Below are 72,089 nucleotides of genomic sequence, written 5' to 3' on the forward strand. Positions count from 1 at the left end.
TAAATGTTTCCAAGAGATAAAGGCACCTGTTGAAAAGGAGCTTGACTCAACTATTGTGCTTTTAGCGCAACAGATTAAGAACATCTTATCTTTTGATAAACGTGTTCCTGATACATTATCTTCTTTCCATAAAAAGGGTAATGATGAAGTTCAATGCTTCAAATGTCGTAGATTCGGACATATGGAAAAACATTGTCCCAATAGAAGAACTAGAAAGTGAAATAGGGCGTATGTTTCCATTCTTAATGATATTCCGGAGGAAGAATCCAATGAATAAATATCTAATTGCAATGCACTTCTTGCCAACTCTATTGTGATGATTCCGGTGAATCTAATCAACTCCTAGAAAAACTTGAGTTGGAAATTAAGAAAAATGAAAGGTTAAGTCTAGATCTTGAAAACCTTTTGAAGTCCATTGCAGTTAAATCTTGTATGGTAGAATCTGAACCAGAAAAATTGGGTGAAATACCAAGAGAATCAGAAACCAGTTTTTCTGATGACACAACAAGTTATTCATGTGAAGAAAATAATCTCGCTACAAATCCTTTGCGAAATCAAACTTATCCAAGCCCTTCGAAAAGGGATAAGGAAGACTAGTAAATTTTTTGGCTTTCAAAAAGTGATTGTAAAATCTCGCAATTACAAGAGAGAGGAAGAACATAAGGAAACACAGTCCACAGTGTTGATAAATCATCCTAAGGATGTTTTTGCTAAGAATGGTGAGAATAATTCTCACCTCAACACACACTAATTGTGTTGAGTTTTGCATCCTCACTTGTTGCCCAACATTTTGATTGTGACGAAGCATAAATCTGGGCAAGTTATTCATGTTTGTTTCTTTAGTGAAAAATATTGAATATTTCTTATTTTTGGAAAAATAGTTTCGGTTTCCTTAAACCAAATATTTTTATATTCCTTGATTTTCTCCCATCTTATAAATCTTCTTCCTGTCCGAAAGAAGACTATCATATTTCAATGGAGAAATAGGTAAAAGAAGAATCATCTCTTAATGATTTAGCATTATGTGCATCAGTTGTGACTGAAACTCATGATGTTTCTCTTCATGATAACTCTCAGGACTCTCTAGGAAAACAGATTCACTCTGTCAAAGGTTGTATTAGATATCATAAACTGATGATAAAGGATTCAAAATAAGTACTAGCTAACCTTCATTCTCAATTGCTGGAGATGAACAAATCTACTGAAAGGGGAAGTGCTCAGAGGAATTTGAATCTAGTTTTTGAATGCAATCTTCACAAAAACTGAGAGAGAAGATTAATAGACATCAATTTTTGATTTCTTTCATTGATTGTATTGGTCTATTAATGAATAAAACTATTATGAATAAAATTATTTGATTGGTAATTTTTTTTGTGATAGTTTTCGGTTTACATAGCCTGTGCTTGAATTCTTTTATCTTATTGCTATGTATGTTTATGGGATGTTTGATTTCGGTTTTACAACCTTAATATTCGATTTCATATATTGTGAACCCTTATGGTTTGGGTGACTTTTTGGTTTAGCAGGATTAAGTTTTATCCCATGTTAGTAGGATTTATCAAAGAATCATGAGGGGTTCTGGTAGAAACAATATGTGAAAAAGTCACAATATGTTGAATCGGTTTTGGTTTAGCATAAAAGCATATGTGTTTCGACGGTTTTCAACTCTTGCTTGCAATTGTTAAAACCGGTTTTCAACCTTTCTCTGGTAAAGGTTGAGAGTTGTTGTTATTCTTTTGTTTATGCATAAGGATGACAACGTGATGATATTTCGATATTAATTCTCCCTGGACGAAGATGCAAACCTATTGGAGAAATGGATGCGAAATTTGAGGTAACAATCTTGTTAATTAATTGTTTTCCTGTTTAAGAAAAGTCTGAGTTTATATTATATATATTTGTTGCTTTTGCTTAACAAAATGTCGGTACAATTGATGTATATTCTATGTGTGTGTGGATGTGTGATTCAATTGGTTCCGGTTAAGAAAAACTATTGTTATCTTGCTTTATTGTGCGGTATCAATTGTTTAGGCTTACAAAATTTCGGTACAATTGATGTTGTGTGTGATTGAATTGGTTCCAGCTAAGAAAAACTATTGTTATCTTGCTTTTGCATGGTATTAATTGTCTAGGCTCACAAAATTTCGGTGAAATTGCGGTGCCTTTAATGTCTATGTTGTTTCAATTGCTTCCGGTTGAGATGAAAAATTATGCAAGTTGATTTATTTTGGTTTGTATGAATTATTTATGGCTTAACGAAATAAAAGGTGTATGGGATGAGTTGTTTAGTCCAATTCGATTTCAGATAAGAGAAACTAAGTTAATTCTGATCTTAGTTAGACTTATGGAAGTGAGGTTTCAGTTATTCAAGTCTAATCGAATGCCTTAACAAGAAATGCTAGTTAACTAACCTAGTACTTGTCTTGTTTAAAAGTGAAAGGTCTAAGTTTATGGATAATTAGAACCTGATGAGAAAAATATAGTTTATCTTTATTTTGGTCTTATCGAATTAAGCGGTTGTTTTTGAACAATCGGTTTAGCAAAGGGACTAAAGTGCTTAGTTGATTTTTGGTTTGCTAAACTAAATTGGAAAAATTATTTCGGACAATTGTTTCCTTGATAACATATCAAAATAAAACTACTTGTAGTTTCGGTTTTGATATTGGTTATCATAACATGATGTATGGAACCCTCGTGCCTAACTCTACAGGTTTGCAAGTCTATTTTGAGATTTGTAAGATTCTTTTCGTGTCGTCCTTTATTTATTTCGTTTCTTTGTCATTTTTTGACAAAAGGGGGAGAAATATATGGAGTAAAAAGGTGATACTGGCATTAATTTTATATTGATTGGTATCGCTAAGGAAAAGAACAATGGTGCTTGAACGTTTATCTAACGAAAGAGTGAAAGCACAGACTAAGTGGGAGTAACATATCATATGAATTGGTATAACAAAGACGTGCGGATTGAATATCTACCTATCTTCCTTAGGGGGAGTAATAGCTTTGTTATTATAATGTCAACAACGACATTTTCAAGGATTGAATGTAAGCTGTTTTACTGTGTTGTTGAATCGGGAATCAAGCGGATGTGTAATGAATTCTTATAATTTGTTTATCCATATGATGTAAGAGTTTTGTCACTAAAATTGACAAAGGGGGAGATTGTTAGAGCATGGCTCGGTTGAACCCACCAAGCATTGGTATGTCAAGTTTGGTTGTCATATTTTAGTATATCAAAACTCATGTTAAGAGTCGCTTGATTATGTACTAGAGTCATCTTCGTATAGGTTAGCTTGAAAGTATTATGATATGAGACATTACAAATATTGCGAAGTCTTGAAGATGTGAAGAAGCAAGGAGCTACAACAACAACAATCATCCTTCCACTTGAGGTTAGTGATATTTGACTTGAACTGTTTCATTCCCTAACGTTTCTTTCAAGTCGTGCATATTGAAAACATAACTGCGAAGCATATTTGAACTCTAGATAGACATAGTATTAAGGAATACAATACGAGGTTTATTGCTTAACCATTAAACTTTGTAGATAAGACATCGCCATAATCATTTGAATGTTATTGTGATTATGTATGGGTATGAGGTGAGGATTTCATCCTAGGGAACAATGTTTACATATGTTCTAAGGAAGTAAGTTCATAGACTTGTTTGTGAACCGAAAAGGAAATTGCCAGGCATTATTGGTTTTTTTATTCATTGCATATCTTATGAACAACCAATATGTGTGATTGACTATAACCGTTCACAACTTGTTTGTGTTCTTGGTAGAACTATTCACAAAGGCCTGACTTATATATTGGTATGACTTTTATTAGTGAAACCGATCTTAAGTAATCGCCTGAAATGGTATGATCGGGTTTGTGTTTTGTCTGACTAAATATGGGAAAGGGGAACCAATCCTAGTAAGAGGTTCTTTACATCACAAAGGGGAACCGATCCTTGTATGGGGTGCAGCAGGGTTTATAGTAGAAAGGGGAACCGATCCTATGGACATGTGCAACACGTTTTTAGGCAAAGGGGAACTGATCCTATGGACATGTGCAACACATATAAGTTAGATACCATATATATGTGTTGAACCGATCCTCGTACCTAGTCAACCGAATTTTGGAAAGCTAGTGTGACTATGCACAATACTCACATGGAGGTAGAACCGAAAGTTGTTTTGGTAGATCCGTAAAACCCATGATTGTGATTGAATGTTGGTTTGATCAATCAGATAGTTCTTGAAAGTCAGATGAACCAATTCTAAACTTGTTTGGAAGTGTGGCAAATCGGTTTCAAGGTTGTAAGTGTGAAAGAGAACTTACAAAGTAACGATGTCGACATACTTTGAACACATGCTATGAATGTTTATTTCTTTAATTGTTCAAAGATATTCCTTAACGGCTAAGGGAAGAGAATCCCAGGATCGAAACATAAGTAAGTTAAGAATCTTTTAATTAAGGTTATTAATTTGATTTTGTAAGGAAATTCCAGAATCAGTAATGTGAATTTACTAATTAGATTTTCCGAGAGATTTCGATCATTATTTTTGGACAGAGCATTTCCAGGAATTATGAAAACCGAATTTGTGCTTTAATGAATATCTTGAGAATATTTTCGGTTTTTGAAATTCCTTGGTGTCCAAACTTCCTTGTCTTTAAATACTTGAAGTTTGCCTTTCTAGCAAACTAATCGTTCGTAACAACAGACTTCCTCTTTTGTTGTTGTTAATGGTGTAGCCACCTATTCGGAGAGGAGAGTAACCTAATTAGGCGAAATCTCTTACGTCCGTTCAGTTTAAAGTCTTCTTTGGGATTGTGAAGCTCTAGCGTGTACCGTTGGTGGGAAACTAGATAATTGCGGTTTATCTTTTGTTTTCGATTGATTTGATTGACTAACGGTGGTTGAAATATGATTGCACCTAGTTTTTTTATTCTTGAGAATCTTCTCTTCTGATATAAGATTCACTCAAACTAGTTCAGAGTTTCGACAGGGATCTTTAGACTGTTGTTATTTCTAAAGTCGATCTTGTGATAATCCATTATTAACAGACTCCGTTCTGTGCGTGATTGATCACAAGAGATTCAAGTGATTTTGTGCAGGTTTTTATTGAAGATTCAAGAAAATTTGAAGACAAAGAAGATATTGAAGATCTAACTTGGGTTTTATAATCTTTGGTGTGCACCTATACTTGTTTTGGTAAAAGAGGATCCAATTAATAATCGGTTTATCCTTGTGGTAGATTGGATTGATTAATTGAGTAGATAGGAATCAACACAATTCTTTGGATTAAGAGTGTTGTTGGCTTAATCTTAAACGATTACTTCGGTAATTGAACATAAGATAGATCTAAGGACCTGACGAAGGAGTTTATGTTAAGATAAACGGAAGAGCCTTTGTCCGACTCATATCACTTGGTTGAATAGAGTTGATACCAAACATATTTGTCGTTCCTTTACTGTTTGGAATACGAACCAAAGGTATTGTTCCAAGTACTTGACTTATTTATAAGTTGGAGGCGTGGGAATACAGACGGAACTAGATGAACTATAGGTTTAGTTTCTTGGTCTCAACTATACGAAGTTGGTGTAATTTCGTGTAGCGGCTTAATCCTGAGAGTATTCAATTCTGGACAAGGTCCCGGGGTTTTTCTGTATTTGTGATTTCCTCGTTAACAAAATCTTGTCGTGTCATTTACTTTTATTTTACGCATTATAATTGTTTTACTATAATTAAAGCAAATTACACAAACGTTAATTCATATTTACTTGATAAGAAATCCTATTGTGTTTGGTTAAGTCCGAACCTTTGTATCAAGTTAATATACTTCGTTGTTGTATTGTGTCGATCTCGTATCCATAGACGATGACACGAAGTGTTAACCGATTAGTTGTATTGTCTCGACTCTGTCCATAGACAATCACTTTCGGAAAAAGGACTTATAGGTAGGAAAAGTTTTAGCTTGAGGTATATTTGGGAACCCTCGCCTTTTCAATTGGTATCAGAGCAGGCAAACACGAAAAGATCTAACAATCTTTGTTTGATGCGATCCAACCTATAAGAATGAATCTAATGAGTGATTCAGTTAACGTTCCACCAAGATTTAATGGGACTAATTATCCATTATGGAAATCGGCTATAAAGGCCTTTCTTCGATCCCGAGATTTTAATACGTGACTATTCATCGAAGATGGATACCAATGTCTGATAGACTATTCAGAGTCTGAGTTCAAACGACTAGCGTCCTATACTCTTGAAGAAAGGATTCTTGCAAAACAAAATTCTGATGGTTTAAATGCCATTATACATGCAGTTAGTGATGATCTTCTACATCATGTGTTGGCTTGTAGAACTTCTAAAGAAGCATGGGATATTCTTGAGACCGTATTTGAGGGAGATGAATCTGAAAAAGAAGCTAGAATTCTTTCCCTTTCATCTGAATGGGAACATCTCAATATGGATGATAACGACACTTTTGATGAGTTTAACTCTAAATTTTTTGAGATTGTTAACGCATTCTTTTTTTTTGGAAAGGCAATACCTGAAAAAGAAATAGTATGCAAAATTCTCAGATCGTTACCATCCAGATACGAGTCTAAGAAACATGCTATAATAGAAGGAAATGATCTTTCTACACTTTCTCGAAGCTCTCTTGTAGGAAAGTTAAATATATTTGATAGAGAAATTCTGCTGAAGAATCACATTGAGAAACGTTGCCAAGAGATAAAGACACCTGTTGAAAAGGAGCTTGACTCAACTATTGTGCTTTTAGCGCAACGGATTAAGAACATTTTATCTTTTGATAAACGTGTTCCTGATTCATTATCTGCTTTCCATAAAAAGGGTAATGATGAAGTCCAATGCTTCAAATGCCGTAGATTCGGACATATGGCAAAACACTATCCCAGCAGAAGAACTAAAAAGTGGAATAGGGCGTATGTCTCCATTCTTGATGATATTCCGGAGGAAGAATCCAATGAAGAAATATCTAATTGCAATGCACTTCTTGCCAACTCTAATTGTAATGATTCCGGTGAATCTAATCAACTCCTAGGAAAACTTGAGTTGGAAATTAAGAAAAATGAAAGGTTAAGCCTAGATATTGAAAACCTTTTGAAGTCCAGTGCAGATAAATCTTGTATGATAGAATCTGAACCAGAAAAATTGGGTGAAATACCAAGAGAATCGGAAACCAGTTTTTCTGATGACACAACAAGTTCTTCATGTAAGAAAATAATCTCGCTACAATCCTTTGCGAAATCAAACTTATCCAAGCCCTTCGAAAAAAGGATAAGGAAGACTGGTAAATTTTTTGGCTTTCAAAAAGTGATTGTAAAATCTCGCAATTACAAGAGAGAGGAAGAACAGAAGGAAACACAGTCCATTGTGTTGATAAATCACCCTAAGGATGTTTTTTCTAAGAATGGTGAGAACAATTCTTTTTTGCTGAATCACATTTTTTCATTCATTGAACAACAAAAGAAGGCTTACAGGACTGACCCAATATTAAACTACAGACACAACAACCAAAAAAGAACAAAACAATAAAAAGAAAGCCCAAACAACTGAGGCACAGTACCTAATTACAACTGAGACATGATGCCTTCTTCACTTAACCAAGCTACTAATAGAGCAGACTAAATATTAAACTTGAAATAAATTTTTCACCTGGGAATCATATTGATTATTCTTGCTAACACCCTTCAATTTATACTTCCCTTCATGAACAAGCTGTTTGATTCTTCTTTTAAAACCATTAAAATTAGGTTTCTTTTCATCAAAGTATTTTGCATTTGAAACCACAATTCCTTCATGGCTGCACAGGCTGCAATCATCCAAACCTCCCTTACTAAAGAACTCTGGTTCTTAGCTGATGTACAGACATCATCAAAAGATTTTGGATTTACAAAACAAAAAATTTTGTTCAACCAGTCCCAAATTGCAACACTGAAATCACATTCCCAGAGAATATGATGCATTGAATCTTGAGATGCCAAACAAATACAACACATCGAAACCATTTCAAAGCCATTCTTCCTCATTACTACATCATCAACATAGGCAGCTTGTAGTAATTTCCATATGTTGCTAGCTATACTAGGGTGTAAACAATTTTTCCATATATACTTAGGCCATGGGAGAACTGCTTCTTTATGCCTTATTTTCTCAACTGCAATGTCAGTGTGAAAGGTACCATCATTACTTGCAGTCCAAATCCTTTGATCCAAACCTCCACTAATTACTGGTAAGGAATTCACTGAAATGATATGTTGTAGCTTAGCTGGAATACACCAATTGCCTTCAAAGATCAAGTCTTGAACTGTCAATCCAATATGATCCTTTACATAAGCTGTGAAACCAATTTCTTCAATTAAAGTAGTTGAACCTAACCAAGAATCAAACCACACAGAAATATTAGAGCCAGTGCCAATTTTCCATTTGATATCTTCTTTTAGAGTATTCCATGCCCATTTTAAACCCTTCCAAATTGAAGATTGCTTCCAATTATTGGTCTATTGCCCATATTTATCTTTAAACTTTGCAGAAATAAACAATGCCCATTCTGCTTCTGAGTTTAAAACTTTCCACATCAACTTCATTAATAAAGATTTGTTTATTGTTTTCAATCTTCTAATGCTAAGTCCACCTTCCTCATAAGGAGTGCATACTCTTTTCCAAGAAATGGTCTTAAATTTTCTTAATTCACCATCACCAGTCCACAAGAAGTTCCTTATCAACTTTTCACACACTTTAATCACAGACAATGGCCATTTACAGACTGACATATTATAAATTGGAACACTGCAAAGAACAAATTTCACCAGAATCAATCTATCTTGAAATGAAAGAAGTCTCCCTTTCCATGCTGCCAATTTTTTCTGAATCAATTCAACTATAGGCCATAGCATTGCAGAAGTAATTTTTCCAGGGGCTAAGTAAACTCCCAAATACTTATCAGGAAATTTAGAAATTTCCATGTTTACTAGTGCACTAATCATAGTTTTCCTCTGATGTGTAGTTCCATCCACAAAGAGTTTACTTTCCACATGCTTGATAAGTATCTAGTAATTTGAGCAGATTGACTAAACTTTTTTTTCCACCATTGCAAAAAATGAAAACATCATCTGCAAAAAAGAGATGTGTGGGATGAATACCTTTTTTGTCACCATTGGTTGCAATTTTCCTTTTTCCACTAAAGCTGAAATGTTTCTACTGAGCACATCTTCCATAATCACAAAAAAAAATTGGAGATAAGGGATCTCCCTGCCTTAGTCCTCTTCCAACATTAAAAAAGCCACAAGGACCACAATTCACAAGTACTGAAATCTTTGCTGAGCTGAACAAAGTTATTATCCAATCACACCACTCATATGAGAAGCCATATTTTTTTAAAACTTTGACCAAAAACTCCCAACTCACTGTGTCATATGCTTGAGAAATGTCAAGTTTCATACTTACATTCCCTCCTCTTCTTTTGAACTTCATCTCATTAACAAGCTCAGAAACTAAAATAATTTGCTCATGTATGCTTCTTCCTTTGACATAAGCTACTTGTTGAGGAGATATCATCTTCTTCATTACTTCACTCATTCTGCTGGTAATGATTTTTGTAAATATTTTAAAGATAACATTACTCAAACCAATTGGTCTGAAATGATTAGCAGTTTTTGCAACTTGAGTCTTTGGAAGTAAGAATAAGAAACTTGAATTCATACCTCTGGGAATAAATTTTCTTCTCCAACAAAATTGAATAGTTGCAACAAGATCATGTTTAATTATCTCCCAACAGCTTCTATAAAAAATACCAGAATATTCATCAGGAACAGGAGCACTGTCTAGATCCATTTCAAATATTATCCTTTTAATCTCTTCTTCCTCAGGTATCACATCAAGCAGTTTTTGATCTTCCTCATTAATAACTTTAGGAATTACTTCTAAAAGATCATCATCAACTTCCACAGGAGCATGTTCAAACTTCTTTTGAAAATGATTGACCAAATGCTGAGCTATTAGATCCTGACTTGCAAGTACATTACCATCATTATCCTCAATTTCATGAATTGCATTTATTGCAGCTTTAATCTTCATATTTGTGTGAAAGAAACTAGTATTTGTTGATCCTTCTTTAATCCACTTAACTCTATATTTTTGTCTTAATAGAGTGTTTTCTTGTACCTCTCTACTAGCATGTTCATTTTGAGCTCTAACCAAATCTTTGTAAGCATCTTCATCAAATAGATTGTTGTCGGATATTTCAATTGCAATTTTAACTTTTCTTCAGCTTCTTTTATCTTTACTTGAACATTTCCAAAAACTTTCCAATTCCAATAATTTAACACCTTTTTAAGATCCTTTAACTTGTGTAAGAATTTGAATGCAGGATCACCAATAATTGGTTTTTCCCAACATTCAGAGACTACTTGCATAAAATTTGGATGACTAATCCACATTTTTTGAAACTTTATAGGAGTATTTTTTTGGCTTAGGTATGCTTGCACAACCACCCAGCAAAGGTACATGATCTGAAACAATTCTCATACCCACCTTGTATCCCCAATCTCCATAAAATTGCAACCATTTCTAATTAAATAAGACCCTGTCTAAGTTACATAGAATCCTTCTATTTCCTTACTGACAATTAGACCAAGAAAACTGAAGACCATTTTTTGGAGCATGAAGAAGGTTACACTGATTTATACACTCATTGAAATCCACCATTGCAGTTCTATTAGGAAGTCTACCACCAACTTTCTCATCATGTGAAATTACTGCATTAAAATCACCAAGGATAATCCATGGCTTATTAAGATCACTTATTAACTTCATTTCAGACCATAGAAACCTTCTTTGAACCACCTTAACATGAGCATGTACTCCAGAAACCAAAACATCTCCAACACTGACTGTTATCATTTGACTAGAAACTGATATTACTTGTGGTTGAGCTACACATTTATTCCAGAATAACCAAATATTTCCTTTTCTACCTTGACATGAATTGTGAATTACCATTTTTTCCATACCAGGAAGATTCAACTTTTGACAAAAAGAAGCAGTACAACTAACTTTTGGTTCTGCAACCTAAACTAAATAAGGACTAAATTGATTCACTAAAGACCATAGTTTGTCCCGAGCCCTTAATTTTCTCAGACCCCTGACATTCCAAAAAATTATCTTCATTATTTATTTGGAGGGTTTTTGGTACCCCCTTTACCTTGATTTTTTCTAAAATTGTACTTATTGTTTAAAGAAGCTTGTTTAGGTACCTTTACTTGTTCAGATGGACTTTTAGTAGTAGAAGTACTAGATGTTGATACCATTTCCTTCTCCACCACTTTGGCCCAAGAAGTTACTTGCACTGGAGTATTTACTATTGTACCATTTATGCCATCAACAAAGGGAATCATGTTCACTTCCATTTCATTGACAATTTTTGATGATGAAGCTACCTTTGGTGATGATGGTGCCTTTGGAGTTGACACTATATTTTGTGTTTCTACAACCTTAGGAGATGCAACTTCTTTTATGATTTCATCAGGTACTTCTGCACTATCAACATTCTCCAAAGGACTGAATTTGCTTTGCTGCATAATGACTTCTCCACTTGAAGTACTTGGTAAAACAGTGTGGTGAATAGAATCTACTATAGAGTCTTCTTTTGAAGAATAATCACAAATATCAAAAGGAACATTTGTTTCCTTTGTAAGTCTCTTCTCTCCCAAAGTTGTTGTTTGAGCTATTGAATGTGCTTTTTGCTCAATAACCTTGTTATACTTTTCCCTTCTACATTCAGCATTTAGATGACCAACCATTTTACAGTAAGAGCAGTATTTAGGACAATCAGGAATAAGAACATCTTGAAAAAAACCTCCATATTTAGTTCCAATCCACACCTTATTAGGAATATGCTGTGCAAAATCAACTTCCACCAAAACATTAGCATAATACCGAACTTCACACCTAGATGTAGCATTATCAATCTTAATTGGTGTGCCAAATTCCTTGCATATTTTAAACAGAATATTTTCATTCCAAAATTCTAAACCCAATCCTGGAAAACGAACCCACACCATTGCTTTAGATGTTCTTTGACTTGCTGGAGGAAAATTGTAAACCCAATTTCTAACTTGTAATACTTGATTCAAAACTTCCTATTTCTGTGATTTAATCATCTGTTTATCCTTCTCGTTATCCAACTTAATAGTGAAGAAGCCTCTTCCTAATGGAATTAGACGACAATCACCGTGTAACTTCCATTGACTGCTTAAAATAACAACATCATCAACAAATTTAATCTTCTGTAAATCAAGCCTACCTATAAGAGAAAACTTCCATGGATCCAAACTTTTTTCAAACAAATCATCTGGTAATTCAATCGAAGGAATTTTCTGAAAATTGTTGTCATTCTTAAGATTTTTCATTTCAGACAAATTTTGATTAATCGAAGTGTTTCTAGGATCAGAATCCATGAAACAACACTTCAATTAAGACAATCAATCATCATAGAACAACCACCAAGAGAAAATTAAAGATTTAATCACCTGGAAATGCACAGAAAACTAAATCTGAGACGAAGAATAATTTTCACCTCAACACACACTAATTGTGTTGAGTTTTGCATCCTCACTTGTTGCCAAAAATTCTGATTGTGAGGAAGCATAAATCTGGGCAAGTTATTCATATTTGTTTCTTTAGTGAAAAATATTGAATATTTCTTATTTTTGGAAAAAATAGTTTCGGTTTCCTTAAACCAAATATTTTTATATTTCTTGATTTTCTCCCATCTTATAAATCTTCTTCCTGTCCGAAAGAAGACTATCATATTTCAATGGAGAAATCGGTAAAAGAAGAATCATCTCTTGATGATTTAGCACTCTGTGCATCAGTTGTGACTGAAACTCATGATGTTCCTCTTCATGATAACTCTCAGGACTCTCTAAGAAAACAGATTCACTCTGTCAAAGGTTGTATTAGATATCATGAACTGATGATAAAGGATTCAAAAGAAGTACTAGCTAACCTTCATTCTCAATTGCTGGAGATGAACAAATATACTGAATGGGGAAGTGCTCAGAGGAATTTGAATCCAGTTGTTGAATGCAATCTTCACAAAAACTGAGAGAGAAGATTAATAGACATCAATTTTTGATTTCTTTCATTGGTTGTATTGGTCTATTAATGAATAAAACTATTATGAATAAAATTATTTGATTGGTAATTTTTCTTGTGATAGTTTTCGTTTTACATAGCCTGTGCTTGAATGCTTTTATCTTATTGCTATGTATGTTTATGGGATGTTTGATTTCGTTTTTACAACCTTAATATTCGATCTCATATATTGTGAACCCTTACGGTTTGGGTGACTTTTTGGTTTAGCAGGATTAAGTTCTAGCCCAATGTTGGTAGGCTTTATCAAAGAATCATGAGGGGTTCTGGTAGAAACAATATGTGAAAAAGTCACAATATGTTGAATCGGTTTTGGTTTAGCATAAAAACATATGTGTTTCGACGGTTTTCAACTCTCATTGTTAAAACCGGTTTTCAACCTTTCTATGGTAAAGGTTGGGGGTTGTTGTTATTCTTTTGTTTATGCATAAGGATGACAAAATGATGATATTTCGATATCAATTCTCCCTGGACGAAGATGCAAACATATTGGAGAAGTGGATGCGAAATTTGAGGTAACAATCTTGTTAATTTTAATTTTTTTCCTGTTTAAGAAAAGTCTGAGTTTATATTATATATATTTGTTGCTTTTGCTTAACAAAATGTCGGTACAATTGATGTATATTCCATGTGTGTGTGGACGTGTGATTCAATTGGTTCCGGTTAAGAAAAACTATTGTTATCTTGCTTTATTGTGCGGTATCAATTGTTTAGGCTTAAAAAATTTCGGTACAATTGATGTTGTGTGTGATTCAATTGGTTCCGGTTAAGAAAAACTATTGTTATCTTGCTTTTGTATGGTATCAATTGTTTAGGCTTACAAAATTTCGGTGAAATTGCGGTGCCTTTAATGTCTATGTTGTTTCAATTGCTTCCGGTTGAGGTGAATAATTATGCAAGTTGATTTATTTTGGTTTGTATGAATTATTTATGGCTTAACGAAATAAAAGGTGCACGGGATGAGTTGTTTAGTCCAATTCGATTCCGGATATGAGAAACTAAATTAATTCTGATCTTAGTTAGACTTATCGAAGTGAGGTTTCGGTTATTCAAGTCTAATCGAATGCCTTAACAAGAAATGATAGTTAACTAACCTAGTACTTGTCTTGTTTAAAATTGAAAGGTCTAAGTTTATGGATAATCAGAACCCGATGAGAAAAATAGAGTTTATTTTTATTTTGGTCTTATCGAATTAAGCGGTTGTTTTTGAACAATCGGTTTAGCAAAGGGACTAAAGTGCTTAGTTGATTTTTGGTTTGCTAAACTAAATTGGAAAAATTGTTTCGTACAATTTTTTCCTTGATAACATATCAAAATAAAACTACTTGTAGTTTCGGTTTTGATATTGGTTATCAGAACATGATGTGTGGAACCCTCGTGCCTAACTCTACAGGTTTGCAAGTCTATTTTGATATTTGTAAGATTCTTTTCGTGTTGTCCTTTAATTTTTCGTTTCTTTGTCATTTTTTTTGAAAAAAGGGGGAGAAATATATGGAGTAAACAGGCGAAATTGGCATTGATTTTATATTGATTGGTATCGCTAAGGAAAAGAACAATGGTGCTTGAACGTTTATCTAACGAAAGAGTGAAAGCACAGACTAAGGTGGAGTAACATATCATATGAATTGGTATAACAAAGACGTGCGGATTGAATATCTACCTATCTTCCTTAGGGGGAGTAATAGCTTTGTTATTATAATGTCAACAACGACATTTTCAAGGATTGAATGTAAGCAGTTTTACTGTGTTGTTGAATCGGGAATCAAGCGGATGTGTAATGAATTCTTATAATTTGTTTATCCATATGATGTAAGAGTTTTGTCACTAAAATTGAAAAAGGGGGAGATTGTTAGAGCATGGATCGGTTGAATCCACCAAGCGTTGGTATGTCAAGTTTGGTTGTCATATTTTAGTGAATCAAAACTCATGTTAAGAGTCTCTTGATTATGTACTAGAGTCAACTTCGTATAGGTTAGCCTCAAAGTATTAGGATATGAGACATTACAAGTATTGCGAAGTCTTGAAGATGTGAAGAAGCAAGGAGCTACAACAACAACAATCATCCTTCCACTTGAGGTTAGTGATATTTGACTTGAACTGTTTCATTCCCTAACGTTTCTTTCAAGTCGTGCATATTGAAAACATAACTGCGAAGCATATTTGAACTCTAGATAGACATAGTATTAAGGAATACAATACGAGGTTTATTGCTTAACCATTAAACTTTGTAGATAAGACATCGCCATAATCATTTGAATGCTATTGTGATTATGTATGGGTATGAGGTGAGGATTTCATCCTAGGGAACAATGTTTACATGTGTTCTAAGGAAGTAAGTTCATAAACTTGTTTGTGAACCGAAAAGGAAATTGTCAGGTGTGATTGGTTTTGTTATTCATTACATATCTTATGAACAACCAATATGTGTGATTGACTATAACCGCCCACAACTTGTTTGTGTTCTTGGTGGAACTATTCACAAAGGCCTGACTTATGTATTGGTATGACTTTTATTAGTGAAACCGATCTTAAATAATCACCTGAAATGGTATGATCGGGTTTGTGTTTTGTCTGACCAAATATGGGAAAGAGGAACCGATCCTATTAAGAGGTGCATTACATCACAAAGGGGAACCGATCCTTGTATGGGATGCAGCAAGGTTTATAGCAGAAAGGAGAACCGATCCTATGGACATGTGCAACACGTTTTTAGGCAAAGGGGGACCGATCCTATGGACATGTGCAACACATATAAGTTAGATACCATATATATGTGGGGAATCGATCCTAGTACCTAGTCAACCGAATTTTGGGAAGCTAGTGTGACTATGCACAGTACTCACAAGGAGGTAGAACCGAAACTTGTTTTGGTCGAACCGTTAAACCCATGATTGTGCCTGAATGTTGGTTTCATCAATCGCATAGTTCTTGAAAGTCAGATGAACCAATTCTAAACTTGTTTGGAAGTGTGGCAAATCGGTTTCAAGGTTGTAAGTATGAAATAGAACTTACAAAGAAAGGATGTCGACATACTTTGAACACGTGCTATGAATGGTTATTTCTTTAATTGTTCAAAGATATTCCTTAACGGCTAAGAGAAGAGGATCTCAGGATCGAAACATAAGTAAGTTAAAAATCTTTTAATTAAGGTTATTAATTTAATTTTGTAGGGAAATTCCAGAATTACTAATGTGCATTTACTAATTTGATTTTCCGAGAGATTTCGATCATTATTTTTGGATAGAGCATATCCAGGAATTATGAAAACCGAATTTGTGCTTTAATGAATATCTTGAGAATATTTTCGGTTTTGGAAATTTCTTGGTGTCCAAACTTCCTTGTCTACAAATACTTGAAGTTTACCTTTCTAGCAAACTAATCCTTCGTAACAACAGACTTCCTCTTTTGTTGTTGTTACTGGTGTAGCCGCCTATTCAGAGAGGAGAGTAACCTAATTAGGCGAAATCTATTACGGCCGCTCAGTTTGAAGTCTTCTTTGGGATTGAGAATCTCTAGAGTGTACCGTTGGTGGGAAACTAGATAATTGATGTTTATCTTTTGTTTTCGATTGATTTGATTGACTAACGGTGGTTCAAATCTGATTGCACCTAGTTTGTTTATTCTTGAGAATCTTCTTTTCTGATATAAGATTCACTCAAACTAGTTCAGAGTTTCGACAGGGATCTTTATACTTTTGTTAGTTCTAAAGACGATCTTGTGATAATCAATTGTTAACAGACTCCGTTCTGTGCGTGATTGATCACAAGAGATTCAAGTGATTGTGTGCAGGTTTTTATTGAAGATTTAAGAAGATTTGAAGACAAATAAGATATTGAAGATCTGATTTGGGTTTTATAATCTTTGGTGTGCACAATACTTGTTTTGGTAAAAGAGGATCCAATTAATAATCGGTTTATCCTTGTGGTAGATTGGATTGATTAATTGAGTAGATCGACATCAACACAATTCTTTGGATTAAGAGTGTTGTTGGATTAATCTTAAATGATTACTTCGGTAATTGAACATAAGATAGATCTAAGGACCCGACGAATGAGTTTATGTTAAGATAAACGGAAGAGCCTTTGTCCGACTCATATCACTTGGTTGAATAGAGTTGATACCAAACAGATTTGTTGTTCCTTTACTGTTTGGAATACGAACCAAAGGAATTGTTCCAAGTGCGTGACTTATTTATAAGTTGGAGGCGTGGGAATACTGACGGAACTAGGTGAACTATAGTTTTAATTGCTTGGTCTCAACTATACGAAGTTGGTTTAATTTTGTGTAGCGGCTTAATCATGAGAGTACTCAATTCTGGACAAAGTCCCGGGGTTTTCCTGCATTTGCGGTTTTTTCTCGTTAACAAAATCTTGTTGTGTCATTTACTTTTATTTTCCGCATTATAATTGTTTATTATAATTAAAGTAAATTACACAAACGTTAATTCCTATTTACTTGATAAGCAATCGTATTGTGTTTGGTTAAGTCCGAACCTTTGTACCAAGTAAACATACTTCGTTGTTGTATTGTCTCGATCTCGTATCCATAGACGATCACACGAAGTGTGAACCGATTAGTTGTATTATCTCGATTCTGTCCATACACAATCACTTTCGGAGAAAGGACTTATAGGTAGGAAAAGCTTAAGCTTGAGGTATATTTAGGTACCCTCGCCTTTTCAGTGTAGCATATTAGTGATTACTTGAGAGTTACATGTTTTCATTGAGCACGCTTTTTGGGATGATGTGCTCATTCGTTCCCACTTCAGTTACAGTATTCAGAAGAAAAGGCGCACGTGGAGATATTCGTTTCTGTAGCGTAAAGTTTTCAGCGAATTGAAGATGTTTATTTATAATTTATATATGTATTCTTTCTCTGTAAACAACACATGGTTATATTCGTATCACATGAGAGATCTTCATTTATACTATATCAGAGTGTATGGGTTTGCTTTTGGTTTAGCTTATGTTTATGGGGTCTAACAACACCACCCAATATTTCGCTTAGCAATCTGTATGGACTAACTCCGAAATACTTTCTAGAGAATCAACTAGACATTCATACTCAATCTAGGTAAAAGTATCTCAAGGATTTAATATCTCTCTCTTGTTTTGACTTACTCAAGCTAATAGAAATCAGCGAGTCCTAGTCAAACACAAGGAATAACTTGGACGGTACTAAAGACCAATGTCCAAGGATCAATCAATGACAATCAAACAACTAAAGGTTGGATTATACCAATTGATGATCTATACGCACAACCTGTATTATTTCAATTATAAAGATAAACAATATAATGCGCAAACTGAAATAACACAGACACCAGAAATTTTGTTAACGAGGAAACAACAAATGCAGAAAAACCCCTGGACCTAGTCCAGATTGAATACACACTGTATTAAGCCGCTACAGACACTAGCCTACTCCAAGACAACTTCGGACTAGACTATAGTTGAACCCCAATCAGTCTCCTACTGATCCAAGGTACATTTGTACTCCCTACGCCTGTGATCCCATCAGGATACTGCGCACTTGATTCCCTTAGCTGATCTCACCCACAACTAAGATTTTTTACGACCCAAAATCGCAGGCTTTAACAATAAACAAATCTGTCTCACGCAGACAAGTCTATCAAAGGATCAATCTGTCTTCCACAGAAAACCCTAAAAGTTTTTGTTCCGTCTTTTGATAATAACCAAGGTGAACAGGAACCAATTGATAATCCGCTCTTATATTCCCGAAGAACATCTTAGATTAATCAATCACCTCACAACAATCTTAATCGTATGGTAGCGAAACAAGATGTCGTGGAATCACAAACGATGAGACGAAGGTGTTTATGATTACTTTTTATATCTTGCCTATCGGAGAACTCTCACGATCTCAAGACAATCAATATGATTGTACTCGTACGATAGAAGATGCAAGATCAGATCACACAAATACAATAAAAGTAGTATCGGTCTGGCTTCACAATCCCAATGAAGTCTTTAAGTCGTTAACCTGGTTTTAGAAGAAGAAAACCAAAGGTTAAAGGAGAAACGACTCTAGCAGAGAAACTAGTATCACACGGACGTGTGGGGATTATTTTTCTCAATGCTAAATGTCTCCTTTATATAGTCTTCAAATCAGGGTTTTGCCGTAGTTGCAAAGCAATCAATATTCACCGTTAGATGAAAACCTGATTTAGATTCAAGCTAATATTTCTCAACCGTTAGATCGAAAACTTAGCTTGTCATACACAAATGACTGTACGCTTCTAGGTTTGTTAACCACACCCAAACATGTACATTATTGGTTCAACAATAGTCTACCCAAAGAGGTTAACCATATGAGCGTTTCATACCATCCATGTTCTTCTTCACCGTAACTAGTTTAATTGACTCAAATGAACTAGTTAAGAGAGTTGTTCAATTACAAGGAAATCTTATGTAACTACACACGACACAATTGAAGCAAAGATGATTTGATTCAATCGAATCGGTTCATGAACTTTAATAGCCACAGTTTGCAAAAGCATTTCTTAGTCTTTTAAGATTAAGTTTAGAAATCATCTTTAGATATATAACCTTCTCAAGTTGGCAGACTAGGTTCGCGGACTTAAGACACCGGATAGAGTTTACAAACTCCAGCAGAAATTCTAGGGTTCGAGAACTACGCCGGTTCGCAGACTGGGTTCGCGGACTTGGCTCACGCAAGTAGTTTGTTAACTCTAGCAGAAATTCTCGGGTTTGAGAACTTCGGCAGTTCGCGGACTTGGCACTTGCCATACTTCCGGTTCTCTTGATCAACAAAGTTCGAAAACTTCGGTTCAAGGAATCCGATGGTTATGTAATGTAAACTCTCATTCCAATCATTGAAACATTCTTAGAGGATGTTATATAGTTGTTACACTATTTCTCGTCAAAGCAATTTTCAAAGTGATTGAAACATTCATGACTTTCGTCACTAGGTAAAGATAAACTTAGTCGAAGCGAAAAGCTTACCAACACATATTTTGAGATATAGATAGGCGAGATATACTCGGCTCGAAATACCAAATATGTATGATCTAGTCTATATATATAGCATACGACTTTTGTCTCAAAGAGTAGGAGATAGAATAGATAGACTTTTGAGTGACAGATAAGTTCAAGTCTCCACATACCTTTTTGTCGAGAAGTTCCAACGGTTCCTTGAGTAGATCTTCTATTTGTATGATGAATCGCCATGAAGTCCTTGATCTCAACTACACTTACTATCCTAGTCTGATACTTAGCTATAAGAGACTAGAAATCAAGACTTATAGTTTTGATCACTAACATTGACAAACATGCTTGAGATAGCAACGCATGCGAGTTTGACCGAGCAGTGCTCTAACACCTTCCATCGGCAAACCAGATACGCGCTGAATCACGCGCCCAAAGAAGGGTGATCGCGAAGCCTTTAAAACCCTAAATTGAATAAGCGGCGTTATACAAATCAATCGTGTCAATCCATCTTCACCAACCTAGTTGGACGTCTTAGATCGCATCTTGAACGATCAAAGAAGCGCTGGCGTGTTCACCGGCGACCTAGCTAATCCCATGGTTGATCGACTTGCTCACATCAAGCCAAGAGCGTATAGAATCGTTCACCCAAATTAGGGTGAACGCGCTGCTTTGAAACCCTAATTGGTGTTTGCGGCAGTATATTACTGCCGCAAATCGATCACGACCATCCATCTTCGCCATCCGAATCGAGCGGCTTAGATCTAATTTTAGATGGCCCATGAGATGTCAGCATGCTCATCGGAAACCCATCTTTGCACATGGTCGATCGACCTGTTTGAACTAGCACTCAGTGCCTTGAATCGCTCGCCCAAAAGAGGGTTGGACGCGCGGCCCCTAAACCCTAAAATTGCGTCAACGATGTTACGTTACTGCCGCAAATCATCTCATCCATCCAACTTCCCCAGCCTAGTTGGACGGTGTATATCTATTTTCAGAAAATTAACAAAGCAGCATTGTAATCACCGGACTCTCTTCCTCCACAGGGAGCGATCGACCAAGTGATAGCATGCCCATAGGGTCCTCAAACGATCACCCAAAGATGGTCGGTCGTGCTACTTTTAAGACGCTTAATCCGTGACTGATTCGATCGATCTCAGAAACAATGATGCTTCATACACATCGATTATAAGCGATGTCTTATAAATATTGGTTTCACAAATAATTTATTATTTGACCTAAAAGCTCTGTGTACTGCTTTCAGCGACGAGTCTCACGACTCGACCCACTTACTCGAGACATCAAACATGTCACAAACTGGGGGATGCTCGTTGGGGTATTGGTCTGGCGGTTTACAGCGTGCGGCGTGCAATGCGACCATTACGAGAACGTGTCAGGAAAGAACGGACGATTAACAACAATGAGATAGTGGGTGAGGACGTGACCAGTTTCCCCTCGTAGTGGAAACGTGGAGATCACCACTTCTACACAACTCCAATTCTCCATTTCCTAATCACCTCCACTTCCTACGAGATCAGGGTGTACTCGAACATGACTTGTATAAATAGGTTTTCAATCTATTTCGAAAAAAAAAAAAAAAACAGGGTTATCAACACAAGTATCCAGAAACCATATTCTGATACAAGTCATAAAACAACCACACCTTCATTCTAATCTCAAACACCTTCTTCGCTTCCCTCCCTAAGATCAACCATTCTCCTTCACTTTGTGACCGAACTGAATCTGGAACGACCATTTCTTAATTTAGGCCAGAGTCTTACAGATTGATCTCTCGAATCTAAAAGTACTCTCGTGCAGTGCATTTGTTTAGGGTTTGAATTCGTTTCTCATCAACACACCCAAATTTACCAAAAACAACAGAATCAGTTTTTTACCCCAAAACAGGGGGTACAACGACCACACCCAATATTTTGTTCGGCAATCTGAGTGGACAAACTCCAATATACTTTCAGGAGAATCAACTAGACAGTCAGACTCAATCTTTATAAATGTATACCAAAGAGTTATATCTCAATTTCTCAATTCAATATGCAATCAAACAAATAGGAATTTGCGAGCCCGATTGAATAAGACAAATAACTTGGATGGTATCACAAACCAATATCCAAGTGTCAATCAATTCAATCAACAACCCAAAGGTCAGATTTAAGAACTGATTGAACTTAACGCACAACCTTTAGTAGTTCTATTATATAACAAAATATAATACGGAAAAGAAATAACACAGACACCAGAATTTTGTTAACCAGGAAAACCGCAAATGCGGAAAAACCCCGGGACCTAGTCCAGCCTTGAACACCATACTGTATTAAGCCGCTACAGACACTAGCCCACTACCAATGAAATGTAGTTGAGGCCTAACCAATCTCACACTGATCAATGTACAGTTGCACTCCTTACGTCTCTGAACTCCAGCAGGATTCTACGAACTTGATTCCCTTAGCTGATCTCACCCACAACCAAGAGTTGCTACGACCCAAAGTCGAAGACTTGATAAACCAATCTGTCTCACACAGAAAAATCTATAGAGATAGATAAATCTGTCTCCCACAACAATACCTATGAGTTTTGTTCCGTCTTTTGATAAATCAAGGTGCACATGAACCAATTGATAAACCAGACTTATATTCCCGAAGAACAACCAAGTATTATCAATCACCTCACAATAATCTTAATCGTATGGAAGCGAAAAAAGATATTGTGAAATCACAAACGATGAGACGAAGATGTTTGTGACTTCTTTTAATCTTACCTACCAGAGATAAATCTCAAGCAAATCTTAGCAAAGATAATAGTCAATCACGATAGTAGAAGTAAGATCATAATATGCAACTACAGAGAAAATAGTTGGGTCTGGCTTCACAATCCCAATGAAGTCTTCAAGTCGTTAACCTATATGATTTTGGAATAAACCTAAGGTGAAAGGAGAATCAACCCTAGTCGCAACTAGTATCACGCAGGAGGTGTGGGTATTAGGTTTTCCACCGTTAAATGGACTCAGCTTGTTACACACAAATGAAATGTACCTTCATTTAGATATGGGCAACTGTACCTAAACGTGTACACTAGGTTGGCTCAACAATAGTTGACCGAAGTTAGCATATGAAACTAGTTCTAGAGTTGTTCAATTTTTTATATTCTCATAGAAGTATACAAGATACAATAGCAGCAAAATTGATTTTGATTCACTCGAATCAAGTCATGAACATTATATCCACGGTTTGCAAAAGATTGCATTCCTTATTATATAAATGTATTAGTTCATGAACAAACCGATTTTAGAACTTTAACCCACTTAAGTATGCAAACGGGCATGCATACTTAAGTAACCGGACTTGGACTGTGTCCGACAGTACGCATACGGGTACGCATACTACCACACATCCAAAACAACAGTTCAATTAGTACGCGTACGGGTACGCATACAATAGTTCCCGGACTTCAACTGAGTTCGCCAGTATGCGTACGTGTACGCATACCAAGGCTCCCGGACTTCACCTGACCTCGCCAGTACGCATACGGGTATGCATACTAAAGCTGTCTTGGATCAACATATATGCAAGTACGCATACTCTGTCCATAATCCAATTGTGGTTAAGTGTTCTAAACTCTATTTCTCATTGAAACATTCCTAGAGGATGACAATAGTTGTTTTCACGAGCTATTAGCATCAAAGTAATTTTCAAGTTATTGAAATAATCATTACGATTCCAAGTCTACATCAAATGATTGTACCACACAAATCATGTAAGATATTATTAGGCGATTTTCACATGATCATCTTTTGACTTTCGTCAAGAATATAAGATGAACTTGGTCGAAGCAAAAGCTTACCAACACGTATTTCGAGAAAACTCAGCTCGAAATATCAAATGTGTATAATCGAATACTATATAGCAATACGACTTTTGTCTCAATATAGGAGATAAAGTAGAAATAGACTTTCCGAGTGATAGATGAGTTTTAGTCTCCATATACCTTTTGTTGATGAAGTTCCACAAGCTCTCCTTAGTAGTTTTTCGTCTTCAATTGATGAACGCCGTGAAGTCTAAAGCTCAACTACACAATCTATCTTAGTCTGAGACATAGCTATAGGTAGACTAGAAATCAAGGCTTATAGTTTTGATCACTAACATTGACAAACAAGCTTGAGATAGCAATGCTTGCGAGTTTTGACCGAGCAGTGCTCTAGCAAAAATATATCTTAAAGAAGATTTATCACTGAGTATCAACGGAATAAATAAGAACCATAATATATTTGTTTAATTATGTGTTCCATATTTCCCCACATAGAACTTTTCATTAAAATTTCTCATCCTTCGAAATCTTAGAGATATGGAATCTAATAGCGTGTTTGGATTCTCCAGAAGTCAAAGTCATGAGCAAAATTATGCTTCACAAAAAGTTAACTTTTTGACTTTAAAAAGTCGTTTTGAAGTTTGACAGCCAAACTGGCTTATGACTTTCCGAACTCTAGAGGGCGAAAAACAACTTTTGATGTGTTATCCAAACAAACTATAACATAAAGATTTCTAAACTTACAAGTTAGGATCGGTCCTAGGTACGATCAGACTTAGAAACTGAATTTGAGTATAGACAAACTTTAAACCATGCTAAAGAAAAAACTCTTATAACATGAATTCATATTCCATATTCACCACTAGATACCCATATCTTGATTCCTGAAAGTACAACACTAATCCATGATAAGAGTCGGACTATTTTTTATGGTGAAATTATGAAAGTATATAGAACTATACTATGTGCTCAATACAGTAAGTCGTAGAAACAACCAATATATATCCTTCATTTTTACACTTATATCATAAAAATGATCAAGTCATTTAAAACCTAAATGCATGTATAAAAAACTTCGAATGTTATATTTTTAAGGAATACGACTGTAAGAACTTGATAGAAGTGGAACAAGTCAAAGACAACAGTAACTACCTCAGAATGAAGAATGATATCTCCGTTTGTCTTCAATACATCTTCAGCTCTTCGGTGAGTAACTAAATATTGTCTCAATAATTTTATATCCTAAGTCTAACCTAACAAAGTTGATTTTAGTACAAAATTCAAGCGACCAAGTTTTAGAATTAACCTTGACATACCAACGCTTGGTGGATTCAACCGAGAAGTGCTCTAAGAATCTCCCCCTTTGTAATGTTTTGTGACGAAACTCTTATGGAGATTACGTGAATTAACAAAATATAACGAGAACATGATTATTTTTTGTTTTAGTTGTTCTTCATACGCTTGATCCAGGATTCAACAACTTGTTTACCTGCATATATGGGATCCTTACCAAGATGATTAACACACATGTATGGTTACTTAATTATAACTATGATAATAATAATAATGTGGACAGTAAAAAATTCATGCAACACACAAGATTTTGATAATGAGGAAAACCGCATGAGAGAAAAACCTAAATACTCTTAGAATTAAGTCGCCACGCAAATTGTCCGCCTCGACTTAGTTGATACCAAGTAAATACTCCTTCGCTACTTGGTTTGTTCAGTATCCCTGCGCTTACAATCAATCTAGCTTACATATGTGAATCCCATGACAAAGTCCACTATCTTGAGATGCTTCAATATTGTGAAGATTTCTGCACTCTACTCCTTTGGGTCGTAACCCAAAACGACAAAGATTAAATCTGTTCCAATAATCAACTCACGTATTGATCACCCAACTCAATTTTAAGATCAAGGATATATAGCAGAGTCAAGGATCTTTCATTTATATAAAAAACTCATTTTGTCAAAAGATCAAACCAAGACAATGGTTATCGGAATAATCAATCTTGATGAACAAGATATATCCAAGCAAATTAATGCAACTAAGAAGTTTGTTCAATCTTCTATAAGTCTTAAGTTTATCAAGATAAATTGCTTACGCATTCCAGAGGACCAAGTTTGTAAGAAATAACACAAATACCAGAACTAATTTTTTTTCTTCGTTTTCAATCTTCAAAGTAACCTCCCACTATTTATCAAACATAAAAAACAGAGTCTGTTAATGTTGATTGGTTAACAATCTATCCAACGGATCTTCAAATAAACTTGAGTGGCCTTATATCAGAAGAGAATGACCATAAACTAAACAAGTTTGATATATCGAAGATAACTATACCATTAGTTCACAACAAGTAATAAACAATAAAAATTAAATAAAAATCTAGAGGCTTTGTAAGACTAGAGGCTTCTTGACCCAACAAAGTATTTAAACGAAAGGTAACGCAATTAAGTTACTCATATCTCTTTCAAGTTGGCTACCTAGCGACTAAAGATAACGTAATCTGTCTTGAGAATCACGTGCGTAGACCAGATTGGTTGTAAGCGCAGGACAATAAAGGAACTGAGTAACTAGGGGTAGTTTACTCGGTCTCAACTATACAAAGTTGCGGTAGTCTATTTGGATAAAAGATTAAATCTGAGAGTATTCTAAACTGGTCTAGGTGTCGGGGTTTTTCTCATTAAAAAAACCTTGTGTGTCGTGCTAATTTTTTGCTTTCCGCATTGGAAGTGTTGTTGTAGTTATTATTATGTAATTGCATTTGTACGTTAATCCACTTGGTACGATCCCATAGTTAGTTCGGTCACAAACTTAGACTATATACCAAGTTACATCTTGTTGAAGTAATTCTTTGGTCATTATTGTTTGGGAAGAATTACATAAGATGTGTATATATAGGTTGATACGAAATGATTATGGTGTACTCGGTACCCTCATAATTTCAGATTGTGAGGGGGCTGAATAGCTTATTGATCCTTGGTATGATAAGTGGATCGCCTCTTTGGGATGTTCGACTCCTAATCCCCAGGTCCCTTTGAATCCTAAACTTAAGGTCTCTTACTTCATTAACAAAGAAACCAGATCTTAGAATATTACCAGAACGCAAACCCACTTTGTCAGTGCTTCTTATGAAAATATTGTCATTATTCCCTTAAGCCATATATGTACTCCTGAGGGCTTGGGAGTTTTTAAAAAATTACAGGTTTAGTTTTAAAATCTGCTTATTTGGTATTCAAAGGTCTTAAACCTTTTCTTAATATGAAACTCTGGAAGTACATTTGGAGAATTAGAGTCACGCATAGTATTCAGTTGTATCTTTGGAAGTCAACAGAAATGACATTCCAACTCTTACAGTCTGGACTATTGTTGGCTACTATATTCTTGCTTGTTCTCTAGGTGAAAAATATGTTATGCATGCTCTTGTTCTTTGTCCCTTTGCTTGTCAAGTTTGGTTTATGCCCCTTTATGTATTCGCACTCATGTTTTGTCTGACAAGTCTTTGCTTGATTGGATTCATTTCTAGTTAGTTGCCCTTATTTCCTTTTTGTGTGATGACTCTAGTCACATCTCTCTGTTATTTTTGGTCTATCTGGAATATTATAAACAACTTGTCGTTTGGTGAAAAAAATGAAACCTCTGGTGTGGTTTTAGGTCGGGATAGAGCCATGCTTGTTCGTTTCCCGAGCCCCTGCCTTTCCCCTAAACCTTTGCTAGATGTCATTTGTGTAGATTAGTGGATGCCCCCACTTTTTGGTTGGATTAAATGTAATATTAATTGTGCTTTTGTTCTTTCTAGGATGAGTAATGATGTAGGTTATGTGATGAAAGACCATGTCAGTAAGGAATCCTTTTGGGCCCATGGTTTTTTGAACTCTCTTCTCGAGTTGAATATGAGATTCGTTCGCATTTAGCCCTAACTTTTTTTGTTTTATCACTTGCAATCTTGGCAATTTTTAAAAAATGGTATTTGGGTTGAAACTCCCTCACATCATTATTGAAAGAGTGATCCTAAATATTTGGTTGGTAAATTTGCTGCCGAAGATTTTGCTAGTGACGACGTATCTTTTTTAAGGATATTTTCCATTTTAATTCTTCCTTAGTAGCTTGTAAATTTACTTTTTAAACTACGTATATGTAATGATGTTGTTTAATGAGCTAAGATAAACTTTTGTATAATATTTTGATAAGACCTCCTGGCTTATGCCAACTGTTAAATAAATTTTAAAAATATAAATTTTAAAAGTTAGAGCATCACACGGAATCCTAGTTAGTAATTCGTCGAATTATTCGCGAACTTATCCAAACTGACCGAATCCAAATGATACTTTCGAATAACTTAAACTCCGTCCCTAGTGCGCGTACTGATTTACGAATTATTCGCGTTCCCGAATTATTCGGCTAACTAGTTTGTTTATCTGGTTAGCGCAACTCGGTCCAACTCAGCATATTCATAAAAAAAAAATCGAAAAGCTTCACTCCGCCTATTTATAACATTTTTTCAAAAATGCAGTCTCTGAGATTCGGTAACAACATTTTAAACTCTCTCAGAAACGAGGTGACTAAACCACCAGACCAACCATAAGTTGGTGCTATTACTACAAGGTATTTAATATATAATGCATTAGTTTAAATCATGATATCCCATTCATAAATTCTCTATTTTTATATATGCCGAATTTCTTAAATTGACTTCATATTTTAAAAACGAATTATACACGAACATGTGTCGTTCCGAGCTACTACCGAACAAGAAACCGTTGACCGAATCCGATCTACCCGAATTCGCATAGTTCTCATATGCATGTCGTTCCGAACTTCCCTCTGTATCCCGAATTGCTAATCAGGCCCGGAACCATTGGGTGATTTCTGTTAATATCCATCTCTCGTTGGTAATCTGGGTCCAGAAGTTGAGGAGCTAGACCACGGAAGTTATGGACCAACGGTTAAGATTTGGTTCTATACTAGAATATATTAAGAGGTAATGGCAGGAGGTGCTGTGGTGTAGTCGGTTATCACGTCAGTCTTACCCACTGAAGGTCCCCTTCGAGCCTGGGCAGCACCAAACATCATCTTCTTCTTTTTTTGTTTCCATAAATATCTGAAATCCTTCTCCTTGTTGGTGCATTCTTTTCAACACGGTTGGTGCCACCAAATTGACTTTACTGTACTGATTCACAAAACAGAACCACCTTAACTTTTTACATGGTGCACGAAATGTCAAATTAACATTAATCAAAATGTTGAATCGGCACACTAGAGATGAAATTCTAAACAAAAAGAGCCTTAATATCGTTCCTTCTGGGCTACCCATTCAACTAATGAGGATTAGTGGTGTATCTCAACAGTGGAGTATAGATTTCATGAGAAAGATTGTGTGTTTCTAATCCAAATATCTAGTATTTAAAAATCCACTGATCGATCACTACGGGGGGAGAAGGGAATGAAACTCCAAACTTCCGAAGAGGGAAAATGGTAAAGTGCAGCAGTGTAGGACTGAAGTGAAGTAGGAAATAGTCTATGGTGGTGTACTCCACAAAGTCTTGGTGCCTTTGTCCTTCTCTGTATTTAAATCAGAGTGTGTTGGTGAAGCCGGATTTCTCTGGCCCATAATTTGTGACCTCTTCTCCTTGTCCACATTGGATTTCCAAGAATCTAGAAGAATGCAAGTCATTTTCCTAGGAGTGGAAAACAGTCGCAAGTACTTCGGATGCAAGTTTTTTTATTTTTTTATTCTTTAATAGCAGTATTTTACAGTAAGTGACTGCTTTCTTAAGCATTGTAATTACTCAATATATTGTCGGTGACCGATTGGGGAATATAAAAAATCCTAATCATAACAATTATCTCATTATAATTTTTTAATTAAGCATCGTCATCAGTCGACATATTCACGCTGCATTTAAATTGCCATGTATTTTTTTTCTTGGCTATCTGAATATTTCCATTTCACACTTCCTAATATGATAACAAAAAATCTTTAGTCCTTGTTCATGATACAGTTAATCTTGATATATTATTTCTCAGTAAATTAATAACAACTTTCACAAAATTTATATTTGGATAACTTAATAATTTCATTACAGTTGTGCATATATTCATTTACCAAGGCTCAACTGTAAATGGATTAATGTTTTCTAACATTCTAAACATGACATAGATTATTTTGTTTCTAATAAAAAGAAGATGTCGTATTTCTTTTAGAAATTTATTATAGGGCTCCAAGGATTTGGTTGTGAGGGTTCCTATGGATTCAATTATCCTAAATATGGATGAGGGGGACCTAATTCATTATCAAAGATACAAAAACACCATTTGATAACCAAAATAATTAAACCTAACATGGCCGTTATATAGCCTCCTCTGCTCTTGGATTTATTTATATTAATCCAAAGAGACTTTTGGTGGAATAAAAATAAACCTAAGAGCAGAGGAGGCTATATAAAGGCCTGGATAAGCATATGCAAGCCTATTTCTCAAGGGGGTCTAGGTATCAAGAACCCACACCTATTTAACATAGCCCTCCTTACTAAACTAGCCAGTCGTCTCATTTCAGACCAAGATCAACTTTGGGCTCAACTTCTCAAAGCTAAATATTTCCCAAAATCTCATCCTCTGGAATTCTCCAGGTCTTCTAAATTATCTTGAATTTGGACTAGCATAAAAAAAAGGGGCTGGAGATCATTAAAGGTAATTTTGTCTGGCAAATAAAAAAATGGAACTTCTACAAAAGTTTGGGAAGACAAATGGGTGCCTAATACATATATTATTCAAAAACCCATTAATATTCAAGATCCTATTCCGCAGAGGGTAAATGAGTTGATGACTCCTGAAGATACTTGGGATCAAGACAAGCTCAATATCTACTTTCAACCAGATATAAAAGCTAAGATTCTAGCCATTTCTCCGAAAAGACAAAATAAGATGGCAGCATCACCCCTCAGGAATCTTCTCGGCAAAAAATGTATATAACTTTATCATAAATCAAAACCAAGAAGACAATAGCCTAAATACCTTTCCATGGCAAAAGATATGGAATTACAAGTAATTCCGAGAATCAAATTATTTATCTGAAAATTAGCTCAAAAAGCCCTCCCAAAAAATCTAAGACTCGGAGCTCATAATACATACATAAACACAGAGTGCCCAATGTGCGATTAACAGGAGCAAGAATCAGAACAACACTTATTTCGGTTTTGCCCATTTGCAAGAGCCATTTGGGTTGGTCTCTCTCTAGAAATAGTGAATACGAGAATTGGTTCGCACTCCATAGTTAATTGGATAAATGAGTGGATCACGGGTCAAGAATTCTTAAAATGATCTGATAAAATCGCCACTATATCTTGGTTTATTTGGAAGTACAGATGTTCGGTAATTTTCGAGAAAATCATTCCAAATCCGAATCACCTCATAGAGCAAATCAATAAATTCTTGCACCAGAATTCTCAAGGAAAGATACAACAAAAAGCGAAGAACAAAGAAAGAAATATACCCAAGGAAAAATGGTCCGACTTAAAGACAGACTGGATAATCTTTATTGATGCGGCTTTTAAAAAAGAAGATTCAACGATGGGATACGCCTTTCTACTTTACTCAGTGGACAACGAATCTTTCATGCACATTGCAGCGGGATCGGAGTGGGCCTCCTCAGCTTTTCATGCAGAATCAATAGCCTTGTTAAAAGCCTCCTCATGGTTAAGTGAAAATATATTATCTAGTGTCTCGATAGCAACGGACTGCAAAACACTGACGGAAACGATCAACAAGACTTGTAAAGATTCTCCTTGAAACGCGGATAATACCATTCAGGAAACTATCTCAATATTGGAAAATCTTCGACGGGCCCAGGTAAAGTATATAAACAGGAAATATAACTATGGAGCGGATTACATTTTTAAAGAAGCTCGAATAAAGCATCTTAGGCACATGTCTTCCAATATTCAACAAAGAGTTTTAAAATCTAGTGTTATTTCCAATATTTTTGTCAAAAATGAGATTATAAATCTCTTGTACTCTGTTATATGATTAATAAAAAATTTCTTTTCATCAAAAAAAAAAAACCTAACCCTAATATAATCATTTAACAAAAATAATGAATTAGGGTTGTGCATAACCAAAATAATTACCAAACCAAACCCTAATATAATCAAAAATTAAACCTAAACGGCTAAACCCAAAAAGAAAAGAAAAAAGGAAACCCGTTCCTTCTTCTTCTCTTCGCCTCTTCTTCGTTTTTTTTTTCTTCCTTCAACGACGATTAACCATCAATTCTGAGCCAGTAATAACTGTAATTGGGTAATAATCGAAAATCTAACCTTTTTGTATTGCTTTTTATCCCATGAACAAGTTAAATTTGATTAAATTAGATATTGAAAAATTAGAGACCGAATACGGTTGGGAAACAACTGTAAGAATGATTTACCGTGTGAAAATATTGATTTTCTCACCGTATAAATTACCGATGCTTGGGAAAACAAGAACTCCAAACCGTACATAAGTTACCTAAGTTTAAATACGGTTGGAAAACCTAACCGTAAGTTACCTGACTTCGTATACGGTTGGGAAAAAATGAACTCCCAAACGTATATAAGTTATCTACGGTTAGGTTTCCTTACGGTAACATAAATTTTCAGAAAAAAATATTTGCCCGAGTTTTTTATTTTGATTTTCAAATATTAACCTAAATCAAATGATTAGTCTAATCTTATTACTAATCTTATCACTAATCTTGCTTAATTTAGTTAACCTAATCATTAACATTAATTAATTATTAGGATAAGGGGTTTGGAGATTTCTATTTGATGACCTCCTTTTTTGTCATCTTGTGAACCCTCGAAACCAAATTCTTGGAGCCCTGTAATAGGTTTGTTCTTTTATGGTTACTAGATTTGGGCTCGTGCTACGCACCAGACATTTTTTTTTAATTTGGTGTGCGCATGGCTTTGCCCCGTCCCGTGGGATGCATTTTTGATTTGGTGTGCTCGGGCATCGCCACACTCTGTGGAAATCCCATTTTTTATTTGGTGTGCGCGGGGCTTCGCCTTGCCCCGTGGAGATGCATCTTTTATTTTGTGTGCGCGGGGCTTCGCCCCGCCCGTGAAGATGCATATTTTGTTTGGTGTGCGCAGGGATTCGTCCCGCCCAGTGGCGATGCATTCTTTATTTGGTGTGGCGGCGCAAATACATTAAAAAAGTGGAAAATATGCGAACAACAAAAAGTGGTGTGGCGGCACAAATACATTAGAAAAAGTGGAAAATATGCATTTTTTCTTTTATTTTCGCAGAAAATATGTGGAATTTTTTCCCTTTTTTTTTGAAAAAAGAAGGTTAAATATTTTTTTTTTAATTTTTTCCCCTTTATATATTAATTTAGAAATAAGAGTCCTAATATACACAAATTTTATTTATCTTTTCCTTTTATTTTTGCAAAAAATATGTGGAATTTTTTCCCCTTTACATATTAATTTAGAAAAAAGAATCATAATATGGTAGATATTTGATTTCCAAATTGAATTTGTACTTCAATAAAAATTCCAAATACGTTAAGTTAAGGTTTCCTTTTGAGTTTGTAATTTTAAACCAATTATAAGTTGCCAAGTGCCTTCACTTAAATAATTTCACGTCATGAATTCCAAATTAAATTTTGTTTCCTTTTTTTATCTTTTTTCTTTTTTCTTTTCTTTTTAAACCAATAGTACGTTGTCAAGTGCCCTCACCAAAACGCTCGTTTCACAAAACTCAAAAAAAGCTTATTTCGACCAATAGAAAGTGAGGATTTGCTCACCATTCAACGTGGGAGCTTTATTTGTCTAGACCTTTAAGTCTTTAAATATAAAAAGCACTATGCAAGAAATTTTTGTGTTCCCCGGCTTATACGTTACATATATGCAGCTAAGTGGCCTAACGATGTGACAAGGGATGTTCTCCAGCAAGTAACAAGTACCACCTCACTATCAATCAAGGAAGTTTTTATCGATTTATTTTTTCATCATAACGTGTAAAGTAAATTATGTTACTTCTTCTTTCTCTCCTTTCCGGCTTTACCCCATATGTAATGAACTAATGAAGCATCCATGAAGGTTCCCAAAACAAAAACTAAATTAAATTTCCATCTTAAACAAATGCATAGATTAGTCCGTGTATGGACCGAGGTGTGACCCACCGTTTGAAATATGACCGCGTAAAATTTCAATTAGTCTTCTGTCTAATTCTGGTATGCAAGACTTAGCTCATAAGAAAAAGAAATACTGCAGTATATGAATGAGAATCTCTTCATTCGTCACTCCATATAAAGAGAAAAATTTGACTCTTCTCATTTGTGTTGTAGCAAAGTAGAACTAGAATCCGAACAAGGAAAAAACAAGAAGAGCACAAGGAGGAAACAAAAAATATGGGTAGAAGAATGGATGCTCTTCTTGGAAGAACCTTCAAGGTTGCTAAACTTAGAAACCTTGTAAATCTAGCTGTCTCCCGTCTTGCTGTTCTTAAGAATCAGCGGCAAGTTCGGTGCTCTCAGGCTCGCTCTGATGTTATTCAACTGCTTAACCTTGACCATCAAGACCGCGCTCTTCTTCGTGTAAGTGTTTTGATTATCTATATACTAGGATATGCGCATCATTTAAATGCATGAATTTGTTGGCGAGTTGTGTTTTTGGATTTGGTTTTTGATTTGTCGTATTTTCATCAGGTTGAAGTTGTGATCAAGGAGCAGAATATGTTGGATGCTTTTGGTATGGTAGAAAGTTACTGCCATCTCCTGTTAGAAAGATCCGTCTTGATTGAAAACAGCAAGTATGTGAATAATGTTCTAAATAGTTGCTGATCACAGTTTGGGTAGTTTTGCTTGAATGATTATTGATCTGTGTTTAATACTGTTTGTGCAGAGTTTGCCCTCAAGAACTAGATGAGGCAATATCAGGTTTGATCTTCGCTGCTTCGAGATGTGGGGAATTCCCAGAACTCCAAGAGATTCGTGAGATGTTCACTTCACGATATGGGAAAGAGTTCACTGCTCGTGCGGTGGAGTTGAGGAACAATAGTGGAGTCAATAGAAAGGTAACTTGTCAATCTTATTACATTTGTGCGCTTATTGTGTTCTATGTTGATTATATTACTGATACCTCCATTTACTTTTATAGATAGTTCTGAAATTCTCAACTCAACAACCGAGCTTGGAGGTCAGAATGAAGGTTTTAAAAGAAATCGCTTCTGAGAATGGCATCACTCTACGTTTTGAAGAAGATACTCCTATTATCAACAAGGTATTGGAGGAAAAGAGTTCATTATCAAACTTGGTAAATTTAGTTTAGTCCTAATTCAAGTTGGGGCAATTATTTACTGTGTCTTGATCTATCTTGGTTGCAGGATAATTTGGAGCTCAACCAGAAGCAGAGTCAGACTGAAACGGACTTGTCATCAGCTAAACTAGATGATTCCAAAGTTGGCAATGAGATGGATAGGAATGAACAGTACTCTGGGTCATTGAGAGCGAGAAAGTACAGGAATGTTGCTAGTGCAGCTCAAGCTGCATTTGAATCAGCTGCTACTGCAGCAGAAGCTGCAAGAGCTGCTGTTGAACTTTCTCAATCTGAATCCCATGACAAAGGTTTTGATGATTATCACAGTAGTCCTTTTCGTCAGCAGCGAAGAAACAGATCCAACGAAATTCAACCCATTGATGAATACAGTTCAGAATCTGAAGGTGAAGGTGATGAACTACCACAAAATAATGGGCGAGACCAAGAACTCGAAGGAAGGAGGAATAAAGCAGAGCTTCAGAGATCATCATCTCTCTCAAGCTCGGATTCAGATGGAGACATGCAACAGGAGACTAAGACATACTCAAACATACAGACCCAAAGGGAACCATTGGAGGAGATAACATTTGATGAGAGTGAAAATGAGACCAAGGGTCAAGTCCCGATAATAGGAAGAGAGGAGGATTTATATACGAATTCTGAGAAGGTTCAGGTCAAGCATCTAAACCTACAGAGGAAACCAATATCAGTGAGGACTAGACGGGGTAATGGAAGATAAGAACTGCCGAAAGAAGAACTAGTTACAGAAGCAAAAGATCCTAATCATTGCCACCCTACATTTACAGTTAGTTTCTCCTACCTATTTACATGCAGCATATACTGTCATCATAAAGCTGGAGTTGGTGTGGCAAGGTTTTAATATGATTGCAGAGACTAGAGAGACATCAATGCGTGTTATTTTTTCAGTACATTTGAGGTTGGAAAGTTTGTAAGAGTAAAACTATAAAAAGGGTTTTCTTGTAGCTATATCAGCAAGTTATTCATTTCATTTTCTTTATAGATGGGTGTTCAACATCCACTCCATGTACAAATCGATAAAAGACTCATAAATATTTCCGTATCTATTATGTTGGAAAACAAAAGAAATTTAAGTTTGTGGTGTAAATCTAAGGAGTTCTGAGATATCTAAAGTTCTACTATATGATGATTCACTAGTAATCTCAGGAAAATATTGATCCCACTGAAACTTGATTTTCAAGAAGATGAAAATCTAATCACTTGAAGTCATCTAATATTTACAACAAGACAAAACTAACAAAACCTCACTAACCACGCAACACTTAAGTTATATCCCTAATGCAGCATTGAACAAAAACTACCGACCTCTTCTGCGCTTCTTACTTTGATTAAGTCGTTAATTCACCTAACTGGAAGCTTACACCAAAATCTTCGTCATTTCACTTCCAAGTTTACTGACCTCTTCCTCGCTTCTTATTCTGAGGCATTAACTCACTCAACGACTGCAAGCTTACACCAACATCTTCATCGTATTCAATTCCAAGTTCCTCCTGTAAGACCAGATCAATCATTAAACCAGTTTCAAAGTGAGTGAATACTTGAGTAAAGACACACAACCGAATGTAAGTATTACCTTGAATTCTTTTAAATCCTTTGGTGAGTTCTCAGTAATAGCATCCCAAATATCTTTAAACATCCTTTTACGCTTTCTCCAGTGACTAATTTTCTCCAAATAAATTCCTTCAATGGCCTTTCTGTCTTCTGGTCTCACTAAAGTGACTCCATCTCGCAATTTGTTAAGTTTTTCTTCCATTGCTTCAACCTAAGAGAACACAAGGAAGTTTCTAAGTCTTCTATGTCATACCCATCTAGGTTCTGGAATCACTTCATTTGTCTATTTTCAAAATACACTACCTAAAAATGGCTTACCTCAGTTTCTAGCTTGGCTTGTTTTGCAAGTATTTGTTCAAGTGTTAAATTTGACTGCAGTGCTCGAATTTCTGCAATAGGAGAGTGAACGGTTACATAGTATCTACAATACCAACCTCATTTCTTGCTTATCTTGATTTTATAAAGAATGAAATCAAAGGAAGGAAGCAAATACCATTATATACAGATACAGCTGAGTAGAAAATGGAATACTACAGGCAATATGAAAGGCTCTTACCTCCTTCAACCTCACTGATTGCTCTCTTTTGTTCTTCTAAATCCTGCTGTAGAGTTGCATTTTCCTTCTTCATCCTATCAAGCTCTTCACTGTTGGGAATGTCAAACTGATCTTGCCGGGCAACATAAATCTTTTGCTTACCATATTCTTTGAACGTAATCCGCCCACTATCACACAGAGCGTCCAATGCTTTCTGAACAGCAGTCTTTTTAAGGTTGTCCTTTTGCAAAGCATCAGCAACATTTTGAGCATTTAGAGGTCTATTTTGCTGCAGTAAGAAATGAAAACAATGTGATGTACGTACAAAAAAATGCAATGTTTCAAACACATATGCAAGAAACAATCCGGTGAGAATCATTGAAAAAAACTTGAGATTGATGACGGAAGCAAAACAAATGTACCTATCCATAAATGACCCGACTAACTCTGCAGTATGTTAAGGAAAAGGTTGGGATTGCTTTCTTAATGATAAGTAATCCAGATACAGAATCATAGACCTGGGATATGTTAACTAAGTGAACCTACTGCTCTAACCTGAGCATATGAACAGCCAAGCTTCTATTCGCCAAATTACTCTTTAACCCATAAGAAACATTAGAAAAGCATACCCCATTGCCAACAAAGTTACTTCGTGCGCCTAGTTTTCAGGTAGTTTCATGAGTTTGTAAGTTTTGTCTTTCACATACCTAGCTCTCTAAGAAATAGTCAAATCAACCCCCGTTAGCACAGTTTTAAATTAGTTTAACCATTCAAAACTGGATTAGTTGACTGGAGAGAGACAAAAACCTCATCCGATCAAGTGACATGGTGAGACGAGTTTATTAGTAAACAAGATTTAAATCAAATGTAGAATCCACTGCCTCTACCCACTGGAGAATGAATGAGAAAACTCAAAAGACACCCAAATGAAACAATGCCTACAAGGCTATTACACAATTGTCTGTCCAATTTCAGATAATTCCTCCAGTGAACTGCACCGTACCTTACTACCTCTAATATACTTGCCCATTCCCATAAATAGTTATCTGGACAAATTTCTCTATCTCTAATACACACATTTACAGTACACAGTTTCCTACAATACCTACAATTATATCACCTCAAATCCTAAAGCAACTCTCTCCCCCACAGAATCCAAAACCCAAATTCCAAAAACTGAAAATATGATAAAATTCAAACAAAAAGTTCACCTCAGACAACATTTCCAGTTCCCACTTAAAACCCTAAAACCCTTAACAAACACTAGTTAGTTATTGGCTTCTACTCTCTAAACCCTAACCAATGAGACACAAAACTAGAGAAATAGGTTAGACCCAAATTAGGTCTTTATTAGTCTTTTAATGTCAATTGCTTAACTTACTGTAGTTACTTATAGCTTTTTACACACAATTAATAATTAGACCGTCGTTGTGAGTTTTCCCCAATATCAAAACCCCCTTAGTAGATTTTTTTGAGATGAAATCTTGCTATGTAAAATAACATAAACTCGTAAAACCGAAGAAAACCATGATAGAGAGATCAGAAAGTAGTATAAACAAGATAGACACAATGGTTTACCTCATTCACAAATTTGAGAACGATACCTGAAAAAAACAATCAGACAATTAGGTTAATTAGTTAATCATCCAAAGATACGATTGAGTAACTGAAGATAGAAAAAGAGGGTTTGATGATTAGGGTTTTACTTTCGGCGGTATCAGATTTTGGCGGCATTTTCAGATCGGGGTTGTGAAAAAGCGCGGGAAAAGTTCTGAGTTGCAAAATGGCAACTGTAGAGAAAGAACTCGAAATATGAGAGAAGAGTCGGAGAATAAGAAAAAAGAGACATCTTATAGGACAGTAATACCCTTGTAAGCCGGCTCCGTATACAGAACTACTAAACAACCCAAAGTACTCCTGGAAGGGGTGTTGTTAGAAGTGTAAATTAGGTGGTGTCACCACGAGTACAGCCCAGCACATTATGTTAAAATTTAATTCCAGCCCTGCATATATCGTATTAAAATTGAATCCAATCTAGCACATCACCTTAGTTTCGAGGGTTGTTTTGGGCCGGACTAATCATCACAGTGGCACAACACACAACATAGATAAGCACATGACACAACATATTACAATATGCTAAGAAAGTACATCATAACATGCATAAAACACTACACTTTTTTTTTAGAAAAACTTAGACAAAAGTCTAAGGGGCATACATTGTTCTTACACAAAATAGCTAAATTAAGAGTATCCAAATTTTGAAGTTTATGGAAAATTTTAAGACTAGTTAACACAAAAGATATTGGGTTGATTCTTGAGGAATTGTCTTCATCATTGCTTCTTGAGTCTTCGTAATAACTGAGGTTGAATCTCCCCTTGATTGCCTGATAATATAGAAATTGAAACCTTAACAGAATTTCCCTGGATTCAGCTTGTACTTCAATGTTCATGTGCTGCTTTTCCCTAGCCCAGCTGAAAGCTAGATCTGCACCTCATGTTGCTCCCCATTCTCCATAATGGCCTGGGTATCATCTGCTTTCAATGTTGTTTCCTGCAGCATCCAAGATAGTTAGTGCAGAGAAGTATTTGAAGTTTTCAGGGTCCTGTATTGTACAAATTCTGATGGTAAAACCAAACTCCTGTGGAATATGTTGGTTTAGATCATAAGGAACTGTAATATCTGCCTTAGTGTCAGATTCTTCACCATTTAGTGAAAAAGTATTTAGAGCATGAGTTGGTAAATTGTGAACTCTGTTATAGTCAGATAAGTTTTGCTTAATGCATATAAATGTATGTTTGGCATTAGGCTTGGTGTGATTGAAGACCAGATCACACCTAGGCTTCCATATATACCAACAAGTAGTAGCATAGATGTTAACTTTTCCAGATGTAACTCCAGGGATGAACCATGAGTTAAACCAATCCATAAAGTTAGTGGTATTATCAAACTTGCCATGAGATGTTCCAATAATTTCATGCCATACTTCAGTTGTTGCAAGGCAGTTTAAGAAAAGATGTGTCATGGTTTCCTCCCCACTACTGCATACTTGACAGATAGGGTCAATAATAATACAGAATGCTTGCAGTCTTTGCATTAGTGGTTAGTATTTCATGAGCACATTTCTAGATAAAAATCTTGATAACTAGGGCAATGCTCAGTTTCCAGATAGCCTTACAATTTCTTGTTAGGATATCATTCATGTATAAGTTATCTATCTTTGCCTTGTACATGGCTTTGACAGAAAACTTTCCAGTTTCATTTAGATTCCATTGGATTGTTTCTTCTTCCCCTGGATGAGTATTCAGAGCTAGAATGGCTTGAGCAATGTTAAGGTTGAAAATGTGATGAACAAAGTGTATATTCCAGTTCCCATTGGGCTGCATAAGGTTTGTCAGCAGTTCAATGTGTTGTGGGCAATGAGTGGGTTTTATGATCTTAGTTGTTAAATTTGGGATCCAGGGGTCTTCCCATATTTTGATTCTCTTCTCATTTTCAATTTTCCAATGACAGTGTTGTTGTATGTTCTGAATACCTTCAAGAATACCTTTCCAGATCCAAGACTCTCCATCTTCAGCTTTTGTATCCATATTTAGAACATTTCTCCCCAGGAGATACTTGGCATCCATTAGTTGACACCATAGAGACTCTATATCTTGTTCAAGTCTCCAGCCAATTTTTTGTAATCATAGAGCTCTTGAAGAGTTCCATATTCATGAATCTTAATCCACCCAGTTCCTTTGGTTTGCATATTGTTGTCCAAGCCTTTGGATAGTAACCTTTGGGGCTTTCCAGATTTTTGCCCCAAAAGAAATCTCTTTATAACTTGTTTAAGTCTTGAAAAGTTTGCTTTGGAATTCTGAAGCAGTTCATTTGGTAGATGCTAGCAGTTGAGGTAACAGTTTTAATTAGAGTTTCCCTTCCAGCAGGGTTTAGTGGGACATTTTTCCAACTGGATAATCTCAACTTTAACTTATCAACCCCTGGTTTGAAAGACTGTATTTTGCTTCTGTGAGTAAAGAGGGAAGATCTCAGGTATTTATCATCCAGTTGTAGAACTTTAACTCTCATAATGTTGCTGATGATAGGGATGAAAGTTAGGTCTATATTCTTGCTGAAGAACACACCAGATTTGTTGAAATTGATGAGTTGGCCAGAAGTATCACCAAATATGTTAAGGATGTCCATGAGATTCTGAGCTTCCACTTTGTTAGCTTTGCATAAGACCATGCAATCATCAACAAAGAGGAGATGGTTGATAGAAGGAGCACCTCTGCAGATATTTATTCCAGAAATGATGCCCAAGTCTTCAGCATGCCCAAGTCTTTATTCCAGAAATGATGCCCATAAAACAATACACAATATGGCACAATATATCACATTTTTTGTATTTTACAAAAGAGTCTTTATTCTAGCTAATTTATTTATTTTGAAATTTTATCATCGATATATTGACTTATTTTAATAACAACACATAATAAATATTTATTTTGGAATAAATAATTGTGCTAGGCACAACACAACAAGGCGCAACACGTTTATTTTTCTGGCATAACACAACACGACATGTCTTAATTTCCGGCACAACACGACACACAACATGTTAAGCACATGCTTTCATGGGATATCATGTGCTGGCCCGATAAATTTTACACCTCAAGGTGTTCTACTTGTCTTGTTTGAGTCATATCTAGTGGCATTGAGATTGATGGTACAAAAAGATGTAATAGAAAATATTCTCACTCTGATGTCTGCTTTGTTTGTTTGGGTCGAACCCACGATCCAGAACTGACTTTCCAGAGTCAGATATCAGATCATTTGTATTTTTATTTTTTTGACATCTGACTCGAGGTCTGACTCGGCTTATACATTAAACTTGGACAATTCGAATCAGGTGTCATTTTGTTCCTGATTCGCTGGATACACCCTTACTGGATTTAAAAGTCTGATTCAAGTCTCGGTCACTTGATTACCTTAGAAGAGAGTAACAAAAGTTATGAGCAAGCACTAATTAAGGTCGGTTCATATAGGCATGGCTAACCCACATTTTTGCCACTTTTGCACCTACTATGGGCATGACAAAGTGGCAAACGGGCCTGGCTAAGTGGCAAATTTTCCACTTAGCCAGGTCATGTCAAGTTTCTACCGAGCGGCCGAGTATCGACCGCTCGGACAAGACTATATCGTTGGGTGTTGTTTAGATCGCCAGCGGTTTATATTCGGTCGGCCGGTCTAGTCTTCACCGCCACATAGAATCTGATCTAACGACCATAAATCTTCCCCCCTATAAATACCAAATTCCTCTTCCATTTTAACTCACACCTTCTCTTCTCTACTCTTCACATTTGTTAATCTAAAACAAATTTCATCATCTAACTCTTTCATTCACTCGTATTGTGTAGTTTTTTCTTAATATGTCTCAATCTAATTCTCAATTAACTAAAAGCAAGAAGATAAGGGGTCCAAAATTTACCTTAGCCGAAGATGAAAGCATTGCAGAAACAATGTGTTCTTTACACAAGATAGTGTCGATGCCCAACAACAATCTACCAAGTTGTGGGATAACAAATTTGCTAAATTTCGTGATGCAACTATGAACATCAACGATCGCGATGCAAATGGATTGTTCGGTCGCTTCGTTTTAATCAATGCCAAGTTTTATTCTATGTTGTTGTTATAATGCAAGTTGCTCGTGCTTGAGCGAGCAGTCTTGTCGATGTTGATGTCGAACGAAAGTGTCGAAATGATTGGCACCACAAACATGGGAAAATTTTGGGTTATGAGAGTTGTTATCATATTTTCAAAGTGTTGCCTAAATGTTAGAGCACTGCTCGCTCGAACTCGCATGTGTTTCCATCTCAAGCATATTTGTCAATGTTAGTGATCAAAACTATAAGTCTTGATTTCTAGCCTATTTATAGATGTCTCGGACTAGGACATAGATAGTGTAGTTGAGCTTAGATTTCACAGAGTCATCATTTGAAGACGAAGAACTACTAAGGGGAGATTGTGGAACTTCTTCGACAAAATGTATGTGGAGACTTGAACTCATCTATCACTTTGAAAGTGTATTTCTACTATCTCCTCTATTGAGACATAAGTCGTGTTAAGATATAGTTTTCTCTATACACATTTGATATTTCAAGTTGAGTATATCTCGCTTACATATTTCTCGAAATATGTGTTGGTAAGCTTTCGCTTCGACCAAGTTCATCTTATATCATGAGAAAATTTCCGAGTAACATCTTACATGGTTTGTGTGATACAATCATTTGATGTAGGCTTGGAATGTTTCGATAATGATTATTTAAATATCTTGAAAATTGCTTTGATGCTAATAGTGTGTGAAAACGGCTATTGTCATTGTAGAAGAATGTAAATAAAGAGTTGAGAATGTTACCATGTTTGGATATAAGCATATATAGTGTATTCGCACATTAGTGTATAAATCCATAAACCGAGAGCCAAGTGTATGCATATGTGTGTATACGAAATTGGTGAAGGAGACAGGTTAAGTATGCGTACCTGTACGCATATTAGCGGAAGTTTTCGAACCGAAATTTTCTGTTGAGTTTGGTTTTGACAAACTCTTAACTAGTCACCTTAAGTATGCGTACCCGTACGCATACTGGCGGAAGTTTTCGAACCGAAAATTTCTGCCGAGTTTGGAAACTAAACAAGCTCAAATCTGGTTGTTTAAGTACGCATACCCGTACGCATACTTAAGCTGGTTACTTTGTCAAATCGGTCAGTTCATGGACTTAAACATTTAAATCATAAGGAATGCAATCTTTACAAACCGCGGCTATAATGTTCATGATTGATTCAAGTGAATCAAACTGATTTGGTTTCAATTGTGTTTTCTATAGCAATTGAACAACTCTTTAACTAGTTTCATTTGAGTCATTTGAACTAGTTATGGTTGAGATGAATAAGGATGATATGAGAGTAATCATATGGCTAACCTCGATTAACTATTTGTGAACCAACATGGTGTACACGTTTAGGTACGATTACATAAACCTAAATGAGACTACATTTCATTTGTGTGTAACAAGCTAAGTTCGATCTAACGGTTGAAAGATACTAGCTTGGTTGAATCAGGTTTTTCATCTAACGGTGAATATTGAATGCTTTGTTACCAAGGTAACTTGGATTGCAAACCCTGATTTTAAAACTATATAAAGGAGAACTCTAGCAATTGGGAAACCTAATCCCCACAACTCCTGTGTGTTACTAGTTGCATAACTAGAGTCGATTCTCCTTTAATCTTAGATTTCTTCTCGAGACCCTGTAGGTTAACGACTTGAAGACTTCATTGGGATTGTGAAGCCATACCCAACTATTATCTTTGTAGTTGCGTGATCTGATCTTGTTGTTTCTCTCGTGTTGAGTACAATATGAAATAATTGGCTCGAGATTTTATATCTTCGATAGGCAAGATAAAAAATTAATCAAAAACACCTTTGTCTCATCGTTTGTGATTCCACAATGACTTGTTTCGCTAGTCGATTAAGTTTATTGCGAGGTGATTGATAATACTAGGTTGTTCTTTGGGAATATAAGTCCGGTTTATCAATTGGTTCTTGTCCACCTTGATTTACCAAAAGACGGAACAAAAACTTCTGGGTATTTCTGTGGAGACAGATTTATTCAATCCTATAGACTTTTCTGTGTGAGACAAATTTGTCTATCAAGTCTTCGACTTTGGGTCGTACCAACTCTTGGTTGTGGGTGAGATCAACTAAGGGAATCAAATGTGTAGTATCCTGCTGGGATCAGAGACGTAAGGAGCGCAACTGTACCTTGAATCAGTGTGAGATTGACTAGGGTTCAACTACAGTCCAATCCGAAGTTAATTGGTAGTGTCTGTAGCGGCTTAATACAATGTGGTGTTCAATCTGGACTAGGTCCCTGGGTTTTTCTGCATTTGTTGTTTCCTTGTTAACAAAATTCTGGTGTCTGTGTTATTTCTTTTCCGCATTATATTTTGTTATATAATTGAAATATCACAGGTTGTGCGTTAAGATCAATCAATTAGAATACCCAACCTTGGGTTGTTGATTTACATTGATAGACACTTGAACATTGGTCTTTGGTACCGTTCAAGTTACTCCTCTTATTCAATCGGGCTCGCAGATTTCTATTTGCTGATTGCGGATTGAGTTAAGAGTTAGAGATATTAAACGCTTTGATATACTTTACTCTAGATTAAGTCTGACTGTCTAGTTGATTCTCTAGAAAGTATATTGGAGTAAGTCCTCTCAGATTTCCAAACAAATTGTTGGGTGTGGTTGTTAGACCCCCGCATTTTCAATTGGTATCAGAGCAAGCAAACACATTAAATACCTCATAAGTCTGTGTTTGTAGCGATCTGATATGAACAAAGGTGTTATCTCTCTAAACGTATCACCAGTCTTCGATGGCTCAAATTACTTGTGGTGGAAAAATTTTATGCTTTTGTTTCTTCAAGTGCGTGATTTTCAATCATGGGTTTATGTAGTTAACGACTATGATGCTCCCGTTGTGGCAGTAGGGGATGCAACCGTTCCAAAGAACATTGGTGAATACAATGCTGCCGAGATACTTGCTGCAAACCAAAACTCCGACGGTTCGAATGCCAACATACCTGCCATTACCCCAGATCGTCAGCACCATGTGACAACGTGCACTAGGTCTAAAGATGCTTGGATATCTTAGAAACCGTATCCGAAGCAAATACCAGTGAAAAGGAAGATAGGCTTCAGAACCTTAATTCCGGTTGGGAAAACCTTCGTATGGCAGATGAAGATTCATTTGATGAGTTTAATCACAAAGTGTCTGAAATTCTTAATGCATCTTTTGCATTGGGTAAGACTATTCCTGAAAAGGACATTGTGATGAAAATTCTAAGATCGTTGTCATCTAGATACGATTCTAAGAAGCATGCCATCGTTGAAGGAAATTACTTGATCTTGATACTCTTTTCAGAAGTACTCTGGTGGGAAAGATTAAATTACTTGATCTTGATCAGAGTACAGTCAGAACTTTTGAATTCAATGTTGTAATCGTTCCAAGCGAAGCCTCTAATTTGTCATGGGCTGATGAATGTTGTTCTAGTCATGTTGATTTTAATAAATCACTGATAACACAAAAGATCAACGATATGGTAATGAAAAGCAAAAGATGCGAGAGATTTTTTTTCTCTCTATTGCTTATGATGATTCAAGTCAAGAAAAATCTCAGTGTCACAATGGGTTACATACTACTGCAGTGTGTACGGAAAGTTCAGCCTTTTCGACGGAGGTTTCTTGTGATTCAAACTCCAGTTTGGAATCCGAATGTTAGACTGAGATCCTAGAATTTCTGGATAAGTTTGAAGAAATTCACCAGGAAAATATTCAACTAAAAGAATTGTTGAATAAACTTGAGTCATCACTACATGCGAAATCTCTTGAGAGTGACTGTCTTAATGATGAATTCACCAGAGCCCTATTACTAAATGAAAAAGAGATCAATTCTCTCAAGTGTGACCTGCAAAGGTTGTTAGGAAGCTCAGACAAAATTTCAGCAATGTTATTTGGTCAAAAAGCTTTTGGAAACACACAAGGTTTAGGGTTCAAAGGAAATACTGTAAGCACAACAAACTCGGTTATTCCAACCAGCTTTGGATCAATCAAACCTGAGCGTAGTGATAAACATGTATCAAATATACAAAGAAAATCCTCTTTGATCTGCTCTTTTTATGGAAGTACAAGCCATGTCCGGAGTAAGTGTTGGAGATTCAAGAGGAACTGCAAAAGAATTTCCAAACTTCAAAATGACATGCAAAAGATGAATCTGACTATAGAGAAGCAGTCAGATACGCCTGGGTACAAGAAGAAATCCAAAAGATCCAGAGTTAGACAAGGTAAGTCCACAAACTCAACAAACCTCGAAATGTCACCCTGTGACACAAGATGGGAACACTCTGTTCACTCTATTACTATCTAAACCATAGTAATAAATCGTATCCTTATTTTTGACTTGAAAAATAAGGATTACTTCAAGGTTGATTCAAGTCTTGTAAATCTTCTGTTGATTTTTCTGTTCCATATTTAACAAGTAAATATGTGTTTTTTAAGATTGATAATGGATCATGAACCGTGGAAACCTTTTCAATGTCCTTTAGGGTTTTACTATCATGAAGTCTATTTATGTTCATTTGCGAACATTATTGTTCTTTACCTTCTTCTCTAAAGATACATCCTCATGGCCCCTATAACTAGAGGTATCACGAAAAGAGATGTTATAGAAGCAGTTAACGTGTATCTGTGTGGAGGAGTTTCTTCCTCAAGGAAAAGAAAGGCAAAGAACGTGACTGATGATCCAGGTTCTTCCTCTGACTAACTATTGTTTGTTTGTCATTCTGATAATAACTTTAGGGCTATGGTGAAGGATTTCATCGTGAAAAGAAATGATTTAAAATCTCGAATCATTTCTTCTCTAAGAGATATCTCTCACTATGAAAAAATGTTGTCTCTAACAAAGAACACTCTGTGTGGACTGAAAAGAGAACTTAGTGAGTCAACTGATATTTCTGAAGATTTGGAGGAATTGAATGATCCCATTATCAATGTTTTTTTCAATAATGAGAATGAATTCTCTGTAGACGCCCTGAGAAATCTCTACAATGTCTTGTAAATCTTCTTTAGAGAATTTATTTCTTGTTTTTAGAAGAATAACTAGGGTTTGGAATAGCCATTATTATGAGTACACATAGTTATGTCCAACGATTTTCATCTTCAATGTTTTTATATTTATTTATTTAAATTCTAAGTTTTTGGAAGATGATTTTTTTTCAATTTTAATCTTTATGATTTTATATATTGCAAACTGTTATGGGATATGTTGTTTACGTCCGTGAACCTGTGATTGTCCCATACTTGATCAAAAGTTACCTCTATTATGTCGGTATGAATGTATTGATAAAGATAGAATGAAATTTTGACATTACAAAAGTTAAAGTCTTTTATGACATTGTTTTGATGGAAGAAAGGATAAAACTTTTGTTTACAGGGATTAAGTATATTTCATGTCATTGTGCAAATAGTGATGGAAAATAGAATGGATCTTTGTTTATTCCATAGTATTGGTCGATCTCCGATCCACATCTTTGTGCATATACTGTGTTGCTCCATAAGGTTCCTTATGTTTGAGCATGACCAACTAAATTGATCATTCTCTTTTGGTTATTTTAGTTGTTGCTCCGTAAGTTCTCTTATGTCGAGCATGACCAATTGATCACCTTGTCGTTAATTTTGTTGTGTATTCCAATTAAAATAATCGTGGGTTTTCTTGTGATTAATTTGGTTGTATTTTTTCGATTGCATTAATTATGGGTTCTCTTGTGGTTAATTCAATTGAATATTTTGGATGCAAATTCATGTTTTCATGTGATTTGAGTTATCCAAAAGAAATCCTTATTTTCTTGTAAAAGCAAGGTCGCCTTTGTTGTTCTTTCGGGAATGACATTTTATGGGGGAGAGTTCATTTTGAACTTGTGCTTAATTGCCAAATCTTTGTGGGGAGTGCAGCTGTGGAATATTAGGGGTTATCTTGTATCTTTATAAACTCCTTGATGAATGCATTTAGCTTCGGCTTTATGATGGCATCTAAATAAGTTGATATGGTATTCTCTTTTGGTCATGAAGTATCTCTGTGAAAATTTCATGAGGATCCCATTAGTTTTCGTACCTTTGCCAATTTATATTGACAAAAAGGGGGAGAATTAATGTGTAGTGTGATACTACAAATACATATGGTTTACATATCATTATTTAAGGGGGAGTGGTTTTCATGTTGAGATGAAGTATTGACTAAGGGGTAGTGATACATATCACCATAGTATTGTTGTCAAAGTTGTGATACAATTGGACTTTGATGTTGTGTAATAATACTATGACATTGTATAACAATGATTAAGAGCATTTTTGTTTTCTCATTGTTATCGCTACGGATCTTCAACAACTGTGATGTTGAACTTGCAACCTTTAGGATCATGGAGTACTTGGAAGTGACGAAGATTTTAAGTCGCGTTGAAGATGCCAAGGAGATCAAGCATTTGGATGAGAAGCTACAATTTCTATCTATTTTGTAATCCATATGTATTGATAGATTTTTCTCTAAAATTGACAAAGGGGGAGATTGTTAGAGCACTGCTTGGTCGAACTCGCATGCATTTCCATCTCAAGCATGTTTGTCAATGTTAGTGATCAAAACTATAAGTCTTGATTTCTAGCCTATTTATAGATGTCTCGGACTAGGACATAGATAGTGTAGTTGAGCTTAGATTTCACAGAGTCATCATTTGAAGACGAAGAACTACTAAGGAAAGCTTGTGGAACTTCTTCGACAAAAGGTATGTGGAGACTTGAACTCATCTATCACTTGGAAAGTGTATTTCTACTATCTCCTATATTGAGACATAAGTCGTGTTAAGATATACTTTTCTCTATACAAATTTGAGATTTCAAGCTGAGTATATCTCGCTTACATATTTCTCGAAATCTGTGTTGGTAAGCTTTCGCTTCGACCAAGTTCATCTTATATCATGAGAAAATTGCTGAGTAACATCTTACATGGTTTGTGTGATACAATCATTTGATGTAGGCTTGGAATGTTTCGATAATGATTATTTCAATATCTTGAAAATTGCTTTGATGCTAATAGTGTGTGAAAACGGTTATTGTCATTATAGAAGAATGTTTCAATGATTGAAATAAAGAGTTGAGGAAGTAACCATGTTTGTATATAAGCATATATAGTGTGTTCGCACATTAGTGTATAAATCCATAAACCGGGAGCCAAGAGTATTCATATGTGTGTATACGAAATTGGTGAAGGAGACAGGTTAAGTATGCGTACCCGTACGCATATTGGCGGAAGTTTTCGAACCGAAAATTTCTGCTAAGTTTGGTTTTGACAAACTCTTCACTAGTCACCTTAAGTATGCGTACCCGTACGCATACTGGCGGAAGTTTTCGAACCGAGAATTTCTGCTGAGTTTGGAAACTATACAAGCTCAAATCTGGTTGTTTAAGTACGCATACCCGTACGCATACTTAAGCTGGTTACTTTGTCAAATCGGTCAGTTCATGGACTTAAACATTTAAATCATAAGGAATGAAATCTTTGCAAACCGTGGCTATAATGTTCATGATTGATTCAAGTGAATCAAACTGATTTGGTTTCAATTGTGTTTTCTATATAAATTGAACAACTCTTTAACTAGTTTCATTTGAGTCATTTGAACTAGTTATGGTTGAGATGAATAAGGATGATATGAGAGTAATCATATGGATAACCTCGGTTAAGTATTTGTGAACCAACATGGTGTACATGTTTAGGTACGGTTACATAAACCTAAATGAGGGTACATTTCATTTGTGTGTAACAAGCTAAGTTCGATCTAACGGTTGAAAGATATTAGCTTGGTTAATTCAGGTTTTTCATCTAACGGTGAATATTGAATGCTTTGTTACCAAGGTAACTTGGATTGCAAACCCTGATTTGAAAACTATATAAAGGAGAACTCTAGAAATTGGGAAACCTAATCCCCACACCTCTTGTGTGTTACTAGTTGCATAACTAGAGTCGATTCTCCTTTAACCTTAGATTTCTTCTCGAGACCCTGTAGGTTAACGACTTGAAGACTTCATTGGGATTATGAAGCCAGACCCAACTATTATCTTTGTAGTTGCGTGATCTGATCTTGTTGTTTCTCTCGTGTTGAGTACAATTTAAAATAATTGGCTCGAGATTTTATATCTCCGATAGGCAAGATAGAAAATTAATCACAAACACCTTCGTCTCGTCGTTTGTGATTCCACAATGACTTGTTTCACTAGTCGATTAAGTTTATTGCGAGGTGATTGATAATACTAGGTTATTCTTGAGGAATATAAGTTTGGTTTATCAATTGGTTCTTGTTCACCTTGATTTATCAAAAGACGGAACAAAAACTCTTGGGTATTTCTGTGGGAGACATATTTATTCAATCCTATAGACTTTTCTGTGTGAGACAAATATGTCTATCAAGTCTTCGACTTTGGGTCGTACCAACTCTTGGTTGTGGGTGAGATCAACTAAGGGAATCAAGTGCGTAGTATCCTGCTGGGATCAGAGACGTAAGGGGCGCAACTGTACCTTGAATCAGTGTGACATTGATTAGGGTTCAACTACAGTCCAATCCTAAGTTAATTGGTATTAGGCTAGTGTCTGTAACGGCTTAATACAATGTGGTGTTCAATCTGGACTAGGTCCCGGGGTTTTTCTGCATTTGTTGTTTCCTCGTTAACAAAACTTTTGGTGTCTGTGTTATTTCTTTTCCGCATTCTATTTTGTTGTATAATTGAAATATCACAGGTTGTGCATTAAGATCAATCAATTAGAATACCCAACCTTGGGTTGTTGATTTACATTGATGGACACTTGAACATTGATCTTTAGTACCATTCAAGTTACTCCTCTTATTAAATCGGGCTCGCAGATTTCTATTTGCTGATTGCGGATTGAATTAAGAGTTAGAGATATTAAACTCTTTGATATACTTTACTCTAGATTAAGTCTGACTGTCTAGTTGATTCTCTAGAAAGTATATTGGAGTAAGTCCTCTCAGATTTCCAAACGAATTGTTGGGTGTGGTTGTTAGACCCCCGCATTTTCTATTGGTATCAGAGCAAGCAAACACATTAAAGACCTCATAAGTTTGTGTTTGTAGCGATCTGATATGGACAAAGGTGTTATCTCTCTAAACGTATCACCAGTCTTCGATGGCTCAAATTACTTGTGGTGGAAAATTTTTATGCTTTCCTTTCTTCAAGCGCGTGATTTTCAATCATGGGTTTATGTAGTTAACGGCTATGATGCTCCCGTTGTGGCAGTAGGGAATGCTACCGTTCCAAAGAACATTGGTGAATACAATGCTGCCGAGATACTTGCTGCAAAGAAAAACTCCGACGGTTTGAATGCCATCATACCTTCCATTACCCTAGATCTTCAGCACCATGTGACAACGTGCACTAGGTCTAAAGATGCCTGGGATATCTTAGAAACCGTATTCGAAGGAAATACCAGTGAAAAGGAAGATAGGCTTCAAAACCTTAATTCCGATTAGGAAAACCTTCGTATGGCAGATGAAGATTCATTTGATGAGTTTAATCACAAAGTGTCTGAAATTCTTAATGCATCTTTTGCATTGGGTAAGACTATTCCTGAAAAGGACATTGTGATGAAAATTCTAAGATCGTTGTCATCTAGATACGATTCTAAGAAGCATGCCATCGTTGAAGGAAATTACTTGATCTTGATACTCTTTCCAGAAGTACTCTGGTGGGAAAGATTAAATTACTTGATCTTGATCAGAGTACAGTCAGAACTTCTGAATTCAATGTTGTAATCGTTCCAAGCGAAGCCTCTAATTTGTCATGGGCTGATGAATGTTGTTCTAGTCATGTTGATTTTAATAAATCACTGATAACACAAAAGATCAAGGATATGGTAATGAAAAGCAAAATATGCGAGAGATTGTTTTCTCTCTCTATTGCTTCTGATGATTCAAGTTAAGAAAAATCTCAGTGTCACAATGGGCTACATACTACTGCAGTGTGTACGGAAAGTTCAGCCTTTTCGACGGAGGTTTCTTGTGATTCAAACTCTAGTTTGGAATCCGAATGTGAGACTGAGATCCTAGAATTTCTGGATAAGTTTGAAGAAATTCACCAGGAAAATATTCAACTAAAAGAATTGTTGAATAAACTTGAGTCATCACTACAGGTGAAATCTCTTGAGAATGACTGTCTTAATGATGAATTCACCAGAACCCTATTACTAAAGGAAAAAGAGATCAAATCTCTCAAGTGTGACCTGCAAAGGTTGTCAGGAAGCTCAGGCAAAATTTCAGCAATGTTATTTGGTCAAAAGGCTTTTGGAAACACACAAGGTTTAGGGTTCAAAGGAAATACTGTAATCACAACAAACTCAGTTATTCCAACCAGCTTTGGATCAATCAAACCTGAGCGTAGTGATAAACATGTATCAAATATACAAAGAAAATCCTCTTTGCTCTGCACTTTTTATCGAAGTACAAGCCATGTCCAGAGTAAGTGTTGGAGATTCAAGAGGAACTGCAAAAAAAATTCCAAACTTCAAAATGACATGCAAAAGATAAATCTGACTATAAAGAAGCAGTCAGATACGCCTGGGTACAAGAAGAAATCCAAAAGATCCAGAGTTAGACAAGGTAAGTCCACGAACTCAACAAACCTCGAAATGTCACCCTGTGACACAAGATGTGAACACTCTGTTCACTCTATTACTATCTAAACCATAGTAATAAATCGTATCCTTATTTTTTGACTTGAAAAATAAGGATTACTTCAAGGTTGATTCAAGTCTTTTAAATCTTCTGTTGATTTTTCTGTTCCATATTTAGCAAGTAAATATGTGTTTGTTAAGATTGATAATGGATCATGAACCGTGGAAAACTTTTCAAGGTCCTTTAGGGTTTTACTATCTTGAAGTCTATTTATGTTCATTTGCGAACATTATTGTTCTTTACCTTCTTCTATAAAGATACATCCTCATGGCCCCTATAACTAGAGGTATCACGAAAAGAGATGTTATAGAAGCAGTTAACGTGTATCTGTGTGAAGGAGTTTCTTCCTCAAGGAAAATAAAGGCAAAGAACATGACTGATGATCCAGGTTCTTCCTCTGACTGCCTATTGTCTGTTTGTCATTCTGATAATAACTTTAGGGATATGGTGAAGGAGTTCATCGTGAAAAGAAATGATTTAAAATCTCGAATCATTTCTTCTCTAAGAGATATCTCTCACTATGAACAAATGTTGTCTCTAACAAAGAACACTCTGTGTGAATTGAAAAGAGAACTTAGTGAGTCAACTGATATTTCTGAAGATTTGGAGGAATTGAATGATCCCATTATCAATGGTTTTTTCAATAATGAGAATGAATTCTCTGTAGACTCCCTGAGAAAGCTCTACAATGTCTTGTAAATCTTCTTTAGAGAATTTATTTCTTGTTTTTAGAAGAATAACTAGGGTTTGGAATAGCCATTATTGTGAGTACACATAGCTATGTCCAACGATTTTCATCTTCAATATTTTTAGATTTATTTATTTAAATTTTAAGTTTTTGGATGATGATTTTTTTGCAATTTTAATCTTTATGATTACATTGCAAACTGTTATGGGATATGTTGTTTACGTCCGTGAACCTGTGACTGTCCCATACTTGCTCAAAAGTTATCTCTATTATGTCGGTATGAATGTATTGATAAAGATAGAATGAACTTTTGACATTACAAAAGTTAAAGCCTTTTATGTCATTATTTTGATGGAAGAAAGGATAAAACTTTTTTTACATAGCGATTAAGTATATACATGTCATTGTGCAAATAGTGATGGAAAATAGAATGAATCTTTGTTTATTACGTAGTATTGGTCGATCTCCGATCCACATCTTTGTGCATATACTGTGTTGCTCCGTAAGGTTCCTTATGTTTGAGCATGACCAACTAAATTAATCATTCTCTTTTGGTTATTTTAGTTGTTGCTCCGTAAGTTCTCTTATGTCGAGCATGACCAATGTTGTAGTAATTCGATTGCGGTAAATACGGAGTTCGTTGCTCGGACTTGAATAGATTTAAAAACAAAAATATGTACAAAATTGTCACAAGATCAAGAGGAACCAGGACTCAGGATTCCAATGTGTTTCATATTCAAGTGGCTCAGAAAATAATCCTAGGCGATTATAGCTCAAAATAAAACAAGTATTAACTCTATGTTTGCCAAATTAGATTCCATAAAATATTACTTGTATATTATAAGCATGGCACATCAAGAATCCCTAGGACTAAGCATGTTCCATCAAACAAAATCACAAGTAATTAATTGAAATCATAAATCAATTAAAATCGGTGCAAAAAGTGAATTAAGAATTATTTAAATAACCACATGGCTGAAAAACAACTTCCTCCATCATCCCAGTATTGGGGTTTAGCTACTCATGATAATCATGTTCTCAAAATACATACTTGATGCTCAAAATATGATTAAAAGAGTGAAAAATATAATACAGTGAAACTACGACCCTCTTTAAGCGTCCATAAAAGAACGATACCTTATTGCTGCTGTTGATAAGCGACGCTGGTATTGGCTGTTGAAGAACGACGCGGTCTACTGCTGCTAGCACTGTTGAAGAACGACGGTCCTGGAGGGTCCGTTCTTCGTCTTCTTCTTCCTCCTCGAGCAGCAGCAGGAAGCTTTCCTGCAGCTTCCTGTTCTTCGTCTTCCAGCCCTCTGCTGCGTCTCTGTGGTCTCTAAACTTTCCCAAACTCTTTGATAAAACTTTCTCTCACTTCCCACCAGCCTTTATATACCAATAGGGTCCAAATAACTCGATTAAATCCGAGTTTATCTCCCTTTTTTCTTCACGTGCAGTTGAGAGAGAAATCTCTTTTCTGTTGCTTTGTACGCGTCTTCTGGCAATTTCTTACGCTCCAAACTTCTCCTAATCCTTAAACAAGACTAGATACACTTTACTTCAACGTAAAACTCTCCCAGAATCTCTAAAAATATATTTGAAAACTTCACAGAGAACACGTATTCTGTTTGGACTTTGATCGCTTCTCCCAGCCATTCCAGCCCAAGTTGATCGATAAAATCACTTGCATACGATCTGTTTATTCTTAACAGGCCTAGCCCAATTGATTTCAGGGATTTAATCTCCCTCAAAACTGCCCAGAAATCCAACAGAGAATTATCAGACGTGAACTTAGTTTTCCCGCCAAATTCCATTATTTGAACTTTGAATGTGGTGTCCCCTTAACCAGACCTGGTGTCCCTTTAGCAGCTGCTTGGAAATGGGTCACCCCTTAGTAATTAGGTTACCCCTTATCCAAAATCAAGGGTCCATATAGCAAGTTTCCTCTGGGGCATTTTCCGCACTTTTTTGGGGTTCCTCCGGGGTATTTCTGGGGTACTTCCGGTACACTTCTGGGGCGCTTCCGGCACTCTATCAATGGAGGTTCAAACGCCGCATTTTCAGCCAATTTCGCCGCAAATCCTTATTCTTCTGAAAACACCTACAAATATATAAAATAACCAAATAAGTACAAAAATGGGTGCTAACACTATATACAATTGAGATATATTAGACACATAAATGCGTCTATCAAATACCCCCAAACTTATTATTTGCTAGTCCCGAGCAAATCAAAACTACAAAATAAAATCCTAACTCACTGTCGCAGGCATCGTCGATTGCATTTAGCGTATGCAATAAGCCTTTAAACCCCTAGGTGGCCCTAGTGGCCGAGTTATAGTCTCGGGAGGGCTTACCAGAGATATACCCACAAAACCTGTACTCCAGACCTTAGCTATCTACGCAGAACCTTGGAAGGCACTAAAGAATCTCCTTGGTTGGCATACTTATTGACTACAGGAAGAAGTACCCTGATGCGAAATTCCAATTGCTGTACACGAGTTTGCACTCAAGCATACTAAAATTCATATAAAGTGACAGAGCTCTACTCAGATAGTTGCACTATGGACATCATATTCGGAGTCAAAACTAATCACATGGTTAGATCAAGAAGATGGATATAGAAAAACATAGATGGTTTTGATGTTTACTAAGTGAACGACGTTTCCCATATCTGTCTGAAGGCCTCCGCCAAAATGAACCTATCCTAATGGATTGAGATACTAGTCTGACTAATATCAACACATTGGCATATACAAGGGTACCAGTGGTCGATAACCTAACTCTAGGTCAACACAACTGGCATATACAAGGGTACCAGTGGTCGACTTTATTGAATTTATTCCTTTTGGTCAAATGGTCTGGTCTCAATTTCTTTCTTCTTTCATTTTTTTTTTTTTTTTTTTTTTTTTTTTTTTTCTTTTTGGTAACTACCATTTTTTTTTTCTTTCTTTTTCTCACTTTTTTTTTTTTTTTTTTTTTTTTTTTTTTTTTTTTTTTTTAAGGTATCTCAATCACTCTAATTCACCCTAGCATTGGTAACAACTTGAATCGTGGGCCCCACCTATTACTTAGAGAAACATAGTTTAAAAAAAAATAAAATAAAAATAGAAGTGAAAAGGACTCAACGAGATATGGTGAAACTATCATGTTATTTCTAACACCTGAGCTCTGTGCTTTTATGAATAGACTCTTTAGATGTTTCCATCTAATCAGATTGGTTCCTCAAACTCCTACAATCAAAATGCTTCCATCCACTTAGATTAGTTAGTGCAATCCTCAATAGGCATAAATTTCTAGGCTCTGGAGTTTATTTATTGCAACTAAAAAGTTTCTCCCATACCCCCAAACTTAAACCTAACATTGTCCTCAATGTTCTAAAGATAAAATTAAAAACATGAACAAGGAGAAACTATTACCATTCGAAGAAAAGAGTTAAGGAAAGATATTACCTGGTTGCATGAGTTTGGGTTACCTCCCAAGAAGTGCTAAGTTTAAAGTCTTCAGCCAGACATAGAAAAGGTTTAGTCAACTCGAACCGTATAACAATAGCCGGAATAACTGTGGGTCTTTAAAACCAAAAAGAGCTGACAAAAGGAAACTGCAGTGAACCAAGAAAATGTACAAGACTAGCATGCCCTTACCTAGTTTCTGGATAACTATCGCTAATTGCGGTTCAGGTTCAGGTTCTATGAAGGGGTCTAAATAGACTATTTTCCTCGGATGCATTTCATAGGTAGGATTCAAATTATTAGGTCCTAGAGTCTGGAAAAACTCAGATAAGAACCTGGAATCACAAAATAACCTAAATAATTTAGGATCCTCTAAGTCAATTAGGTATGACTTACATAGTTGACCACAGTCAGAGTAGTGGTCATTCTGAAACAAATGTGTCGATTCTAATTTCCTAAAGTACTTAGGCTTAGTCTCAGAACTTAATAAGTAACACATTTGAAATCTATACGTTCCCACAATTGGAAGAAAACTATTTGGTGGGAAAACAAAGTCAATCTGGGTATCATAGCCTGGGCAAACCACATCAACCAGAGGATGGGTTTCTAACGACTGAACTTTTTTCATGACATCATTAGGTTCGGGAAACCTAGTATGAAGATAATCTTGTAAGATGGTTGAGGCATGATATCACGTCCTATGTGAGGGGACTTTCTGAGAGTTAAAGGTAAAGCACTAGGAAAGTGATAATCACCCCCAAACTTAGAGTTTTCAGTGTCTCTAGTTAGACTAGCCACAATCTCCCTAATTTCTAGGTCATCAGATTCCTGAAAATGGGCAATTGATTCTTCTAAGTTGTAATATTGCAGTGTATCCTCATTAATCTCTACGAGTTCATCTAAGACTATTGTTTCTAAATCGTACGACTCTGAAACAGTATTCTCAGGGTAAAACCGTTCCTCGAAACCATCATCGATTACAGTTTCTAAATCGTTCGACTCGAAAACAGTAGTCTCAAGATAAACCGGTTCCTCTAAACCTTTATCGGATTCGTAAACAGGACATACTACATCGTCTAAAACGGTGGAATCCCTAATCAAATCCTCGTCCTTTTGAATAGGTGAATAATCATAATAATTATTTGGATTTGAACTAGAAATAATATAATCATTATAAAGCTCAATTGGATTACTAGATTCCTGATTACTATGCCTACATATTTCAGATTCTTCATCACTACTATCCTCATCATCATAATAGTACGAAGATGATTGAACCTTATCTAAATAAGTAGTGTTACCAATTATAACCTCGTTATCTTGATTATGTGAAAAAGTATCTTCATTCTCAAGGGTATTATTGGATACACTATATTGGCAATTCAAGTTATTTCGAGCAATACTTTCGTTCGTCTCTAACTCAAGTCTACGTGTCGACTCAGCTATCCTCTCAAGGGTCTCTTCCAAAGAAAGTTCCCTTAGTGTAGGATCTAAGTTTTGAGTTAATCTATTGAGGATATCTTCTACAGATTCAGTTGTTGTTGCAGTTCTTTCGTCCATATCTACGTTATTCACCTCATCTAATTTATACGTCGATTCAGCTAACTGACGTGATGACTCAGCTAAATTCCTAAGAGTCTCTTCTAGAGAAGGAATAGGAACTGAAGGATCATAATAAGGACTACTTTTCAATAGTTTGATTGTATCCTCTAGAGACGAAGAACTAGTACTATAATCTTCTTGCTCGATGATGCGCGTGCGGATAGTAATTGGGATCACCATGGTATGAACCATAACCTTGAAAAGGTTGGCGTCCCCAACCACTATTCTCACTATGGTCATAATACTGATGATGTCCATATTCAAATTCAGGTCGATATTCATTGTATTGGCTTCTATCATACCAGTTCGACATTCTTAATTGCAGGGGAATTCTACACAATCACAACAACACAGGCCGACTCGACTCCACCAAAACAAACCTAAATATTTCTAGCAAACAAAAAGCATGATGGCTCCACTTAGATTGTTTTCTAGACCAGCTTCTATTCCTTCGAAAAGGAATTCGTTACAATTTGAGCACACCCCTCTGGAATCAATCCGAGCTAATGTAAGTTGAATCGAGGCGAGGGAAGCTCAGTGGAGCTTTGATACCCAAGGCCTCACCGCTATCACAAGGCGGCGCAGTCACGCATTCAACTCACAGAAACCATCATGAACTTTGAAATGTGCTTAAAGAGCAACCAATATTTTTCGAACGAGTTTCCTATTAAGCTCGTTACCCTATTGGTCTCGTTCTATTCAAAATTTTAGGCTTAGGTTCGCGTTTGGTTTCGTTTTCCTAAGGCGGGCAAGAAGGAAACGGTGATGAAATCCGAGTCCTTATCTTGATTTGGCCAGGCCTTGCCCTTTACTAGGAAATTAAAAACAGTCCGGTTCGTCCTCAAACAATTATCACCTTAAGGCAGACAGTAACCCGCTTGCAGGAGATTCGCGGGTGTTTCGGTTGGACTTACCTCCCGTACCAGACGGGCGATGAACCGTTGTTGTCGACTCGGGCCACGACTCCTATGCCGTGTGCGAACCCGAGGGGCCGAGACGATATAGTAATCGTCGTCCTTCCCTGCAAACAGTTTGTATTTAATTTTTTTTTAATTTATAACCCTTCCGTAGGGTTTTTAAAAATAATGTCCAAAGTCCAGAATAAAGTCCAAATAAAAAGTCCAAAAATTACAAAAATTATGAAAAATAAAGCCTATTTACAAATTCTAAAAAAATATATAAAAGCTATATACAAAAAAAAAAAAAATAATAATAAAAATAAAATTAAATCCTAAAAAAAAATTATGTCTTTTTTTCTTCTCTTTTAGCTTTTAGCTTTTAACTTTAAGCTTTTTGTTCCCAAGTCCTTAGTATTCCACTTCGAACCTGTAAATCAAAGACACAAAAAGAAACGTAAAAAGGAACAAATAATAATAAATAAAAAATTAAACCTAAAAACAAATCTATATACAAGTCCGCGTCGGCGGCGCCATTTTGTTGTAGTAATTCGATTGCGGTAAATACGGATTCGTTGCTCGGACTTGAATAGATTTAAAAACAAAAATATGTACAAAATTGTCACAAGATCAAGAGGAACCAGGACTCAGGATTCCAATGTGTTTCATATTCAAGTGGCTCAGAAATAATCCTAGGCGATTATAGCTCAAAATAAAACAAGTATTAACTCTATCTTTGCCAAATTAGATTCCATAAAATATTACTTGTATATTATAAGCATGGCACATCAAGAATCCCTAGGACTAAGCATGTTCCATCAAACAAAATCACAAGTAATTAATTGAAATCATAAATCAATTAAAATCGGTGCAAAAAGTGAATTAAGAATTATTTAAATAACCACATGGCTGAAAAACAACTTCCTCCATCATCCCAGTATTGGGGTTTAGCTACTCATGATAATCATGTTCTCAAAATACATACTTGATGCTCAAAATATGATTAAAAGAGTGAAAAATATAATACAGTGAAACTACGACCCTCTTTAAGCGTCCATAAAAGAACGATACCTTATGCTGCTGTTGATAAGCGACGCTGGTGCTGTTGAAGAACGACGCAGGTCTACTGCTGCTAGCACTGTTGAAGAACGACGGTCCTGGAGGGTCCGTTCTTCGTCTTCTTCTTCCTCCTCGAGCAGCAGCAGGAAGCTTTCCTGCAGCTTCCTGTTCTTCGTCTTCCAGCCTCTCTGCTGCGTCTCTGTGGTCTCTAAACTTCCCCAAACTTCTTGATAAAACTTTCTCTCACTTCCCACCAGCCTTTATATACCAATAGGGTCCAAATAACTCGATTAAATCCGAGTTTATCTCCCTTTTTTCTTCACGTGCAGTTGAGAGAGAAATCTCTTTTCTGTTGCTTTGTACGCGTCTTCTGGCAATTTCTTACGCTCCAAACTTCTCCTAATCCTTAAACAAGACTAGATACACTTTACTTCAACGTAAAACTCTCCCAGAATCTCTAAAAATATATTTGAAAACTTCACAGAGAACACGTATTCTGTTTGGACTTTGATCGCTTCTCCCAGCCATTCCAGCCCAAGTTGATCGATAAAATCACTTGCATACGATCTGTTTATTCTTAACAGGCCTAGCCCAATTGATTTCAGGGATTTAATCTCCCTCAAAACTGCCCAGAAATCCAACAGAGAATTATCAGACGTGAACTTAGTTTTCCCGCCAAATTCCATTATTTGAACTTTGAATGTGGTGTCCCCTTAACCAGACCTGGTGTCCCTTTAGCAGCTGCTTGGAAATGGGTCACCCCTTAGTAATTAGGTTACCCCTTATCCAAAATCAAGGGTCCATATAGCAAGTTTCCTCTGGGGCATTTTCCGCACTTTTTTCGGGGTTCCTCCGGGGTATTTCTGGGGTACTTCCGGTACACTTCTGGGGCGCTTCCGGCACTCTATCAATGGAGGTTCAAACGCCGCATTTTCAGCCAATTTCGCCGCAAATCCTTATTCTTCTGAAAACACCTACAAATATATAAAATAACCAAATAAGTACAAAAATGGGTGCTAACACTATATACAATTGAGATATATTAGACACATAAATGCGTCTATCAACCAATTGATCACGTTGTGGTTAATTTGGTTGTGTATTCCAATTAAATTAATCGTGGGTTTTCTTGTGATTAATTTGTTTGTATTTTTCGATTGCATTAATCATGGGTTCTCTTGTGGTTAATTCAATTGAATATTTTGGATGCAAATTCATGTTTTCATGTGATTTGAGTTATCCAAAAGAAATCCTTATTTTCTTGTAAAAGCAAGGTCGCCTTTGTTGTTTTTTCGGGAATGACATTTTATGGGGGAGAGTTCATTTTGAACTTGTGCTTAATTGCCAAATCTTTGTGGGGAGTGCGACTGTGGAATATTTGGGGTTATATTGTATCTTTATAACTCCTTGATGAATGCATTTAGCTTCGGCTTTATGATGGCATCTAAATAAGTTGATATGGTATTCTCTTTTGGTCATGAAGTATCTCTGTGAAAATTTCATGAGGATCCCACTAGTTTTCGTACCTTTGCCAATTTATATTGACAAAAAGGGATAGAATTAATGTGTAGTGTGATACTACAAATACATATGGTTTACATATCATTATTTAAGGGGGAGTGGTTTTCATGTTGAGATGAAGTATTGAATAAGGGGGAGTGATACATATCACCATAGTATTTTTGTCAAAGTTGTGATACAATTGGACTTTGATGTTGTGTAATAATACTATGACACTGAATAACAATGATTGAGAGCATTTTTGTTTTCTCATTGTTATCGCTACGGATCTTCAACAACTGTGATGTTGAACTTGCATCCTTTAGGATCATGGAGTGCTTGGAAGTGACGAAGATTTGAAGATGCCAAGGAGATCAAGCATTTTGATGAGAAGCTACAATTTCTATCTGTTTTGTAATCCATATGTATTGATTGTTTTGTCACTAAAATTGACAAATGGGGAGATTGTTAGAGCACTGCTCGGTCGAACTCGCATGCATTGCTATCCCAAGCATGTTTGTCAATGTTAGTTATCAAAACTATAAGTCTTGATTTCTAGTCTATTTATAGATGTCTCGGACTAGGACATAGATAGTGTAGTTGAGCTTAGATTTCACAGAGTCATCATTTGAAGACGAAGAACTACTAAGGGGAGCTTGTGGAACTTCTTCGACAAAAGGTATGTGGAGACTTGAACTCATCTATCACTTGGAAAGTTTATTTCTACTATCTCCTATATTGAGACATAAGTCGTGTTAAGATATACTTTTCTCTATACACATTTGAGATTTCAAGCTGAGTATATCTCGCTTACATATTTCTCGAAATTTTTGTTGGTAAGATTTCGCTTCGACCAAGTTCATCTTATATCATGAGAAAATTGCTGAGTAACATCTTACATGGTTTGTGTGATACAATCATTTGATGTAGGCTTGGAATGTTTCGATAATGATTATTTCAATATCTTGAAAATTGCTTTGATGCTAATAGTGTGTGAAAACGGTTATTGTCATTATAGAAGAATGTTTCAATGATTGAAATAAAGAGTTGAGGAAGTAACCATGTTTGTATATAAGCATATATAGTGTATTCGCACATTAGTGTATAAATCCATAAACCGGGAGCCAAGAGTATGCATATGTGTGTATACGAAATTGGTGAAGGAGACAGGTTAAGTATGCGTACCCGTACGCATACTGGTGATAGTTTTCGAACCGAAAATTTATGCTGAGTTTGGTTTTGACAAACTCTTAACTAGTCACCTTAAGTATGCTTACCCGTACGCATACTAGTGGAAGTTTTCGAACCGGAAATTTTTGCTGAGTTTGGAAACTAAACAAACTCAATTTTGGTTGCTTAAGTACGCCTACCCGTAAGCATACTTAAGCTGGTTACTTTTTCAAATCGGTCAGTTCATGCACTTAAACATTTAAATAATAAGGAATGCAATCTTTGCAAACCGTGGCTATAATGTTCATGATTGATTCAAGAGAATCAAGCCGATTTGGTTTCAATTTTGTTTTCTATAGCAATTGAACAACTCTTTAACTAGTTTCATTTGAGTCATTTGAACTAGTTATGGTTGAGATGAATAAAGATGATATGAGAGTAATCATATGGCTAACCTCGATTAACTATTTGTGAACCAACATGGTGTACACGTTTAGGTACGGTTACATAAACCTAAATGAGGGTACATTTCATTTGTGTGTAACAAGCTAAGTTTGATCTAACGGTTGAAAGATATTAGCTTGGTTGAATCAGTTTTTCATCTAACGGTGAATATTGAATGCTTTGTTACCAAGGTAACTTGGATTGCGAACCCTGATCTGAAAACTATATAAAGGAGAACTCTAACAACTGGGAAACCTAATCCCCACACCTCCTGTGTGTTACTAGTTGCATAACTAGAGTCGATTCTCCTTTAACCTTAGGTTTCTTCTCGAGACCATGTAGGTTAACGACTTGAAGACTTTATTGGGATTGTGAAGCCAGACCCAACTATTATCTTTGTAGTTGCGTGATCTGATCTTATTATTTCTATCGTGTTGAGTACAATTGACATAATTGGCTCGAGATTTTATATCTCCGATAGGCAAGATAGAAAAGTAATCGCAAACACCTTCGTCTCATCGTTTGTGATTCCACAATGACTTGTTTCGCTAGTCGATTAAGTTTATTGTGAGGTGATTGATAATACTAGGTTGTTCTTCGGGAATATAAGCCTGGTTTATCAATTTGTTCATGTTCACCTTGATTTATCAAAAGACGGAACAAAAACTCTTGGGTATTTCTGTGGGTAACAGATTTATTAAACCTTATAGACTTTTCTGTGTGAGACAGATTTGCCTATCAAGTCTTCGACTTTGGGTCATAGCAACTCTTGGTTATGGGTGAGATCAACTAAGGTAATCAAGTGCGTAGTATCCTGCTGGGATCAGAGACGTAAGGAGCGCAACTGTACCTTGATTCAGTGTGAGATTGGTTAGGGTATAACTACAGTCCAGTCTGAAGTTAATTGGTAGTAGGCTAGTATCTGTAGCGGCTTAATATAGTGTGGTTTTCAATATGGACTAGGTCCCGGGGTTTTTCTGCGTTTGTTTTTTGCTCGTTAACAAAATTCGGGTGTCTGTGTTATTTCTTTTCCGCATTCTATTTTGTTATATAATTGAAATATCACAGGTTGTGCGTTAAGATCAATCAATTAGAATATCCAACCTTGGGTTGTTGATTTAATTGATTGATACTTGAACATTGGTCTTTGGTACCGTTCAAGTTACTCCTCTTATTCAATCAGGCTCGCTGATTTCTATTTGCTGTCTGCGGATTGAATTAAGAGTTAGAGATATTAAACTCTTTGATATACTTTACTCTAGATTAAGTCTGACTGTCTAGTTGATTCTCTAGAAAGTATATTGGAGTAAGTCCTCTCAGATTTCAAAACGAATTGTTGAGTGTGGTTGTTAGACCCCCGCATTTTCACTAAATATAATCCAGTAGTGTTAGAAAACATGCAGAATGTACCTGCAAGTTGACCTTACACTTCTTCTCCTTCAACGCCAGTTTCACAACCATCTCAAACATCTCACCCCCTTCCGGAAAATCCATTTTCTTCACCAGAAACCACAATAAACAACAATTCCAACTTGAATGTCAATGCTGGGATTAAGAGAAAATTATTAGGAAGAAACGCTGCAAGAGCAGCGAGAAAAGCTTCCCAAGAAGGAGAAGCAAGTGAAGGTTTTTTTGATATTTAATAGATCATCAGAAGACCATCGAAAAACAAATTGCAGTAGACCGGCAGTTCTTGACTAGGGAGATGAAAAAAATCGACAAACTCAAGAGAAATTTGTTTCAGACTATGACAAAAATAAGATTCTAAATGCAAACACCTCAACAATGACTCTCATACAATTGATGGTATGGGAGATGGAGATGGACAGGTTAACAGAGGAGTTAGAAGAAAAACGAAATAAGAGAAATTTGGAAAAATAATTTGGAGGTCAAGATGAAGAAGACCACGATGGATTAGTACCACTTAATTAATTAATGTATCAACTTTAATTTTAATGAAGATGTAGTAGTTCGGTTATGGTGAATGAAATTGTTCTAGTTTTTCATTACATTAAAACTTTGTGGTAGTTTTTTCGTTACATTAAAACTTAAACTTGACAACATCCATTAAAATTAAACTTAAGACTAAAACTAAACTTAAGCCTAACATCCCATACGAGTTATTAGAAACTCCTTAAGAATTTAGTAATGTGCTTCGTATTAAAAAAAAATTCCTTTCTTTCTTCGCCACTCGTCTCGAGTTCGTATTCCCAATTCAGCATTGATGTCACCTCTAAGACGATATCGATTGACAATCCTTCTCATAGATATAAAATCCAAAAGATCTTTTTTGATAGTCATGAATCGGAAAAGCAAAGCAGGACGATCCTGGTTATGAGGATTACATGTCTATGTGCATAAGGCATCATGAATTTTACCCAAATAACTCATACTGGATAAACCATTCATCCGTCGTTCTTCACCTCTCTTCGGGTAGTATATTACATAGTTTCTAAAAAGAGATAAATTTTCATCTTTAGTAAATCTAGGATCATCCATAAATTTCCCGGAAAGTAGAGAAGTTTTTAATTGAAGGTGTGATTTTGAAATGGATGAAGTGAATAAGTTTTTAAGTGAAGGTATGATTTTGAAATGGATGAAGTGGTATGTATTCATAAGGATTTTTGGCGATTGAGTCTAGACGGTTACTTCTAATGAAAACCGTAAAAAAAAAAATTAAACTTAAACAACTTCAAAAAAAAAACTATATGAAACAAACAATTAAACTTAAACAACTTCAAAATAAAACTATGAAACAAACAATTAAACTTAAACAAAACTTGGAAACACTACTCAATTCGTCCTCCATCTCTTCCAAACTCAGCCCACATATTCACTCTGAGATCTTCCCTTAACCTGTTATATAGAGTTTTGTTCTCAATATGACTAGTCATTTGCACATAGTTCCTTGCAAGTAATCCTCTTGCTGGTTGAATCTCAGGCTTTAAGTCTTCATCGTGATGGTTAGTCCGATTCTTATTACGACGGTTTTCCTGAATTACCATGTTATCTATAATGACGCAAGTCAGCATAATCTTATGCATTTCACGAGCACTTAGACCACGATAAGGCCCACAATGATGGCGAACTTCCGCTTCATAATTCCAAAAGATCGTTCCACATCCTTTCTCAGTTCCATTTTTCTATTATTGAAAAATGAGTATGGACGACCCATTTCACCGGTAGGTGGCTGACGGTAACATTGAACTAAAGTTGACCGTTTTGGATAAATTCCATCTGCAAGATAATAATCATGAGTGTAGCGATTCCCGTTGATAGTGAAATTTACCTGAGGACTAATTCCATACTTTAAATCCTCAAACAAAAGCGATTTGTGTAAAACATTTATATCGTTCTGACATCCCATGAGACCAAAAAAAGCGTGTCATATACCACAATCATAAGAAGCAGCAGCCTCAAGGATAACCGTTGGTTTTGCATAGTGACCCTTATACTGACCGACCTAGGTAGGGCATCCGGTCCATACCCAATGCATGCAGTCAAGACTATGAAACATTCCTGGAAATCCCGTTCCTGATTTTGCTTTAATATTTCTCTAAAATGATTAATCATTGTTTCACGAAACAACGAAAGATACTTGTATGCGGTTGTTTTGCCTATACGAAGGTACTCATCATTAGAATATGGAGGTATGCCATATCCTAGAATCCTTAATGCCTAAATAACCTTTTGTTCAGGGTTATGACCTCTAATATTCAGTGCATCATACTGATAATTAAATTGAGGTTCTACTTGACAAAGCTCACCAATAATCTTTAGCACCAAATGTCGGGGCATGCGTAACCGGCCTTGGAAATTATCATCAGAGAACACACAGTTGGGAAGAAAATAATCGTGCATCAGCTTCTCGTGTCATTCATCCTGACCCTGGTACATATATCTTCTTGTGAATACTTCTCTTGGCTTTGGATCTCTAGGTATATGCCCCGATGAATATAGCTGCAACAAATTGTTAGTTAGTTCTCTATCTTCATCTGACTCATCATCAATTTGTTGCAACGCCTGAACGAGGATTCGTAGTTGTTCTTCAAATCGATCCATATGAAGAAAATATAATAGACAATAATTCGCAACGCTAAGGTCCGGTTCAGGTATTAGAGTCTGGAAAAACTCAAGTAAAAACTTAGAATCACATAATAATAACCTGAATAATTGTGGATCCTTAAAGTCAATCAGTTTTGACTCACACAGCTGACCACAATGAGAGTGGTGATCTTCCTTAAACAAATGTGTCGACCCTAATCTCCTAAAGTAATTAGGTTTAGTCTCAAAACTTAATAATTGACACATATGAAACTTATACGTTCCCACAATTGGTCAAAAAATATTTGGTGGGAAAACAAAGTCAATCTGCATATCATATCCTGGGTAAACCACATCAACCATATGATGGGTTTCTAACAACTGAACTTCCTTATGGACATCACTAGGTTCAGGAAAATGTGTATGAAGATAATCTTGTAAAATGGTTGAGGCACATATGTCAAGTCCCGAGTGAGGGACCTTTCTAATAGTTAAAGCACATGGAGAATGATAATAACCCCCAAACATAGAGTTTTCAGTGTCTCTAGAAAGACTAGTCACAACTTCCCTAATTTCAAGGTCATATGATTCCTGAAAATGGTCAATTGATTCTTCTAAGTCAGGTTCATCCTCACTCATCTCTACGAGTTCACTTTCTTTGTCTAAGACTAATGTTTCTAAATCGCTAGACTCTAAAACAATATTCTCAGAAAAACTCGTTCCTCTAAACCATTATTAGCTTCGTAATCAAAAGGAAATACTACATCGTCTAAAACGGGGGTATCTCTAGTCAAATCCTCATCCTTTTGAATAGGTGAATAATTATTAAAATTATTTGGATTTGAACTAGAAACATTATCATTATTAAGCTCAATTGGAGTAACAAATTCCTGATCACTATGCCTACTTATTTCAATTTCTTCATCAACACTATCCTCATCATAATCATCATTATAATAACATGAAAATGGTTGAACCTCATCTAAACAAGTAGTGTTACCAATTTTATCCTCGTCATCTTGATTATGTGAATAACTATCTTCATTTTCAAAGGTACTATTGGAAACACTATACTGGAAATTAAGAGCAGTTATGTTCTGGGCCTCTAACAAAATATTTTGAGTGGACTCACATGACTTCCTGATTGAATCTAGGAAATAAAGTTCACTCGTTGCATTGCTTTCGTCCATAATTAAGTTATTCATTTCTGTTAACTTACGTGTCGACTCAGCTAACTTACGTGTTGACTCTAGTAGAGAGGAATTTTGCTCGTATGACCGGTTGGCGTGTGGATAGTAATTGGGATCACCATGGTATGGACCATAACCTTCAAAAGGCTGATGTTCCCAACCATTATTCACACTGTGGTCAAAGTAGTAATGTCCATTTTAAAACTCAGTCTGATATTCGTTGTATTGGCTATTGTAATACCAGTTCGACATTCTATTGCAGGGTGTCAGTTGTCACACAAAATAAAACCCACTGACAGGGGATTCGTGGGTGGATAAAATCTTACCTCCCGTACCAGACGGGCGATGAACCGTTGAAGTCGACTCAGGCCACCGACTCCGATGTCAGTGTACGAACCCGAGGGGCCGAGACAGTATCGTAGATGTCGTCCTTCCCTGCAAACAAATGATATTTAATTTTGACCCTTCCTTAGAGTTTAAAAATAATGTCCAAGAATGTCCAAAAAGTCCGAAAATAAAAATGTCCAAAAAGGAAAAGAAAAGTTACAAAAATAACACCCTATTTACAGTTTCTAAAAATAAAACAAAATAACTATATACAAAATCTTCTTCTTCACTCCTTTCGGATTTCTCTTTTCTTTCCTTCTTTGGCGATGCTTTCCTTTTATAACACTTTTTCTTCCCTTGTAGCTTCGCTCCAAATCTGAAAAGAATCGAAAAATACCAAAACGCGTAAAAAAGAACAAAAAATAAATAAAAAGAAACCTAAAACAAATCTAAATACAAGTCCGCGTCGGCGGCGCCAAAAATTGATGTAGTTTTTCAAGTGGTAAATAAAGTTCGTTCAAATACTTGTAAAGATTTGATTTCAAACTTAATACTAAAAAATATATACAAAGGATGTCACAAATATCGAGAGGTACTGAGAGTCAAGATTCCACCAATTCTCATATTCATGTGGTTCAACTATCGATTCCAGACAATTATAGCTCATAATATAATAAATATTGACTCTTTATTCTTTGCCAAGGTAGATTTTATAAAAGATTGACTGTAAATCACAAGCATGACGTATCAAAAATACTAAGACCAAGCATACGCCATCAAACAAAATCACAATCAATTAAGAAAAATCATGAATCAATTTAAAATAGTGCAAAAGTCATAAAGGAATTAAATAGATTTACCACACGCGTAGAGAATGGCTTCCTCCGTCATCCCAGTGTTGGGTTTTAGCTCATGATGGTGAAAACAAGCTCAAAATAATAACTCATGGCTTAATAGGTGTTTTATTGAAGAAAATATAATAGACAATAATTCGCAACGTTGTATCACTGCTACAGACGTCACTGTTACAGTTGGGTGGAAGTTACAAAAGAAAAGATGACTGTTCTGTATAAACTGTGATCTATTCTTCGTGTTCTTCTTCTTCTCCGGCAGTCTCGCCTACAGCTTCCCTGCAACTCCACCTGCAGCTACCCTAACACCTCTGCTCGGTCCCCAAAGTCTCGACACCTTCTTTGAACCTCAGTCACCCTATTTATACAAAACATGGCTGAAAATATCTCAAGAATCTCTCGGTTATTTTCTTTTCCTCTCCCGCAGGTCACGGGATTTCTTTCTCCCTTTTCTTCACTTCTCTACGCGTCCCTGATTCGATCAAAACTCTTTTAAAGATAGAAAGAAATATCTACGAGCAAATATCCTCCTTGAGTCACCACGTTCCTTCCAAAAATGCATCATATAACCCGTGATATTCTCCTCTCTCTGTTTTCTCGAAACTTCCTTATTCTCTGATTCCAAAGCCCTTAGCGACACTATCTGATAAAACAGGTCCAAACCAACTTGGTCCGAAGAAAATTCATGAGAAAATCTCGTCTAAATCCAACTCAGAGAGTTCGCAGGTGAATATGATTCTTCCCACCTATGTGCAGCTTGATATCGATGATACAGCCCAGTTCAGTCGTTCTAATCACTCTTACCAACCCTGTTACGCTCTAACATGGTCCATACGATCAAAATCTGTGATTGAGTTTCATTAAAAACAACCAAAAAATCGAACCCTAATATGATACTCGCTGCAAAATTGTTTCCCGCCAAGTTATGAATTTGGAAGATGACCTCCCCCTATCCTAACCAGGGGTGCAATTAGCAAGTGGTCACCCCTTATCAACTGGGTGCCCCTTATCCATTCGGGGGTGTAGACAGCAATTCTTCCGGGGTGTAAATATAACTTTTCTGAGGCGTTTTCAACATACTTCTAAGGTTCTGTAGTACGTCTTCTAGGACCACTTTTCGAACCAATTTCTCCGCAAAAGCTTATTT

At 35.9% G+C, this 72,089-nt stretch overlaps 2 protein-coding genes across 2 annotated transcripts; one reads left to right on the forward strand and one right to left on the reverse strand.

The window, feature by feature from the left end:
- The first annotated feature begins 34,220 nt into the window (after window positions 1-34,220).
- On the forward strand, window positions 34,221-36,383 carry LOC113281975. The gene is made up of 5 exons (XM_026530892.1): window positions 34,221-34,536; window positions 34,648-34,751; window positions 34,844-35,015; window positions 35,099-35,221; window positions 35,325-36,383. Exons 1-5 carry the CDS (start codon window positions 34,351-34,353, stop codon window positions 35,994-35,996), a joined length of 1,257 nt encoding a protein of 418 aa, XP_026386677.1. The 5' UTR covers window positions 34,221-34,350; the 3' UTR covers window positions 35,997-36,383.
- LOC113281976 (homologous-pairing protein 2 homolog) lies at window positions 36,319-39,185 on the reverse strand. The gene is made up of 6 exons (XM_026530893.1): window positions 39,089-39,185; window positions 38,961-38,986; window positions 37,404-37,671; window positions 37,166-37,236; window positions 36,870-37,058; window positions 36,319-36,786 (listed from the first exon to the last, which is right to left on the reverse strand). The coding sequence occupies exons 1-6, from the start codon at window positions 39,114-39,116 to the stop codon at window positions 36,688-36,690; spliced, it is 681 nt and encodes a 226-aa protein (XP_026386678.1). The 5' UTR covers window positions 39,117-39,185; the 3' UTR covers window positions 36,319-36,687.
- Window positions 39,186-72,089: the final 32,904 nt, after the last annotated feature.

Source organism: Papaver somniferum, chromosome 5, assembly GCF_003573695.1.
Source record: "Papaver somniferum cultivar HN1 chromosome 5, ASM357369v1, whole genome shotgun sequence".
Lineage (NCBI taxonomy): Eukaryota > Viridiplantae > Streptophyta > Magnoliopsida > Ranunculales > Papaveraceae > Papaver > Papaver somniferum.

Bases quoted from the DNA above. Each gene is read 5' to 3' on its own strand.
- LOC113281975 (XM_026530892.1), top strand. From the start codon at position 34,351: ATGGGTAGAAGAATGGATGCTCTTCTTGGAAGAACCTTCAAGGTTGCT. The intron at 34,537-34,647 runs GTAAGTGTTTTG...TATTTTCATCAG, and splicing joins AAGACCGCGCTCTTCTTCGT to GTTGAAGTTGTGATCAAGGA. The intron at 35,016-35,098 runs GTAACTTGTCAA...TTACTTTTATAG, and splicing joins ATAGTGGAGTCAATAGAAAG to ATAGTTCTGAAATTCTCAAC.
- LOC113281976 (XM_026530893.1), bottom strand. From the start codon at position 39,116: ATGCCGCCAAAATCTGATACCGCCGAAA. The intron at 38,987-39,088 runs GTAAAACCCTAA...TGTTTTTTTCAG, and splicing joins AAAATCTGATACCGCCGAAA to GTATCGTTCTCAAATTTGTG. The intron at 37,237-37,403 runs GTAAGAGCCTTT...CTCCTATTGCAG, and splicing joins AATCAGTGAGGTTGAAGGAG to AAATTCGAGCACTGCAGTCA.